The following is a 64,887-nucleotide window of genomic DNA, read 5'->3' as shown; positions in this document are numbered from 1 at the left end:
TATCCATTCCTCTCTTGATGGACATATAGGTTGCTTTCATGTCTTGATTATTGTAAATAGTGCTGCAATGAACGTTGGGGTGCATGTATCTTTTTGAATTATGGTTTTCTCTGAATATATGCTTAGGAGTGGGATTGCTGGATGATATAGTAGCTCTTTTTTCAGTTTTTAAGGAACCTCCATACTATCCTCCATAGTGGTTGTACAAATATACATTCCCACCAACAGTGCAAGAGGGTTCCCTTTTCTCCACACCCTCTCCAGCATTTATTGTTTGTAGATTTTTTGATGATGGCCATTCTGACTGGTGTGAGGTGATATCCCATTGTAGTTTTGATTTGCATTTCTCTAGTAATTAGTGGTGTTGAGCATCTTTTCATGTGCCTCTCGGCCATCTGTAGATCTTCTTTGAAGAAATGTCTATTTAGATCTTTTGCCCATTTTTTGATTGGGTTATTTGGTTTTTTTTGATATTGAGCTGCATGAGCTGTTTGTATATTTTGGAGATTAATCCCTTGTTGGCTGATTTCATTTGCAGATATTTTCTCCCATTCTATGGGTTGTCTTTTCATTTTGCTTATGGTTTCCTTTGCTGTGCAAAGGCTTTTATGTTTAATTAGGTCTCATTTGTTTATTTTTGTTTTCTATTTTCATTACTCTAGGAGGTGGATCCAAAAAGATCTTGCTGCAATTTATGTCAGAAAGTGTTCTGCCTATGTTTTCCTCTAAGAGTTTTATAGTATCTGGTCTTACATTTAGATCTTTAATCCATTTTGAGTTTATTTTTGTGTGTGTTGTTAGGTATTGTTCTAATTTCATTCCTTTACATGTAGCTGTCCAGTTTGCCCAGCACCACTTATTGAAGAGACTGTCTTTTCTCCATTGTATTTTCTTGCCTCCTTTGTCATACATTGGGTGACCATAGGTGCGTGGGTTTATCTCTGGACTTTCTGTCCTGTTCCATTGATCTGTATTTCTGGTTTTTGTGCCAGTAAATTACTGTTGGAGAGGAGCGAGTGACCAAAGGAACCATAACTGATTTAATGAGCCATTCACAGTTTCACTGTAGCAGCCATGCATACTTAGACAGGCATGGTTTAATCTTTGAGACAAGCATGTGCTACTGGCATGACCCACCGGGTATGTTATTTGTAGACATTTTAGTGATGGCCATTCTGTGGTGTGAGGTGGTACCTCACTGTAGTTTTGATTTATATTTCTCTAATAATTAGTGATGTTGAGCATTATTCATGTGCCTATTGGCCATCTGTATGTCTTCTTTAGAGAAGTGTCTATTTAGGTCTTCTGCCCATTTTCTGATTGGGTTGTTTGTTTTTTTGTTATTGATGGACACAGGAATCCCTTTCCTCCACATCCTTGCCAGCATTTTTTACACTTTGTCTTCTTGATAAGCCATTCTGACCTGTGTGAGGTGATATCTCACTGAGGTTTTTGATTTGCATTTCCTTGATGATTAGTGATGTTGAACATCTTTTCATGTATCCTTTGGCCATTTTTAGGTCTTCTTTGAAAAAAAGGCCTTTACAGTTCCTCTGCCCATTTTTAAATTGACATTTTTTTTGTATTGGGTTGTATGAGTTATTTATATATTTTGGATATTAACCCCTTATCAGATATATGGTTTACAAATATTTTCTCCCATTCTGTAGGTTGCCTTTTCATTTTGTTGTCGTCCTTTTGCTGCACAGATTTTTACTTTGTTATAGTCCCACTTATTTATTTTTGCCTTTGTTTCTTGTGTTTTTGGTGTCATATCCAAAATGTTGCCAAGACCAATGTCAAGGAGCTTTTCCTTGTTTTTTTCTAAGAGTTATATGGTTTCATGTCTTTTATTTAAGTCTTTAATCCATTTTGAGTTAATTTTTGGGAGTGGTATAAGATAGGGGTTCAATTTCATTCTTCAGCATGTGGTTATCCAGTTTTCCCAACAAAATTTATTAACGAGACTAACCTTTCCCCATTGAGTATTCTTGTCAAGTGTCAGTTCACAAAATATCTTCTTAATTATGAAAAGGTCAGATTAGTCATTCTTCCTCATCAAATCCTTCAGTAACATTAACCAGGTTTGGCAATTAGAGCTTAATCAAAAGCCATATGTTTAAGGCCATTATTTCTTTTCTCTCTCTCCTTTTTTTTTGGCTGTGCCATGCGGCTTGCAGAATCTTAATTCCCCAACCAGGGATCGACCCTGTGCTCTGTGGAAGCGTGGAGTCCTAACCACCAGAAAGCCAGGGAATACCCAAGGCCATTATTTTTATTTCTTAGAATTTGCCTTAAAAAAATTCAAGATGTAGTTAGAGATTAATTGCCAATGATACTCATTGCAGAGCTATTTACAATGGGATAACCTGGAACTATTCCAATGCCCCCAAATTAGGGTTTGACTAAATAATGATATTACCATACAACAGAAAATTAAGTAGTCCTTAAACATTCATTTTAGTGAGAGGTGAACAAAGCTTATGTTAGAAGGATATAAAATTATATGTCCAGGTGACATCTTCTTGGTATTAAAAATACCTACTCACAGGAAAAAAGCCTGAAAGAAAATAAACCAAAATATAGATAGCTAGGGGTAGTGTTATGTATGATTTAAATAAGCTTCACCATGCTTTTCTCTGTTTTCCAAATTTTCACACAGCATGCATTACTTTAATCAGAGGGAAAATATAAAAATGCAAAAGTCAGTTTTAACGGTGTGGTTCCTCCATTACCTGAGGAAGTGAAATTCATTTAGAGCAGGGAACAAAGCTTCAATTTACTGAAGGCCATTTAGCTGAGAGCTGATCTCTACATTGCAAATTTTGTGGCTGAGTCTTGGTCTTCAATTTGCTCAGCTGATCAGCAGCATCTAACACAGTAGATCACTCCCTCCACCTTGAAATGAAATGAATGAAAGGACTTCCAGGAGTCCCGATTTTCCTATCTCACTGACTGTTCTTCAACTGGTGTTGCCCAATTCTCCATCTTCCAGCCTCTTCACTGTGAAATGTTCCTAGACGTTCTCTTTACCTACCTAGGTAACCTCAATCAGTTCTATAGATTCAATACCATAGATATAATGGCAATTCCCAAGCTTATATTTCTAGGTCCCTTGTTGGATGGAACTTCAGATTTCCATCCAACTGCCTGCTTGACACTTCCTTTGATCATGTAATAGGCTACTTCTGTGAATTGCATCCTTTCCCAAATTTATACATTGAAGTCTTAACACTCAATGTGACTGTATTTGAAGACAGAGCTTGTGAGGGGGTGATAAAAGTTAAATGAGGTCATAAGGGTGGGGCCCTAATTTGACAAAGCTGGTACCCTTATGTGAAGAAAAGACACCAGAGAGCTTGCCGTTCCCTCAGTCCCCATGTGAGGACATAGCAAGAAGGTGGCTGTCTGTGAGCCAGGAAGAGAGCAGGACCTTCAACTTGGACTTCCAGCCTCCAGAATTGTGAGAAAATAAGTTTCATTGTTCAAGTCACATAGTCTGTGGTGTTTTGTTATGGCACTCGGACAGGCTAACATAGCCACTTGTATTAAATACATCCAAAACCAGTGTTCAAATCCGTACTTTCCGAGGAGAGGACGCTGCCGAGTTCTGGGAGCCGCCCACACAGATTGTTTCCTTCAGGTGTTTCGAGGTCTGGGGAAAGGTGCAGTGCAGCAGGGACCCATACTTCCTGGAAGGACAGTGCAGATCTTGGCCAACGGTGAAATCGTGCAGGATGACGAACTCCACGTGAGGACCACTACCCAACCTTGCAGTAGCACCCCTTAACAGAGACTTTGAGCGGGGGTCCTGGCCCTCACCAGCAGCAGGCTGGGTGCTGCTCAGTCCCCCTTATTAAAAAAAAAAACCAAAAACCTGTACCTTCCCTGAGGTACATCATTTTTGCAATTGCTCAGATCAAAAACATTGCCGTTTTCCTTTATTCCTCTCTCTCACCTTCCATATCTAGTCAGCGAATCGTGTGCTATCTTCAAAATATATTCAGAATGGAACCACTGTTCATCACCTTTACCCCAACACCCTAAAATATAGCCAGTTATTTCTCAACTGGAGCGCTGCAATAGCTGCCCTTGACCTTGCAAAGTCCATCTTCAACACAGCAGCCAGTGCAGAGTGATCCTTTAATACGAAATCAGATTGTCATTTCTCTGCTCAAACCTCTCCAGTAGCTTCTCGTTTCATAATAAAATCCAAAGTTTTTGCAATGACCTACACAGCTCTACATTAGTTGTTCTCAGAGTTGAGCAGCACAGTCTTCTGGAGGGCAGGATGGTTGCGCCTGCCTGCAAAATTTTATGACTTAGATATTTTGCGTTTGTGCCTTTCCGATCAGTTTTAACTAGTTTCCATATAATGTCGATGCAGCCAGGGGACCCCATTTTGAGAATCACTGCTCTCTACGTCCTGTACCGTCTCCCACCTCTTACAGCCATACTGCTCCCCCTCTCAGCTCCCCTTAAACGCCAAACCTGTGTCCGCCGGCCCCTAGACCCACACTGCTCCTTCCTGGTATTTACATAGGACATTATCTCACTTTCATGACCTTCTTCTCAAATAACACCCCTTCAGCGAGATATTCTGGGACAGCACTGCCTGCCATTCTGGGCTCTGTTTTATTTCTTCCTTAGAGCGCTTAACACATTTGTTTACGACCCACGTCTCTCTGTTCCAAGAGGCCAACGCCTTCGCTCTGTTCACTATCCTGCCCCAGGGGCTAAAACAAAAGTGCCTGGACGATCGTTAACAGGTACTGAAAAAATACTTCACTGACTAGGAGAAAAAATGGGGAGAAAGGGCCTGCACCCGGGTACAGTCAGCAGACCCCTCAGCTGCGGGCTCAACCACCGACGCCTCGCCCGAGCGCCCAGAGGCGGGACTTCCTGTGCGGTGGCCGGAAGAACTTCCGGTATGAACCGGAAGTTCCACAGAGAGCCGTCTCCGGGGTTCCTCGGCGGTACGGGTTGGCTGCTGCGGACGCCGACATGGGCAAAAGGGACCGGGCGGACCGCGGTGAGACGTGGCGTAGGCGCGTTTCGGGGCTGCCTGCACCTGCCGTCCCTATCATCCTGTGTGGTAGCTGCTCAGGGTTTCTCGGCGGCGGTCGACCCCAGAGTCGCTCGCCGTCGTCACATACTGTCCCGACAGGCCGCTGGGCGGGGGTGCGACCCCGGACCTCCGGGCAGCCCTGACCTCCGGGCAGCCCTGCCCCCCGGGCTGGGTGGGCAGCGTTTGAGGGAGAGGACGCCTGCGGCGCGCAGTGGCTCTGGGCTAGGGGTGCTTGGCGCTGGGGAAGTCCGGCTGCAGCCAGGTTCCCCCGACCTGCGGCTAGTCGGTGCTGGGGGAACGCAAGGCTCCTGCGGGGCTCACTTCTGTGTCCGTATCTGCAGAGAAGAAGAAGTCCAAGAAGCGGCACTACGAGGATGAGGAAGACGATGAAGACGACGCCCCTGGGAATGACCCTCAGGAAGCGGTTCCCTCGGCGGCCGGGAAGCAGGTGGATGAGTCCAGCACCAAAGTGGATGAGTATGGAGCCAAGGACTACAGGCTGCAGATGCCGCTGAAGGACGACCACACCTCCAGGCCCCTCTGGGTGGTAAGCACGCCTCAGCCGGGGCCGGGCCCAGGAGTGGGTGCGGCCCAAATGGGAACGCGGGATCGTGAGCTTTGCTTCAGAGCCCACTGGCAGCGAGCTTTCATTTTCATAGGCAGTTTGAAACAGCCGAGATAGCAATGAGCATATGCTAGCACACATGTGCTGGCTAGAGTTGGGCTTCCTTCCTCCCTAACCCCTCCTTTTGCTCCCCTTTCCCTCTCCAGTTCTGCCACATGTTTGGAAACAACTTTTATCTAAAGAATAAATGGCATTTATTATGTAACATTTTAATTCCCCATTTAAAAAAACCTAATGAGACATATATTTGCTAGGCAGCTTTTTTGCTCAACTTGAAGTAATTAATGTTCTCCATTCATTTGAAATCTAGCCAGAAGGATAGCCAGTAAGGTGGGCTCTTCCTGTGAAGAATCGTGAGAGGCAGCTACTAACTTCGGAAACCTTTTCTTCTATCCTCTCTACTCCTTGTATCCGATTCAAGTAGCGGGACCCACAGTTGGCTGAAGATGTGCTTACAAAAATATTCCTGGTGTTGGCTAGCTTTAGATCACTTTCTGGGCAGCTTATCCTTTCTAGATGGTGATGTGGGAAAGAGTCTCATCGTCTCTGCAACTCATTAGTTTCCTTGTCTGTTGTGTCCATTTGGTGTTTCTCAGGCTCCTGATGGCCACATCTTCCTAGAAGCCTTCTCTCCAGTTTACAGATATGCTCAAGACTTCCTGGTGGCTATTGCAGAGCCGGTGTGCCGACCAACCCACGTGCACGAGTACAAACTAACTGCCTACTCCCTGTACGCGGCTGTCAGCGTTGGGCTGCAAACTAGTGACATCACTGAGTACCTCAGGAAGCTCAGCAAGACGGGAGTCCCTGACGGAATTATTCAGTTTATTAAGGCAAGTGGGGGCTAAGGCTGGCTCTTTTGCCTTCCTTCGTAACGTAGTGATAGTGGGGACAGGTGCTGTACATTGTTAACTTGTAGCAGTCATGAAAATGCCATTCAGATCCAGTGTGGGGAGCATAGTAACCGATTACCCCAGCTGCTACTCCTCTGGATCCAGCATTGTGTTTTGCTGAGGGCAGACTTCCCATGAGCTGCTCTTAGCCAGTGGGTGCTAACACAGCAGGGTTACTAATTCAGGCCCATTCTGGCCTGGGTTATTTGGGAGTATAGCCCGAAGTGAATGGTGTTACGGACTGAATTGTGCCCCCTCCAGAATTCGTGTGTTGAGGACCTAACCCGTAATGTGACTGTATTGGGGGTAAGGATATAATTAGAGTTAAACGTGGTTATAAGAGTGGGGCCAACAGGATGAGTGTCCTTATAAGAAAACACACCAGAAGGCGTGTGTGCTCTCTTTCTCTCTTCATTTGTACAAGGAAGATGTAACGTGAACATAGAGCAAGAAGGTAGCCCCCTAGAAGCCACGAAGAGAGCATTCACTGGAAACGAAATGGCTGGCATCATGGTCCTGGACTTCTAGAAATAAGTTTCTGTTGTTAAACAACTCAGTCTGTGGTGTTCTATATGGTAACCTGAGCAAGTTAGTACAGATGATAAACTCCATCTAAGTTTGCACACCTGCACGAGACCGCTAGTCAACAACTTCCATGAGGAAAAGTCAAAAAGGACTTCAAAGTTTGAAGTGGATAGGGTTCTATGTGACGAGCACTTGAACCTGCTTGGGTTTGTTCTGAGAGAGAGTGAATACCATTAAAAAGAGATGGACAGTGGCTTTCGTTGTCCTCGGCTGATCTACAGGGAATTAGATTCAGACCCCCAGATCTGAAGTAGCAGAAGATGAGTGCCACAGGCATCCAGTACAGTAATGAAGCCAATCTTAGAGAAGCTGGCAGGAGCCCTGGAGAGAGTTCTCCTTTCTTCTGATGTGAAAGGGTGCCCTGGGAAAAGGGCTTGCACCTTGTAGAATGAGCCTATTTCAGTACCCTGGCTGTTCTCAGTCTTGGTTGGGAGCTGCCTGTGGGAATGTGGGTGTTGGTTAGTGCAGTGGTGGATGCAGAAGGGCAGCAGTGGAGGCGGCAGCAGCCTGAGATCTGAATTGTGAATTTTCGTGGCTACTGTATAATCTCTGCCGCATTCCATCCTAAAGATTTTTGGGAACCTGGAAGGATTTTCTACCATCAAGAGGCTTACATCTAGTTGGGGAGATAGGAACATTGGTGAGGAGGCCAGAGGCTTCACATTTAATTTACGCAGCTCACAATTAGTGGACACATAACTACCAGCTTTGTGCTGGGATCTGTGGTAGTACTGGTACAATGAGATGAACTCCTGGATTAGGATGGGGCTCTGGGAATGGAGAAGAAAGGGAAAGAGAAAATAAAAGAAAGATTCTAAGCAGCATTTTTTAGATTAAGGGATGTGCATCAGAATTAGCCAGGCAAGAGGAAGGTTTTGCCCTCAAAAAGTAGGAGCTAATAGAAAAGCTCAATTTAGGCAGATCTGCCCCCTTTAGGATTGCACATTGGATTTTCCTAAAGTAAAATGAACTCTTCACTTGTTTGATAGGTAGTAAGATGTGCCCAGTAATGAACGAGTTCTCAGTGAGGTGCATATTGCTAATTTTGCCTCTATGGTGTTGTCACTTCTTGCAGTTATGTACTGTCAGCTATGGGAAAGTCAAGCTGGTCCTGAAGCACAACAGGTAAGGGGTTCTGTGACAGGCCCATCCAAGGCACGTTCACCCTCTGCATATCAGGTGGCAAGGAGCTAACACTTGTGGACTGTCTGCTCTGCACTAACACCTACTCCCCCGAGTAAGGGGCTAAAAGGAAAAAGTGGAGTGATGTGGCCAAAACCGGAAATTCATTCACTGATCACTGTATTCCCCTGAACAGTGGAGCTGGGGTTCAGATCCCTGCTAGTTTGTCTTCACAGTGGGGCTTTGCCTGCAACCCTCCTGTGTTATGTCATGGCCAGTAGCTCATATCTCAGATTTGGCAAAGGGTTGGGGGAGGGTGAGCGTGGAGAGAGGCCTTAGGCCGCTATCTCCAGATCATCTTATGAGTGAGCAGTGGAACCTTCTGAAAATGGTGTACTGGTCAGTATGCACCTCCTTTCTCCCTTCTTACAGGTACTTCGTTGAAAGTTCTCACCCTGATGTCATCCAGCATCTTCTCCAGGATCCCATGATCCGGGAATGCCGCCTGAGGAACTCTGAGGGGGAGGCAACCGAGCTCATCACAGAGACTTTCACAAGCAAATCTGCTGTATGTGGCCTCCTGGGTCACCCTTGGGGGTGGACGCATTTAGGACTTTAATTCTCTCAGGTGCTTTTAGGCCAGCATTTGCAGTCTAGTAGTCCTTGTTTTCTTGCAGCTTTGTTGCTCGGTAACAGTAGGGTTAAATGTTCTGTGCAAGTCCAGATCCTGCCTTTCTCTTTCAGATCGCTAAGAGCGCTGAAGGCAGCGGTGGGCCATCCACTTCCCGGGTGACAGATCCACAGGGTAAATCTGACATCCCCACGGACCTCTTTGACTTTTATGAGCAAATGGACAAGGACGAGGAGGAAGAAGAAGAGACACAGACAGTATCTTTTGAAGTCAAGCAGGTTAGTGAACGTACCCCTCCTGGTTGCTTCTCTAAGCCTGTGTCAGAAGCTGGTTCAGCCCTTCAGGGACTGTTTGTAGCCTGTGTGAGAGGAAGGAATCCCCATCTGTCCCCAGATTTTGGTGTCTGTGCACTGCAGCACCATTCTTCCTGATGGAGTTAGATCTGAGTGTCCTGTTTTTCAGGCTGGGGGGTCAGTGTTCACAAGTTCCTGGGGAGATGTGAGAAACAGTGCCTGGGGGGCATTTTTGGTGGCTGATTGGATTTAATTTTGTCCATGTCCTTAGTTTGGGGCCCTTAGTCTGTGCTTTAAGCTGGCTCTCATCAAGCAAGATCTGAAATTTAAAAGTCTAGCTAACCTTTTTTTTTTTTTTCTTTAAATTATTAGGCTCCTTAGAATGTGTGCTGTTTGTGAGCACACTTTGGAGTTAACAGGATTATAAAACCTTCATGCTCACTTTCCAGGAAATGATTGAGGAACTCCAGAAACGTTGCATCCACCTGGAGTACCCTCTGTTAGCAGAATACGACTTCCGGAATGATTCTGTCAACCCTGACATCAACATTGACCTGAAACCCACAGCTGTCCTTAGACCTTATCAGGAGAAGAGCTTGCGGAAGATGTTTGGGAATGGGCGCGCACGTTCCGGGGTCATCGTCCTTCCTTGTGGTGAGTGATGCCTGAGTGAAGAAGATGGCTAGGCTGCTCTGTCCGGATCTGCCTTACGCTCTCCCTGAGGGCCTTCCTCTAAATCCCACCTGGTCAGGGAACAGCCAGTGTCACGTGGCTCCCTGATTCATAACTTGACGAATACTTGCATGCCTGCTCTGTGCAGGGCCCTGACCTCCACGCTGGGCATGTAATGGTGGATAGAACAACACTCCTGACCTCATGGAGCTCATTGTGGTGGGGTAGCTCAGACAGTGAACCAATCAGCTAAGCAGTGTATAAAGTCTTGGGCAGTGAGGAAGGATGGTGGTGTGGGAAAGGGCTAGTTTACATCCTGGGCTTAGAGTTCCTCACACTCAGTCTTGTAAGTTGGGTGTATTTGGAGGCTCCCTAGCACAGAAACTTTGTTTGGTCCTGGACTGCTTATTACAGTGTGCACATCCAAGAAGGGGCTGTGGCAGCCCCCTTGGCGCCCATCTAACATCATTTGTCCTAAGTCGTGTCAGGTCTGGCCTAGGTTCTTGGCCAGAGGTCACAGTAGGCTCAGCTGGTGGCCTACCCCATACTCAAGAAGGCAGACTCTCTAGGGGAGGGGCAGGCACCTTCAGTTTTTTGTTTTTTTTTTTAAAGCCTCATGGGTTATTTTGATGCACGCCCCTGGTAAAGGAAGAATTGCTGTTTCAAGGAATAGCTTGATTTTTAAACTTGATCTTCACACAGTAGGTGATAGTAAACTCAGAAGCCCCTGGAGTTTCACCTTCCTCTGTCTTTGCCAGTAGCAGCGTACGTACCGCATTCCCAAGTGCTCAGCCCAGTTTGTTGTGTCATCATAGTAGCCGTCTTTTACTGAGTCCCTCCTGAGGTAGTCTGGGTGTTGGGCACACTGTACCCCAGCAGCACTGCTGTCCCAGGGCCTTGGGTGACTTACCCCTCAGCTTTAGTTTTCCCATGTTTAAAATGGCAATAATAGGAGTGTCTCTTATCTATGGTTTATTTTGACAAATGTTGTTTTTCAACATTTAAATGAGATGCATGTACAGTGCTTTAATAGGGCCTGGCGCTTGTGTCTTTTAATTCTCACGTTTGTGTGTGAAGTGTGTGCACCTCCTTTTTCTAAAGAAGGAAACAGCTTTGGAGCAGTAAGCACCTCAACAGTGTCAGCCGTGAGGATTATTACACATAATTTTGGCCAGATTGGTGGGCTGACAAGTCCTTCTGTCTGTCCCTGTCCCTCATTTCAACCCGGCCTTGGGTAGGATTGCCCTTTGGTTTCTCGTAGGTGCTGGGAAGTCCTTGGTTGGCGTGACAGCTGCGTGCACAGTCAGAAAACGCTGCCTGGTGCTGGGCAACTCAGCTGTGTCTGTGGAGCAGTGGAAAGCCCAGTTTAAGATGTGGTCCACCATCGACGACAGCCAGATCTGCCGCTTTACCTCCGACGCCAAGGACAAGCCCATAGGCTGCTCCATTGCCATCAGCACCTACTCCATGCTAGGCCACACCACCAAAAGGTCCTGGGAGGCCGAGCGGGTGATGGAGTGGCTCAAAACTCAGGAGTGGGGCCTCATGATCCTGGACGAAGTACACACCATACCAGGTAAGCAGGCTGAGAGCTGGGATGCCTACTCATCGTAGAGACAGATTGATTTCCATGAGCATGGGTGGGTGGGGTGGGGTGGGGCTTAGTGGTAGGTGGGTGTACACACTGGCAGCTTCCTTAATCACTGGCCCAGAGTAGTCATCTAGAAAATGATATTTTCTTCCATCCTCCCTCTCAACTTTTGCACCTCAGCTTACCCTTAACCCATATTTTTCTTTTCGGTCCTGCAAAAACTAGACTGGGAGCACAAAAACGTCCTTGCGATATTTGTTTTATTTGAGGACTAAATTATTGTTCCTTAATATGTTATAGAAGTCCAAGTATTGCCGGCAGTCCTTTTAAACAGCCATGTTGACATAATTTATACACCGTAAAATCTACCCATCGTAAGTATACGATTCAGGATTTTTAGTAAAATGGAGTTGGTGCGACCATCACCATGACCCAGTTTTAGAACATCGTCCTCATATTCACTTACCATCGGTGTTTTCATCCTTAGCCGCAGGCAGTCACTGAATTGCTTTCTGTTTCTAGAGACATGCCTTTTCTGGAAATATATTCACAGAATCACATAATATGTATTTTCTTTTATCTGACTTCTTTCACTTCACACAGTAGTTTACCCACGTTGTAGTACGTACCAATGCTGTGTTCCTTTTATTACTGAATAGCATTCCAGGCAAACCTTTCTTTTTTTTTTTAAAAGAAGATGTTGGGGGTAGGAGTTTATTAATTAATTAATTTATTTTTGCTGTGTTGGGTCTTGGTCTCTGTGCGAGGGCTTCTCTAGCTGTGGCAGGCGGGGGCCACTCTTCATCACGGTGCACGGGCCTCTCACTATCATGGCCTCTCTTGTTGCGGAGCACAGGCTCCAGACGCGCAGGCTCAGTAGTTGTGGCTCACGGGCCTTGTTGCTCCGCGGCATGTGGGATCCTCCCAGACCAAGGCTCGAACCCGTGTCCCCTGCATTAGCAGGCAGATTCTCAACCACTGCGCCACCAGGGAAACCCAGGCAAACCTTTCTTGATAAAACAAGTTAATGGGTAGCCCTGATCAATTACGAAGTGTAAATTAGAGATTACTCTGAAGTAAATGAAATCAGAGGCATTTTCACATAGAGTATTCAAAACATTGTCAAAATGGCCTTTCTATGTTTTTTTCTGTGTAATGAGAGCTCCTCCAACACCTCTGGATGTCTGAAAACACCGAGAGATGTTCACAGCAAGCCAGGTAGGGATGAGAGGGGTCTCTCGGGTAGAAGGAAGCAGTCCTGAGGTGGGGAAGTAGTACTTGCATGGCCTGACGATACTGTAGCCCTGCAGCTGGAGGGGCACGTGGAGGAGAGCGGCCAGAGCTGAGGTCGGAGAGGCATTGGAGCCAATCCTGTAGGACCTGAAGGAGGTCTTTGGCTTGCACTCTGGGTGAGAAGCCATTTGAGGGATTTGAGCTGGGGGTGACATTATCTGACTTAAAGTTATAAAAATATCACCCTGGCTGCTGTGCTGAGAAGAGACTGCAGGAAGCAAGGGTGGAGAGCAGCTAGGTAGGTTAGTTGGTGGAATCCCAACATGAGGCTTGGACCAGTAAGAATAAAGGTAAACTGATTCTGGTTATGTTGTGAAGGTTAAGTGGGCTGGTTAGATGTGGTTCTGAAAGAAAGAGGAATCAAGGATGACTGTCAGCTTTTGGCCTGAGCCGTCAGAAGGGTGGAGTGGGTGTTGGGATGGGGAAGACTCTAGAAGGTGCAGGTTTGGAGAGAGAAGATCAGGAGTTAGGCCGTAGACATGTTAATTTGATTGCTGTTACAGTCAGGCAAAGGCAGAAATGTTAGAGAACGGGCAAAAGACATGAACAGATTTTCACTCAAGAGACTATACAGACGCCAGTAAGCATTTGAAAGACGTTCTGCAGCGTTATTCCCCAGGGAAATGCGGGTTAAAGCCACGATGAGATGCCACTACAGACCTATTAGAGTGGCTAAAATAAAAAATATTGACAGTACCAAGTACTGACAAGAGTGCAGATCAGCTGGAACTGGCATACGTGGCCAGAGGAAGTGCAAAATGTACAGGCACTCTGGGGAGATTGGGCAGTTTATTAGAAGACTACCATGGAGACCCAGCAGTCCCACTCTGGGCATCTGTTCTAGAGAAATGAAAACCTAGGTTCACACAGACACCTGTGCATGAATGTTTATAGGAGCAGCTCTGGTCGTAATCTAGAAAACAAGGGAAATGACTGTCAGTGAGTGGCTGGATGGACAAGCTGGCCCCTCAACCGCTGGGACGCTCCGTGGAAAGGAGTCTCAGAGGCTTCGTGCTGAGTGAAATCAGCCAGTCCCAAGAGGTTACAGAGTGTGTGATGCCTTTGGTAGGACATTCTTGAAAAGACAAAACTGTAGTGACGGAGAACAGGTGGGTGGGTGGCGGGGTGGGGCGGGGAGGGTATGACTGGACAGGGAGAGCACGAGGCAGCTTTTGGGGTCATGGATTGGTTCGTCTCCCGAGTATGATGGTGGTGGTGGCTGCGCGAGTCTGCACACGTGTGAACATGTGTAGAACCACTCTCACCCACCCACCCTCAGAAGAAGTGCAGTTTACTCTGTGATATTTAAAAACTAAACCAAGAGAAAAAAAACCTTTAAGGAGAGGATTGGTATTGGGTCTGACTGGATTGGGAATTGGTGATCTAGAGAAACATCTTTTATAAACGACTTTGGAATTGCTTTGTAGCAGTTTAGTTGAAGGCTGTGTTTGAAGCGTGGGGATGTTTGAGGCCTTCTGCCGGAGGATATATTTAGCATACGTTGGTGTTCCTCTTTAACTTGGGCCCCAGGTCTTAGAGGGTGGCAGCCAGGCTTGGGGTTGGTTATCTGGTGATGAGGATATAGAGGTGTACCCCACACAGTTCACTAGGTGTGTCTGTCTCTCCTCTGGTTCATTGGAGCATTTGCCTCTGTTTAGGTAGAAGAGTGAAACCAAACTGCTCTAAAGGATTTTGCGTTCAGGCCTTATAAGCCCTATGGCCGTGCTCACTGGGCCAGAGAGCAGATGTTAAATAGGGAATTCTAGCAAATCAGAGTGAGATTCTGCCATAAACATTTATCACTTGGACTAGGTAGAATGGTAAATCTTTGAGATTTATCCCAGAAGATAAAGATTGTCGTGTTCTTTTATAGATCTTCCAAAAGGAGGCCTATTAAGTCATTATATTAATAGGAAATTCTTATTACAGTACTTGCATATATTAGATGTTTCCTGCATGCAAGGCACTGTGCCACTTTCATTATTTTAACAAGTATTTATTGAGAACCCATTAAGTACCAGGCACTCTGCTTGGCACCGGAGACAAAGTGGGAGAGACAGTCAGAGAATCACACAAATAAATGTCAAATGACAACCGCGACATAACGTCTGGTGAAACAAGCCGCACATGCAAAGTACGTACTGTGATTCCATTTACATGAACTTCAGACCGGAGGCAGACCTCCTCTCTGATGACTAAAGTTGGATCGGGGTTCCCTTGAGGGAGAGTGCTGGTGTTGACCAGAGGGGTCAGAGGCGAGACTTCTGGGTGCTGAGAACACTCCCATCATCTGGGTGGTTCCACAGGTATGTACCTGTGTAAAAATTCATGGAGCCATGCACATCGTTGTATGTGAGTTCTTCCCCCGTGACAGCTGTTATGGCTGTGAGAGAACGTAGCAGTGGGACGTGACTCGTTTGCAGGGCCGATGCCCCGGGGAAGGCTTGTTTCTGGCTGCAGAGTGTCCAGGCAGGGTCCCCGCGTTGTGCTCCCCTCGGGTTGATGCAGTCCCCGGGCCGCCCCAATGCTGCCTCCCTGGAGCCCACAGTAGCTTGGGGTCTCCACTGCCTTGGCTGCCATGTCCTTCTGACGTGGGGAACCTGGTCTGGGGTCCTTGGCTGCCCTTTTTGGAGCCGGCACAGTCCTTGGACATAAGCCTGACCCTGGTTTTTTGTTTGTTTGTTTTCCAGGGGTGCGTGCAAGCTGTGTTAGGCTTCAGTGTGTGAAACCGTGAGACCTGGGCACTTACTGGGGTTAGACAGCCCTTTGTTATTTTACTGTTCTTATGTTTTTGGTTTGTATTTTGGTGACGTCTGCCCTTCTTTCCCTCGGATTTTTAGGTCTATTTCTTTTTTTTTATTTAATCTGGCCGTAACACGGTGGCTTGTGGATCTCAGTTCCCTGACCAGGGATTGAACCCCGGCCCTTGGCCGTGAAAGCATGGAGTCCTTACCACTGGACAGCCAGGGAATTCCCAGGTCTATTTCTGAAGTATCACTAACCTTGCCTTTAATTGGATATAAGATTAGCATGACTTCAACATTTTTACCTTTCTTCATAGTGTTAAAAATTTTTAAAAGGTGAGCCTGTGGAAACCCATAAATTGAGTTTTTAAAAATGAATATCTTGTACCCTTTTAATGTTTATTTAATTTAATTTGATACCTCAGAAAGAATGATAACATTCAAGCGAAAGGAAGGCAAAGGACGTTGCTGGTTGACCAGAATGAATGTAATTGGAAGAGTGTAGAGAGGGATGTTTCCTAAGGTGGGAGAGGTGCCTGGGGTTTCATCTCTCCCTTGTTTCTTCCTGGTTTCTGGGAGGGTGGTGGGAAGTGGAGCTCCTTTCATTCCTCTGGTCCTCCAGATACCCCACCATCTTCCCGGTAACCGAGGTACAGGCCTCAGGGTGAACCAATTCCTTGCATGATTCAGAGCTCAGTGGCATTTTAAGTGTAGGTCATGTTTCAGATTGCCGTTTGTGCTCTTGATAGCCGAGCTGTTGTGAGGGGAGTGCTGGGGTTCCCTAGCTTAGGGCTTCCTCCAGGTCATCTCCCTCTCTTGTTCTCCTTTTCACCCTTCTTTTGGACAGGTCTAAAAGTGGAGATTAAGCAGTCCCACCTAATCATTCTTGTCTAGAGCCAGGTTCCTGTGATCCAGAAGCCCGGGGGTCAGCCGTGCAGTGTCCCGGGCCAGTATTAGGTCGAGGCTGTCTTTGGTACTTTGAGCGTTTAAAAAAGTGACAGCATGAATGCTCCGGTTGTTTCCCCAGCCAAGATGTTCCGACGGGTGCTCACCATTGTGCAGGCCCACTGCAAACTGGGCTTGACCGCAACCCTCGTCCGGGAAGATGACAAAATTGTCGACTTAAATTTTCTGATTGGGCCCAAGCTCTATGAAGCCAACTGGATGGAGCTGCAGAACAACGGCTACATCGCCAAAGTCCAGTGCGCTGAGGTAGCTGTCCCCTTCCTGGCACGGTCCCTGGGGGAGGGAAATGGATCAGGTCGATTCCTCGTGCGCAGGTACACAGGTCAGGACCTGAGCAAAAGTGCTGCTGCCTCGTGCAGTACCCTCAGCCCCCCGTGGGGTGGGCAGTCTCCCGCGATTTCACAGATGTGTGAAGCAGAATCACTTGTCCACGGGCACACAGGAAGTGGTCAGGTCAGGAGGCTAATCCAGGCTGGCTTGGCGTTTCATCCTCTTTGGGAGTGAGCACCTCAGGGTACTCCTGCCCACCCTCACCCCGGAGGGATTCTTGCTGGTCCTGCGTGGGCAACCCACAGGCCACCCCCAGTACCAAAGCCTGTTGGTTTTGATGCCCCCAGAAGGCACATGTGACCTTGATTATTTTATTTCTAAGAACCCATTTTCCCTATATTCTGTGATGAATACCTGCACAGGTATGTGTTTAAAATACATGTTCAAAGAAAGGTAAGTCTTCTCAGAAGGAACAGCAACAGAAATCCTTTCTGGCACCTTAAAATGACTGTCACTCAGTGGCTAGAGTAGGGTGGGCTGTGTCCTCAGAGGGCAGACATGAGCCTCTCGGGTGAAGGTGAGTGTGAGGAAGCTGTGCAGGTGGACTTGCTCTGTCGAGAAGCTTCCTTACCCTTTGGTTACATCTTCGTAATCAGCACCCACCTTACACAGCATTGTCAGAACTTTTGAGGCGCCTGTTCCTCTCTAGTTGCATCTCCCCTCCCCCTGCCAGGGTAACCGCTGTCGTGGAGCTTAGGTTTGTCATCTTGCTTTTTTATTATTTTACTTCCTATGTATAATTCCCAAAACGTTCATTGTTTAGCTTTGCCTTTTAAAAAATCTTTATGTATATGCAAATAGAATCGGGTTATATGTGTTCTTGTATGACTTCTGTCTTTTGCTTAGTATTTTTTTCTTTGCATAATGCATTATTTTTTTAATGATACATGTAGCTGTAGTTTATTAGTTTTAATTTCTCTGTAGTATTCCATTGGACAAATATACCACAGTTTGATAGCTAATGGAATATTACACAGAAGTAAAAATAAAATCTTTTCTAACGTCGACAGATGTTCGGGTTGCTAAGTTGTTTTTTTCCACAGCCTTGTCGAGGTCTAGTTTATGTTCCATAACATTCATCTGTTGTAAGAAAATAGTGTGATTTATAACTTTTGTGATTTTAGTAAATGTAAAGAGTTGTGCAGCTATGCCCCCAATCCAGTTTTAGAGAATCTCCCCCATCCCCAAAAGTTCCCTTGTGCCCATTAGCAAGGCCCTGCTTCTAGTCCCAACCCTAGGCGGACACTGTCTCTGAATTTGGAGCTGTTTTTTTGTTGTTATGACAGTATTGCTGCATGTATTTTTTGTACCTGTTTCCTGTGTCAGACGTTTTCTAAAGCAGTGTTCACACTGTGGACTGTGACCACGTAGTAGATGGTGACATCACTTCGGTGCGTCATGATCAGGATAGAATAGAATCTACCAGAATGCATAATATGTATTAAAGGTATATATTGTTTCCTAAGACTGTGTTTATGTGTGGGAATGTTTAGTTTATGACATAAACTGGTCCAAGTTTGAAGGCCACTGCTGTGGCAGGTGCACCTAGAAGTAGCATTGCTGGGTCAGGGGCTTTCCGGATGCTCACTTCACTAGTCATGTGGAAAACTCTGTTTCCCAAAGTGGTTGCACCAGTTAACACTCTCGTCCAGGGTGAGTGAGCTAGCTCCACATCTCCAGCACCTAATATGGAAATGTCTTCTTTTAATTTTTACAGACCTAATAAGTGTGAAATGGTATCTTTTTATGGTCTTAATTTGTGTTTTCCTGTTTACTGATGACGTTGAGTATCTTTCCATATGTTCACTGGCCACTTGTGTTTCATATTCTGGGAAATGCATGATTTTAAAGATTTTACTGTGAAAAAAGAATTGCTTTGGTTGTGAAGAACTAGAAATTCTAAAGGGGTCATAATAGGATATGTCCCAGAGAGAATCAGAAAAGGTAACGACAGCAAAACTTAGATTTGAGCTCAGCACAGAGTTTGACACATAACCATGTCAGCTAATTCTGCAGTGGTGGCAGCATGAAGAAGTGGTCTGTGGCGATCACACAGAAGTGGCGCTGGTTGCAACCAAAAGCTCAGTCTGCCAGTGTAGGCTATGGCTTGTTCCAGTGCAAAGCTCCTGGAGGGTCTGTACACAGCCTTGAGACCTTTAGTCATGGCACTTCAGTGTACTTGCCCGAGCTTCCTTTAGTTTGTCAACAGCCAAGCACAGGGCTTAGTAGAGAGGAAGCTCTCAGGAATGTTACTGTCATTATTTAGATGCTCAAATGGTCTCAGATGTGACCAGTGGGACTACATTCAAGCTAGTTTCTATGACCATTTGACATGTTCCCATCAGACTTTGAGCACTTCCTTGCTTTCTGGCACAGTAAGATATTTCTGGCTCATCTGGTACTTTCCCTGCCCTGGCCCTGGAATCAGCCATTTCATCATGGAGCCCTTTTAGCAGAGAATGTAATTTAAAAGCCAAGATCTGGGTGCTGGTGTGTTCATTACTCCTGGGATGTCATTGCTAGGCTAACCCAACAGACAGAGCTGGCAAGTGTGTGTGCAGTTCTCTGTAGCAGTGCTGTGTGTGGAGGTGTGATCTAAATGGGAGGGATTGTTTGCACCACTGGCTGGGAATCTGATTTTCTTCACTTGGAGCTGGTGTGAGAATAATTCCCTGGATATTGATGCATTTTAAAATCTCTGTTATTAACATGTGAGAGTATCCTGGTTCAACACTGGGTATTAGGTTTTGTTTTGTGGTGTGTGTGTGTGTGTGTTTACAATATTATTGAGATATAATTCACATACCATTGGTTGTGTCTTGATTTGTTTTAAAGCTAATTTGCTGAAGTTCCCAGTTGTATGATGCTTAAACTTGCATACTGACCCCTGATTCTTATTGTATCACAGGTTTGGTGCCCGATGTCTCCTGAGTTTTACCGGGAGTATGTGGCAATCAAAACCAAGAAACGCATCTTGCTGTACACCATGAACCCCAACAAATTCAGAGCTTGCCAGTTTCTGATCAAGTTTCATGAAAGGAGGAATGACAAGATTATTGTTTTTGCTGACAACGTGTTTGCTCTGAAGGAATATGCCATTCGACTGAACAAGTAAGAATTGGAAAGTTAGAGCAGCCTCCAAAGCCAGTTCAACTTCTCCATGTGAGAGTATAGAAGGTGCCTGTTTTCTTCTCGAAGCTCTCAGGAACTGCTTAGTATCTAAAGGTCTAGTTCTGTGGTCCCAGGGACCAGGTGAGACAAAAGGGCAGGTGGTCAGAGTCATTGGTTAGAGTGCATGGGAACGGGGGCCTGGTCACTCTGAGCTGAGGGAGCGGGGGCTAGAGTTGTGATGATGTGGAGCTGGGCTCCAAAGGTGGGCACGGCTTGGCATCTGCAGTTTCAGGCTCAGTGGGTACTCTGGCCAGAGGTGAGATCACACTCTATTTGGTCAGGGGCCAGGAAGGCAAGGTTTGGCCCAGCATCTAGAAAGAACTTCTTAGGAAACACTGACCAGGGTCCTCCTTAGCCTACAGCCCCACCCAGATATTGTGTTTAAAACCTGGCTGTTGAAAATTTCCTGCCAAGAAAGGAGGAAGAGGCCTGTGCTTCTGTGCACAGTGATGCAGGGCTTCAGGTGCTGTGAGTGGAGCAGAAGGCAAGGTCCCCTGAGAAGATGAGCCTTCATTCGTTATGTGGTGGGTAGGGGTGCAGAGGGAAGGGTGGGTACAGAACAGTTTCTCTTCACAAACTGTGATTTAATCACCACATGAGGTCATTGTACTATTCTCATTTTACAGATGAGAAAACTGAGACACAGAAGGATTAAGTTGCTGAAATTTCTAAAATCATACCTTTTTTTTAAAAGCATTTTTATTGGAGTATAATTGCTTTACAATGGTGTGTTAGTTTCTGCTGTATAAAAAAGTGAATCAGATATACATATACATATATTCCCATATCTCCTCCCTCTTGCATCTCCCTCCCAATCCCACCCCTCTAGGTGGTCACAAAGCACCGAGCTGATCTCCCTGTGCTATGTGGCTGCTTCCCACTAGCTATCTATTTTACATTTCGTAGTGTATATATGTCCATGACGAGCTCTCACTTCGTCCCAGGTTACCCTTCCCCACTCCGTGTCCTCAGTCCATTCTCTATTTCTGTGTCTTTATTCCTGTCCTCCCCCTAGGTTCTTCAGAACCATTTTTTTTAGGTAACATATATATGTGTTAGCATACGGTATTTGTTTTTCTCTTTCTGACTTACTTCACTCTGTATGACAGATTCTGGGTCCATCCACCTCACTACAAATAACTCAATTTCGTTTCCTTTTATGGCTGAGTAATATTCCATTGTATATTTGTGCCATATCTTCTTTATCCGTTCATCTGTCGATGGACACTTAGGTTGCTTCCATGTCCTGGCTATTGTAAGTAGAGCTGCAGTGAACATCGTGGTGCATGACTCTTTTTGACTTATGTTTTTCTTAGGGTATATGTCCAGTAGTGGGATTGCTGGGTGGTATGGTAGTTCTATTTTTAGTTTTTTAAGGAACCTCCATAATGTTCTCCATAGTGGCTGTATCAATTTACATTCCCATCAATAGTGCAAGAGGGTTCCCTTTTCACCACACCCTCTCCAGCATTTATTGTTTGTAGAGTTTTTGATGATGGCCATTCTGACTGGTGTGAGATGATTCCTCATTGTACTTTTGATTTACATTTCCCTAATGATTAGTGATGTTGAGCATCCTTTCATGTGTTTGTTGGCAATCTGTATATCTTCTTTGGGGAAATGTCTATTTAGGTCTTCTGCCCATTTTTGGATTGGGTTGTTTGATTTTCTGATATTGAGCTGCTTGTAAATTTTGGAGCTTAATCCTTTGTCAGTTGCTTCATTTGCAAATATTTTCTCCCATTCTGAGGGTTGACTTTTCATCTTGTTTATATTTTCCTTTGCTGTGCAAAAGTTTTTAAGTTTCATTGGCTCCCATTTGTTTATTTTTGTTTTTATTTCCATTTCTCTAGGAGTTGGGTCAAAAAATACCTTGCTGTGATTTAGGTCATAGAGTATTCTGCCTATGTTTTCCTCTAAGAGTTTTATAGTGTCTGGCCTTACATTTAGGTCTTTAGTCCTAAATGTGACTTTATTTTTGTATATGGTGTTAGGGAGTGTTCTAATTTCATTCTTTTAAATGTAGCTGTCCAGTTTTCCCAGCACCACTTATTGAAGAGATTGTCCTTTCTCCATTGTATATTCTTGCCTTCTTTATCAAAGGTAAGGTGACCATATGTGCCTGGGTTTATCTCTGGGCTTTCTGTCCTGTTCCATTGATCTAATTTTCTGTTTTTTGTGCCAGTACCATACTGTCTTGATTACTGTAGCTTTGTAGTATAGTCTGAAGTCAGGGGGTCTCATTCCTCCAGGTCTGTTTTTCTTTCTCAAGATTGCTTTTGTTATTCGGGGTCTTTTGTGTTTCCATACAAATTGTGCAATTTTTTGTTCTAGTTCTGTAAAAAATGCTGTTGGTAGTTTGATAGGCATTGTATTGAATCTGTAGATTGTTTTGGGTCGTATAGTCATTATCACAATGTTGATTCTTCTAAACCAAGAACATGGTATATCTCTCTGTTTGTTTGTATCATCTTTAATTTCTTTCATCAGTGTCTTATAGTTTCCTGCATACAGGTCTTTTGTCTCCTTAGGTAGGTTTATTCTTAGGTATTTTATTCTTTTTGTTGCAATGGTAAATGGGAGTGTTTTCTTAATTTCTCTTACAGATTTTTCATCATTAGTGTATAGGAATGCCAGAGATTTCTGTGCATTAATTTTGTATCCTGCTACTTTACCAAATTCACTGATTAGCTCTAGTAGTTTTCTGGTAGCATCTTTAGGATTCTCTATTTATAGTATCATGTCATCTGCAAACAGTGACAGCTTTACTTCTTTTCTGCCTTGGATTCTTTTTATTTCTTTTTCTTTTCTGATTGCTGTGACTAAAACTTCCAGAACTATGTTGAATAATAGAGGTGTGAGTGGACAACCTTGTCTTCCTCCTGATCTTAGAGGAAATGGTTTCAGTTTTTCACCATTGAAAAGGATGTTGGCTGTGGGTTTGTCATATATGGCCTTTATTATGTTGAGGTAAGTTCCCTATATGCCTGCTTTCTGGAAGGTTTTTTATCATAAATGGGTGTTGAATTTTGTCAAAATATTTTTCTGCAGCTATTGAGATGATCAAATGGTTTTTATCCTTCAGTTTGTTAATACAGTGTATCACATTGATTGATTTGCAGATATTGAAGAATCCTTGCATTCCTGGGATAAACCCCACGTGATCATAGTGTATGATCCTTTTAGTTTGTTGTTGGATTCTGTTTGCTAGTATTTTATTGAGGATTTTTGCATCTATGTTCATCAGTGATATTGGCCTGTAGTTTTCTTTCTTGTGGCATCTTTGTCTGGTTTTGGTATCAGGGTGATGGTGGCCCTGTAGAATGAGTTTGGGAGTGTTCCTCCCTCTGCTATATTTTGAAAGAGATTGAGAAGGATAGGTGTTAGCTCTTCTCTAAATGTTTGATAAATTCGCCTGTGAAGCCATCTGGTCCTGGGCTTTTGTTTGTTGGAAGATTTTTAATCACAGTTTCAATTTCAGCACTTGTGATTGGTCTGTTCATATTTTCTATTTCTTCCTGATTCAGTCTTGGCAGGTTGTGCATTTCTAAGAATTTGTCCACCTCTTCCAGGTTGTCCATTTTATTGGCATAGAGTTGCTTGTAGTAATCTCTAATGATCTTTTGTATTTCTGCAGTGTCAGTTGTTACTTCTCCTTTTTCATTTCTAATTCTATTGATTTGAATCTTCTCCCTTTTTTTCTTGATGAGTCTGGCTAATGGTTTACCAATTTTGTTTATCTTCTGGAAGAACCAGTTTTTAGTTTTATTGATCTTTTCTATTGTTTCCTTCATTTTTTTTTCATTTATTTATGGTCTGATCTTTATGATTTTTTTTTTTTCTGCTACCTTTGGGGTTTTATTGTTCTTCTTTCTCTAATTGCTTTAGGTGCAAGGTTAGGTTGGTTTTTCGAGATGTTTCCTGTTTCTTAAGGTAGGATTGTATTGCTATAAACTTCCCTCTTAGAACTGCTTTTGCTGCATTCCATAGGTTTTGGGTCATTGTGTTCCCATTGTCATTTTTTTCTAGATATTTTTTGATTTCCTCTTTGATTTCTTCAGTGATCTCTTGGTTATTAAGTAGTGTATTGTTTAGCCTCCATGTGTTTGTATTTTTTACAGGTCTTTTCCTGTAATTGATATCTAATCTCATAGTGTTGTGGTCGGAAAAGATACTTGATACAATTTCAATTTTCTTAAATTTACCAAGGCTTGATTTGTGACCCAAGATATGATCTATCCTGGAGAATGTTCCATGAGCACTTGAGAAAAATGTGTATTCTGTTGTTTTTGGATGGAATGTCCTATAAATATCAATTAAGTCCATCTTGTTTAATGTATCATTTAAAGCTTGTGTTTCCTTATTTATTTTCATTTTGGATGATCTGTCCATTGGTGAAAGTGGGGTGTTAAAGTCCCCAATATGATTGTGTTACTGTCAATTTCCCCTTTTATGGCTGTTAGTATTTGCCTTAGGTATTGAGGTGCTCCTTTGTTGGGTGCATAAATATTTACAATTGTTATATCTTCTTCTTGGATCGATCCCTTGATCATTATGTAGTGTCCTTCTTTGTCTCTTGTAATAGTCTTTATTTTAAAGTCTATTTTGTCTGATGTGAGAATTGCTACTCTAGCTTTCTTTTGATTTCCATTTTCATAGAATATCTTTTTCCATCCCCTCACTTTCTGTATGTGTCCCTAGGTCTGAAGTGGTTCTCTTGTAGACAGCATATATATGGGTCTTGGTTTTGTATCCATTCAGCCAGTCTGTGTCTTTTGGTGGGAGCATTTAATCCATTTACATTTATTGATATGTATGTTCCTATTACCATTTTCTTAATTGTTTTGGGTTTGTTATAGTAGGTCTATTCCTTCTCTTGTTTTTCCTGCCTAGAAAAGTTCCTTTAGCATTTGTTGTAAAGCTGGTTTGGTGGTGCTGAATTCTCTTAGCTTTTGCTTGTCTTTAAAGGTTTTAATTTCTCCTTCGAATCTGAATGAGATCCTTGCTGGGTAGAGTATTCTTGGTGGTAGGTTTTTCCCTTTCATCACTTTAAATATGTCCTGCCACTCCCTTCTGGCCTGCAGTGTTTCTCCTGAAAGATCAGCTGTTAACCTTATGGGGATTCCTTTCTATGTTATTTTTTGTTTTTCCCTTGCTGCTTTTAATATTTTTTCTTTGTATTTAATTTTTGATAGTTTGATTAATATGTGTCTTGGCGTATTTCTTCTTGGATTTATCGATTTATCCTTTATGGGACTCTCTGTGCTTCCTGGACTTGAATGACTGTTTGCTTTCCCATGTTAGGGAATTTTTCAAGTATAATCTCTTCAAATATTTTCTCAGTCCCTTTCTTTTTCTCTTCCTCTTCTGGGACCCCTATAATTTGAATGTTGGTGCGTTTAATGTTGTCCCAGAGACCTCTGAGACTGTCCTCAATTATTTCCATTCTTTGTTCTGCTCTGCGATAGTTATTTCCACTATTTTATCTTCCAGGTCACTTCCGTTCTTCTGCCTCAGTTATTCTGCTATTGATTCCTTGTAGAGAATTTTTAATTTCATTTATTGTGTTTTTCATCATTGTTTGTTTGCTCTTTAGTTCTTCTAAGTCCTTCTTAAACGTTTCTTGTATTTTCTCCATTCTATTTCTAAGATTTTGGATCATCTTTACTATCATTATTCTGTATTCTTTTTCAGGTAGACTGCCTATTTCCTCTTCATTTGTTTGGTCTGGTGGGTTTTTACCTTGCTCCTTCATCTGCTGTGTGTTTTTCTGTCTTCTCATTTTGCTTATCTTACTGTGTTTGGGGTCTCCTTTTCACAGGCTGCAGGTTTGTAGTTCTTGTTGCTTATGGTGTCTGCCCCCAGTGGCTAAGGTTGGTTCAGTGGGTTGTGTACGCTTCCTGGTGGAGGGGACTGGTGCCAGTGTTCTGGTGGATGAGGCTGGATCTTGCCTTTCTGGTGGGCAGGTCCACGTCTGGTGGTGTGTTTTGGGGTGTCTGTAGCCTTATTATGATTTTAGGCAGCCTCTCTGCTAATGGGTGGGGTTGTGTTCCTGTCTTGCTAGTTGTTTGGCATAGGGTGTCCAGCACTGTAGCTTGCTGGTTGTTGAGTGGAGCTGGGTCTTAGCGTTGAGATGGAGATCTCTGGCAGAGCTTTCGCTGTTTGATATTACATGGAGTCGGGAGGTCTCTGGTGGTTCAGTGTCCTGAACTTGGCTCTCCCACCTCAGAGGCACAGGCCTGACACCAGGCCGAGCACCAAGACCCTGTCAGCCACACAACTCATAAGGAAAGGGAGAAAAAAAGAAAGAAAGAAAAAAAGAAAAGAAAGTTATTAAAAAATAAAAAATATGGGGCTTCCCTGGTGGCACAGTGTTTGGGAGTCTGCCTTCCGATGCAGGGGACGTGGGTTCATGCCCCGGTCTAGGAGGATCCCACATGCCGCGGAGCGGCTGGGCCTGTGAGCCATGGCTGCTGAGCCTGAGCGTCCGGAGCCTGTGCTCCACAACGGGAGAGGCCACAACAGTGAGAGGCCCGCATACTGCAAAAAATAAAAAATATTGTTAAAAAGTTAAAGAGTAATAAAAAAGGAAGAAAGAAAGAAGAGAGCAACCAAACCAAAAAATGAATCCACCAATGGTAACAAATGCTAAAAACTATTTAAAAAAAAACTGACAGAGAGAACCCCAGGAAATATGGTAAAAGTAAAGCTATACAGAAAATCACACAAAGTCCACCTCCTCAATTTTGGGATGATTCGTTGTCTATTCAGGTATTCCAGAGATGCAGGGTACATCAAGTTGATTGTGGAGATTTAATCCGCTGCTCCTGAGGCTGCTGAGAGGGATTTCCCTTTCTCTTCTTTGTTCGCACAGCTCCCGGGGTTCAGCTTTCGATTTGGCCCCGCCTCTGCATGTAGGTCGCCTGAGGGCGTCCGTTTTTCCGCTCAGACAGGATGGGGTTAAAGGAGCAGCTGATTAGGGGACTCTGGCTCACTCAGGCCGGTGGGTGGGAGGGGTACGGACGTGGGGCGAGCCTGCGGCGGCAGAGGCTGACATGACGTTACACCAGCCTGAGGCGTGCCGTGCGTTCTCCCTGGGAAGTTGTCACTGGATCACGGGACCCTGGCAGTAGCGGGCTGCACAGGCTCCTGGGAGGGGAGGTGTGGACAGTGACCTGTGCTGGCACACAGACTTCTTGGTGGCTGCAGCAGCCTTGGCGTTTCATGCCCGTCTCTGGTGTCCACAGTGATAGCTGTGGCTCACACCCATCTCTGGAGCTTGGTTACACGGTTCTCTGAATCCCCTCTCCTTGTGCACCCCGAAACAGTGGTCTCTTGCTTCTTAGGCAGTTCCTGAATTTTTCCTGGACTCCCTTCCGGCTAGCTGTGGTACAGTAGCCCCCTTCAGGCTGTGTTCACGCAGCCAACCCCAGTCCTTTCACTGGGGTCTGACCTCTGAAGCCCGAGCCTCAGCTCGCAGCCCTGCCCGCCCCGGCGGGTGAGCAGACAAGCCCCTCAGGCTGGTGAGTGCTGGTCGGCACTGATCCTCTGTGCGGGAATCTCTGCTTTGCCCTCTGAACTCCTGTTGCTGTGCTCTCCTCTGTGGCTCCGAAACCTGCCCCCCGCCCACCCCCGTCTCCATCAGTGAAGGGGCTTCCTAGTGAGTGGAAACTTTTCCTCCTTCACAGCTCCCTCCCACTGGTGCAGGTCCTGGCCTTATTCTTTTGTTTCTGTTTTTTCTTTTTTCTTTTGCCCTACCCAGGTATGTGAGGAGTTTCTTGCCTTTGGGGAAGTCTGAGGTCTTCTGCCAGCATTCAGCAGGTGATCTGTAGGAGTTGTTCCACATGTAGATGTATTTCTGATGTATTTGTGGGGAGGAGGGTGATCTCCATGTCTTACTCCTCCGCCATCTTGAAGGTTTCGGTCCATACCTTTTATTAATGTAGGAAAGATTTTACTTTTTATTAAAGTAACAGACTTACAAAAACTAGCAGTTCCTTGCACCTGTCTTCCTACTCACAATTCCTCTTCCCCAAAGATAGCCACTTTCAACTCTCTTCTCTATTTACCTTCATATTTCTAAGTAATAATTTATATAGTAATTTCTTGATTATTGTAGAAATTGCTTATTAATTTCCTACCATGGGAGTTGTGGATTTAGCTGTCTTACATATGCCGCTCCATCCCCTCCCCCCACTCCATCCTCCCAGTGTATTTGGGGTTAAGTTAGTGTTCAATGTTACATTATTTTGGCTGTGTAAGTATTGTTCAAGCCAAGGCAGACAGTGTACCATTCTTACATTTTCCTTTGTGTTAACATTTGTTTTTCCTGAAGTTAATAATTGCCTTGTCATTACTTTCGCTTGGTTTTCTATATAATTACTAATTAGTCCTTTTCAGACTCTTCATGCAGTCATAAACTCCTTCTCAGAAGGGTCAGATCCATCAGGTAATCTCTCAATTTCTTTTCACTTTCTTTCCCTGGTGGATCCCTTCCAGTACTTCATCCTCCACCAGCCTCAACCAGCACTTTATCCTCCTACTCTGCATTGGTCTGCTTGCTCTCTAGGATTAGAGATGCTGCCTAACTGTTGTCTTCAGAGATGCTGCCTAACTGTCCCTCTGACATGATCTTGTGAACTCCTTGTGCCTCTTCCCTGTGTTGGAGCCCCTGTTGCCGAATCTCAAGTGTCCTCTTTCTTGGTCACTCGTTTTGATGGAGTGTATCGTTTAGTAGATTTCTGAGAGAAGGTACGTGGAGGAAAAGTTTTTAAGAATTCACTTGGAGATGTCATTATTCAGTCTCACACTTGATCAGTAGTTTGGCTGGGCCTCAGAATGTCAAAGGCAGGGCCCTTTTCTTGGGGCTTCCAATGCAGCTCCTTGCAAGTCTGATGATGTGTTCTGGTGGTCCTGTGTTCCTTCTCTCAGGAATTTAGAATCTGTTTTTTCATTTTGGAAATTTCAAAACAATATGACTAGTGTGATTTTTTTTTTCTTTCATTATGATAGACACTCAGTAGACCCTCTCAGTCTGGAAACTCGTGGCCTTCAATTCCGAGAATTTCTTTCTGTTCTTTCTTTGTTACTCATCTTCTCCGTTTTTTCTTTTCTTTTTTGAATTCCTGCTGGTCAGATGTTAGATCTTCTGGACAGCTTCTCCAATTTTCTTTTCTTTTTTCTCCCTTTCTTTTTGGCTGTGCTGCATGGCTTGCGGGATTGGGATTGAACCCGGGCCATGGTAGTGAAAGCGCCAAGTCCCAGCCACTGGACTTCCAGTGAACTCCCATTTTCTCCCATTTTTTATCCCTTTTTTCTTCCAACCCTATTGAAGCTTTTGTTAATTTCCAAGAGTTCTTTATCGCCAGCTGTTTTGTTTTTTGAATAAGTACAGTGTCTTATCTGAGGCTGTTAACGCTTTTGAAGCTTTCTTCTGTTGCCTACACTGTCTCTCTTTTCTCCAGGTGTTTTGATTGTTTCAGCTCTATCTTTAGAGATTTTCTTCTGATTTTTGGTAGTCTTTGGCTCTAGTTTCTTATTTAACCGTCAGTCGCTAAAAAGCTGATCGGCCTTTGTGTATAGCTTAGTGGGTTTGCCGACCTGTAGCCCTCTCCATAGCATGATCATGCAGGACCTGGCTAGTTTGTCAAGAGATTGCCAGATTCCAGTATCTCTGGGTCTTTTCTCTTGTGCTGGAAAGTTTCTCCAGAGAGGAATCTTCTGGTCTCCTAGATACCAGCCTGTGGTGGGGGAGGGAAAAGGGAATCCCCGTCATTCTTCACTTTCAATCTTGCTTTGCCCTCAGCTCTGCCTGAGGTCCCTAAGTGTAGACCTTCCTGTTCAGAATCTAGAAAGTAAACTTCCAGTTCTCTGCCAGGTGGGAGGAGGCATGCCTGGCTGTCAGGGTTGGGGTCTGACACTTTTCTTTATGCATGTACTCTGTCGGTCCTTCTGTCTGTAATCCTACCCTACCACCCACCTTCCGAGGGTTGTTTGATAGTGTGAGGTAGTGGGTAGAACATGAACTTTGGAGTCAGACATGCTGGATTTGACTCCCAGCTCCTCCTCTTATTAGCTGTGTGACCTAGGGAAAGTTCTTTACCTCTCTGAACCTCCTTTTGTTCCACTGTCACATGGAGTTACCACCACCTACCTCAGAGGATTCCTGCATCTAGTAGGTGTTCAACAAATGTTAGGTCCTCTTTCCGAAGGATGGTTACCCTTCTGTTTCATTTCCTATATGAGAGAACCTTCAGAAACTGAGGGCTCACCACTATTTGAGTTGTTTTTCCTGATGACGAGTGAGGAGGAGAAGAACCACCTGAAAACCTGGGTATCAAGAGACAGACTGTTCTGAAGAGTGCACTTTCCTGACCTTTTTCACGGCATGACACATACAGAAAATCAGAAGATTTGCGTGGTGCCCCGAACACTCTCACAGGCCAGGCTTGCCGTGGTTAGGGAAGCATCCAGCTGTCCCAGGCACCTGCCCAGCTTCCCCACAGGCAAGGGGGCTGCTCTCTCGGGTACACCTGTACCCAGTTTGTAGCACAGTGTTGGGAAGCACGTGTGGAGTATCAAAAGTCGTGCTTCCTGAGCCTTCCATGGGCACTGCCTGGGGATAGCTCGTGGCCTCAGTGGTGGAACAGCCACTTGGGTCAGCCTCCTTAGACTCCTGACCCTCAGTTCCTCGTGTGTAAATTGGGAACACGAAACCTACCTTTCACAGTTCCAAGGAATATCGACAGGCATGGATGTTTTTTTCCCAGGGTAGAACCCAGCTTCATGTTTGGTGTGGGCGGGCCCTGCATGCCTGCTAGCTGTCCTCATCGTCCTTGTCGTTGTCATCGTCACCATCACTGTTATTGCTGACCCTTCGGAAGCTACACCACGTCATTACAAGAAAAGCAGAGGAATGGCTTTGCCAGGTGCCAAGAGGTGATAACCAGTGAGGTTGTCAGATAGGGTTGTACCCTTTGGCACAGAGCTGGAAACTCAAGAGAAATGTTTGAGCTTAGTGTTATAGAGGGTCCATGGGGAAAAGTCTGGAAGGGGCTCTTTTCTCCTTTCTTGGAGAATGATTGTTTGATTAGGAAACAGTTCCTTCCAAACTTTTGTTTGCAAATAGCAATGTTTTCTTTGCCACTCCCATTGAGCTTCGTGAAATCTAGGGGATTCTCCTTGTTTAGACACTAAGCTTAGTGTGAGAGATACTGAGGCAGGAAGGAGCACAGGCCAAAACCAAAAAAGTAAAGGAGGGAATCTTGAAGAGAGTAGTGATCTGCATCTTGGCTCAGAGGGGAAAGGGTGGGGTGTGTGTGTTTTGGAAAGGTGGTGGGGAGGGTCTGTAGCCTCTCACTTTTGTAGCTCTCTTCCTGATGTTTTTGCATGACAGAGGGCTTCCTGGAAGAGAGAAACCTTGCAAGATCTCCCTTTCCCTCTGACATGCTTTCAGGATAATTGAGGAGTGATTCTGTAGTCTTCCTAACACAGCTTTGTTCTTCTCTAGACCCTATATCTATGGTCCTACATCCCAGGGAGAAAGGATGCAGATTCTCCAGAATTTCAAGCATAACCCCAAAATCAACACCATCTTCATATCCAAGGTCAGTGTGGCATGCAGCAGCCCCCAGGCCTGGGGGACACTCGATGATTTCTGGGCAGTGAATTGGTATTTGTTGAAGGAATGTCACGTGTCAGTTTTCATTCCCACGTGTCCAGTGTCTGGGGGCAGAGGAACGTTGCCTGTCAGGTAGTGGAAGAAGCAGATATATGGTTTTAATGTACATAATCTATATTCCTAACTCAAGGAGTATATAATCTAGCAAGTCCTTTTGCTTGACTTAAGTTTTTCCCACCTCTTTTTGGGATACAGGAATTTTGAGTTGTATTTTCTTTATACAAGGGGGAAAAGTTCATTACCTACTGTGGCAAAGGTGGGCATTTGCATAAGGTTCTCTTTGTGGCTTTGGAGATTCCTGTGGGTCGTGGGCAGCTTTTATCCTGGCTCCTGGTATGCCTTGGGGATGGGTGGTGAATATAAACACAATGCAGAATCATGTAGGCTCGGCTTGGTGATGGTTTTAATTTGCAGTTAGAAGTGGTGGCCCAACAGTTTAGAATAGTCATTCAGGTTAGAACAGACCCAAAGCCCAAAAGAAACGAGATTTACCTATAAAGTGATCATGGATGGGTCAAGCTTTTATTTTCTGTGTCTGGGAACCTTGATGGTTGGATCCCCTCCCCCCACCCTCCCCAAGCTAAGGCAGCTACCCAGAGTCAGAATCCAGCCCACTGCAGGCAGTGGCCCCTCCCAGGTCACGTGTCTGACCTTTGCTGTTGGCCTCAATAGCCTCCAGTTAAGATTGTGGATGGTTTTGTGCAGACCTATTTCTGTAGCAAAAAATAAGAAGAATCACTCACAGAGAGTCTGTTGATAGGGCCGTCTTGTCTCTGGGTCCCTAGCAGCCACACCAGGACTGTTGCTGAGACAGATGGTTAGGAGTCAGGTCTTGACAGCTTCTGTAGGACAGCTCTTAGGAGAACATGCTAGGTCCTTAGAGGCCTGCGTGCATCTGAAGGACCCTGGTACAGATTGAAGAGGATAGTGATTGTTTTTCTGAATTACCTACAGAGCTTATTTAAATTTGAGGCCAGTTGACTTTTTTTTTCCCTTTTTGACTCATATATAAAAATCTTCCCAGGGCTTCCCTGGTGGCAGAGTGGTTGAGAGTCCGCCTGCTGGTGCAGGGGACACGGGTTCGTGCCCCGGTCCGGGAAGATCCCACATGCCGCGGAGCGGCTGGGCCCGTGAGCCATGGCCGCTGAGCCTGCGTGTCCGGAGCCTGTGCTCCGCAACGGGAGAGGCCAAGACAGTGAGAGGCCCGCGTACCGCAAAAAAAAAAAACAAAAAACCTTCCCAAACTCACAGCTGGTTCATTTCTATAGGTGGGTGACACATCGTTTGATCTGCCAGAAGCAAATGTTCTCATTCAGATCTCATCTCATGGTGGCTCCCGGCGGCAGGAGGCCCAGAGGCTGGGGCGAGTGCTCCGAGCAAAAAAAGGTACCTTCTGCTCCAGGCGGTCTCTCTTTTCAAACCACTTCCGTCAGGTGTCTGTTTGTGAGGGTGAGCCTGTGCTCCTGGGCTAGGTAGACCCTGAAGGGGATGGACGGGGGTCCCAAAGCAAGGACCAGGGTCTCCTTGGCCATTGTTATTTCTCATGTGCTGGGGTTGAGCATGTGTACGTTTTCCATGGCAGCTGTCTGGAGGTCACAGTCTGAGCTGAGTGTTTGTGTTGGTAGATAAGAGGAGCCAGGAAAGCAGTGCGTGATGGTGTAGATGTAGAAGGGAGAAAGCGGAGCGTAGACCACCAGTGCAAGTGTAAGAGCTGGCAGCTGTCCCCTGAACCTTGAGTTAAGAGTAAGGGGAGGGCTTGGTAGGAGCAGCTTGGGCAGCCACAAGGTGGATACCTTGCTCATGACCTGTGAAGAGTGGTCCCTTGAGTGGCAGCTTACAGCAGGGACATCACAAGCTCAGTGAATGAGGAAGCAAGAGTCATGCTTCCTCTGCTTGTTCACTAATCTTAGGAAGAACTTGGACTGCTAGGATGTTTGAAAATGACAGGATTGGTGGGCAGGTGTTGTAATTGTACTGCGTTTGAGTATGTTTAGGAAACAGCTAATTGATTGTGTTTGAAATGGAGACAGGGCAAGTTAGTGGAAATAGCAAACATGGACTTGGGCACCAGACCAACTGTGTGACCTTGGGCAAGTAATTTGACCCTCTGAGCTTTGGTTTCTCATCCAAAGTTGGAGTGACAATCCTTATCTTGCAGGACTGTTAATAATGAGGAATGAGAGTACATAACAATATAATAGACTGCTGGATAAATCTGACTAGCATATATGAAAGTGATTCATTACTTATTCCTTACTCATCACACACAAAGCTAATTTGAAAATCCCTTTGAATTTGATTGGAATTTTGTTTTTTAAATACTGTTTGACTCATTTTACAAGGCCAGTATTACCCTGATACCAAAGCCAGAAAAGTTTACTACAGAAAAGAAAATGACAGGCCAATATCCAATGAATACAGTTGTAAAAATCCTCAATAAAATACTAGCAAACCAAATTCAGCATCATATTAGAAGGATCATTCACCATGATCAAGTGGGATTTATACCTGGGATGCAAAGAAGGTTCACCATATGCAACTCAATAAATGTGATATATCACATTAATAGAATTAAAGACAAGATCATATGATCATTTCAATGGATGCAGAAAAAGCATTTGACAAAATTCAACATCTGTTCATGATAAAAACTCTTAACAAATTAGGTATAGGAGGAAAGTACCTCAACATAATAAAGGCCATATATGACAAGCCCACAGCTAACCTCATACTTAATAGTGAAAGATTTGAAAGCTTTTCCTCTCAGATCAGGAACAAGACAAGGGTGCCCAGTCTCACCAGTCCTATTCATCATTGTGCTGGAAGTCCTAACCAAAGCAGTTAGGTAAGAAAAAGATATAGAAAGCATCAGTATTGGAAAAGAAGTAAAATTTTCTCTATTTGCAGGTGACATGATTTTATACATAGAAAATCCTGAAGACTTTACCAAAAAACTGTTAGATCTATTCAATGAATTTGGTAAAGTTTCAGGATTCAAAATTAACATACAAAAATCAGTAGTGTTTCCATACACTAACAACAAACTATCTAAAAAAGAAATAAAATGATTCCATTTACAATAGCATCCAAAACAATAAAATATTGGGGACTTCCCTGGCAGTCTAGTGGTTAGAACTCCGAGCTGCAGGGGTCACGGGTTCAATCCCTGTTCGGGGAACTAAGGTCCCACATGCCATGCAGCCAAAAACAACAACAACAACAAAAAAAATCCACAATAAAATATTTAGGAATAAATTTAACCAAGGAGGTGAAAGAGCTCTACACCGAAAACTACAAGACATTGATGAGAGAAATGTAAGAAGATAAGTGGAAAGTATCCTTTGTTTATGGAATGGAAAAATTAATATTGTTAAAATATCTATACTACCCAAAGCCATCTATAGATTCAATGCAATCCCTATCAAGACTCCAGTGGCATTTTTAACAGAAGTAAAAATAACAATCCTAAAATTTTTGTGGAACCACAGAAGACCCCAAATAGCCAAAGCAAGTTCTGAGAAAGAAGAACAAAGCAGGAGGCGTCACACTTCTGATTTTAAGTTATATAATAAAGCTGTGGTCATCAAAAGAGTATGTTACTGGCATAAAAACAGACTTACAGACCAGTGGAACACAATCCAGAGCCCAGAAATTAAACCCATGCATATATGGGTTTAATATTTGGGTTTAATATTTGACAAGAGAGCCAAGAATACCCAGTGGAGAAAAGATAGTCTCTTTAATAAACAGTGCTGGGAAAATTGGATATCCACATGTGAAAGGATGAAATTACCCCTGTCTCACACCACTAGCAAAAATTGACTCAAAATGGATTAAAGACTTAAATGTAAGGCTTAATGACTTAAATGACTTAAATGTAAGGCTGGAAACCATACAACTTCTAAAGGAAAACAAAGGAAAAATGCTCCTTGACATGGGTCTTGGCAGTGTTTTTTTTGGATATTACACCTAAAGCTTAAGCAACAAAATAAAAAATAAGTGGACTACATCAAACTAAAAAGCTTCTTCGCAGCAAAAGGAATGATCGACAAAATGAAAAGGCAATGTATGGAATGGGAGAAAATATTTGCAAATCGTATATCTGATAAAGGGTTAATATCCAAAATAAATGAAGACCTTATACAACTCAATAGCAAAAAAAACAAATAATCCAATCAAAAACTGGGCAAAAGACCTGAATAGACATTTTTTCCAAAGAAGATGTACAAATAGCTAACAGGTACATGAAAAGGTGCTAAACATCACTAATTATTAGGGAAATGCAAATCAAAACCACAATGATGGATATGAACTAAACTCACTGAGGTAATCATTTCACAATATATGTAAGTCAAATCATTATGCTGTGTACCTTAAACTTATATAAAACTATATGTCAATTTTATCTCAATAAAACAAAGGGAGAAAAAGGAAAATATTTGATATAATATACTTAGCCCTTTTCTTTGCATCTCTGAACTCTTGTAAGACAAGGAAACAGTTGAATTCAGGGGCAGTACACAGATACTTAACTTACTGACATTTGAACTGTGAAGCAAAAATATTCAGATTTTCCTGCAGGATCAGATTTTATAGGCTACAGTATTTTCTGTCCTAGTTACTATGATAATTCTGTTACTGGGTTTTCTCTCTGAACCTTTTTTTTTTTTAAGTAGTTTTAGCATAATGTTTTCAAAAGGGTTATCCATATTGTAGCATGTATTAGTACTTCATTCTTTTTTATTGCTGAATAATAGTCCACTGTATAGACATACCACTTTTTTTTGATTATTATTTTTTAAATTTTATTTATTTTTTGGCTGCGTTGGGTCTTTGTTGCTGTGTGTAGGCTTTCTCTAGTTGCGTCGAGCAGGGGCTACTCTTCATTGTGGTGCACGGGCTTGTCATTGCAGTGGTTTCTGTTGTTGTGGAGCATGGTCTCTAGGGCGTGTGGGCTTCAGTAGTTGTGGCTCTCGGGCTCTAGAGCGCAGGCTCAGTAGTTGTGGTGCCCGGGCTTAGTTGCTCCACGGCATGTGGGATCTTCCTGGACCAGGGCTCGAACCTGTGACCCCTGCATTGTCAGGTGGATTCTTAACCACTGCTCCACCAGAGAAGTCCCTGGACATACCACTTTTAAAAATTCATTTATGGACATTTGGATTGTTTCCACTTTCTGGCTCTTAGAATAATGTTTGGGTCATGTAATAACTTTATGTTTAACGTTTTAATAAACTGCCAGACTGTTTCCAAAGTGGTTGTGCCATTTTCCATTCTCACCAACAGTGTATCAGCATTTCAGTTTCTCCACATCCTTGACAACAACTGTAATCATCTTTTTTATTCTAGTCATCCTAGTGTGTGCCAGGTAGTATTTTGTCATGGTTTTGACTTGCATTTCCCTGATGACTAATGATATTGAGCTTTTTTCATGTGCTTATTGACACGTGAATCTTCTTTGGGGAACTGTCTGTTCAGATCCTTTGTCCTTTTTATAATTGGTTTATTTGTCTTTTCATTGTGGAGTTGTAATAGTTTTTTATATTCCCTAGATTCAAATCTCTTATCAGATATATGCTTTGTAAATGTTTTCCCCAATTCTGTGGGTTGTCTTTTCACTTTCTTGATGGTGTCCTTTGAAGCACAAAAGTTTTTAATTTTGATGAAGTCCTCGTGCAGAATCAGGGCAATGGCCCCTCTGACTGCAGAGCTCTCCCACTGCAGTACTTGCTTTTGAACCCTGGACCCTTAGTTCCTGCCGTTCTAATAGCTAATATTGTCCTTTTATGTGCCCTCCTCCAGGGATGGTTGCAGAGGAGTACAATGCCTTCTTCTACTCGCTGGTGTCCCAGGACACACAGGAAATGGCTTACTCAACCAAGCGACAGAGGTTCTTGGTAGATCAAGGTTATAGCTTTAAGGTATGTAAGCATTTGGTCTCTGGTCGGAGTAGGACCGAGGCTTTTTTGTACCCAGCCCTCCATGAGAAGTGGGGGGCCGCTGTCAGCATGAGCATGGGACAGATTTCAGGCAGGCACAGGACATTAGGGGACATTAGGGTACCTTTTTCCTTGCATGAATTGTGGGGAGCTTTGAAGGAAAAATATTGTGCAGGATCCCTCCTGTTTCCAGCTTCTCACAGTGAATGGTCAAAGAATGGGGCCTCTGAAGCAAGAGGCCTGTGGAGTCTAAGCTTGTTAACTTTTTACAGTTGTCTTGAAGAGAAAACATTAGATGTTGGTGGGAAAATGTGCTAGCCTAGTAGGACTCAAGATGAAGGAACTGTGGCTATCACTGTGTTAGTCTGAGCCCCTCGGGGTTACTTTCTCAGGGGGTGCCCCCCCTCCAGGTAGCTGGGAGAGTCTGCCCTTAGTCATCTGGTAAGCCTGGGCCTCAGTGGGCCTCACAGACATCAGAGCCATCCATGTACTGTAAATCTGGTATTATAATAGTTTGGGAAATTCTAAAGCTTTGGCAAACTTTCATTGGCTAAGGCATTTGCTTTCTTTCCTATTGACACAAATACTAAGTTTTTGTTAGGATTTAGTGTCCCAAAGGGCTTTTACTTGTGGTAGTGGGTGGAGGGTGCTGGAAGCAGGGGATTAAAAGGATATCTTAGAACATATAAGTTCCCAGGTTCTTGATTTGTGAAAGACTGTAGGCTGCCTTTTCAGATACTTTAGGTTGTATCTTTTTCAAATTGGTTTAGGGCAGAACTAATTAGGGAACTAATAGAGTTCCCTTTATTAGCTTTAGAAAAGAGGACAGGGTTGTCTGATCCCTCCCCTTTTAGATAGAGGCAGTGACACTTTTCAGACTTCTCATGCTGAACTGTAGTTCAGGACACTTGGGACAGTTTTTCGAAGGATTTTCATTTCGACCTTTTTATCTGTCTGTGTAACGTTCGAGCTGATAATAGCATCCATACCTCCTGATTCCCGGGAGAGTCGTAAGAGTAAGAGAAGCAGCAAATCAGGAAGTGCTCTGGGTTCTTTGATGGGTGAGCTCGACAACATGGTACCTGAGCACATGGTTGTCTGTGTTGGTTGGAGCTGCCTTTGCCTTCCTCACCTCCAGGGCTGCCTGCTGAGAGCAGCGAGGTTAGGGTTCCCAGAATCTGGACCCTGGTGATCAGGCCATGGCAGAAGTGTCCTGTATCTGTACTCCAGGTCTGTGGCCACCTGAAGGGTGCAGCCAGATACTTCTAGGAATTTTCTTTTAATTAAAATTATAAGAATGAGAGAGAGGAAAAGAAGTTCCCTTTCTGACTCAGTGGTCCCCAGCCTTTTTGGCGCCAGGGACTGGTTTCATGGAAGACTATTTTTCCACAGACCGGTTGGGAGAGGGGGTAATGTGAGCAATGGGGCGGGTGGGGGGGGATGGTCCAGGCGGTAATGCGAGCCGTGGGGAGCATCAGATGAAGCTTTGCTAGCTCTCCCACCGCTCGCCTCCTGCTGTGTGGCCCGGTTCCTGACAGGCCGCAGACCAGTACTGGTCCTCAGCCCGGGGGTTGGGGACCCTGCTGTACGTAATCAATCCAAGCTTTCTGCAGGGATAGGTATGCCTTGTAGTAAGTTATCTCCAAATGAAATGAAAACCAAATCTCCACCATGCTTTTATCTTTCTCTTTTGGAAAAAAAATCTTATAAATCCATTCTTAATATCCTATCATTTGTAAGTGTCCCTCCTGCTGGAAGCCCTGGGTGCCAAGCCCTGAGGTTGAAGGCCTTCCTGAAGGGCAGCCGGCTGTGCCTTTCGGTTTTTGGTCCTTTGTTTAACTGGTGCAAGGTGGGAAAACTACCAGAATGGTTGTTTTAAGATTGCCGAGATCCCTGTTGATCTTCTGTAAGTGATCATTTAGCTGCCATGTGTGGGGAGCAGAGTTTTCTAGAATTTCCTGAACCTCTCCTGCCTTGCAGTCATTAGTTAAGCTCCTTGTTGCCAGTGGCTCTGAGGCTGGTCTCTGCACTGCCTAAGAGGAGCTCTCCGTTATTATCCACCTGCTCTGCTGGGCCTGAGGGGGGAAGTGACCAGACCAGGTGAGCCTAGGAGAAGGCAGGATCGGGTCCAGGGAGAGAAAACAAGAGGGTTCTGTGCTGCAGGTGATCACAAAGCTTGCCAACATGGAGGAGGAGGAGTTGGCGTTTTCAACAAAAGAGGAGCAACAGCAGCTCTTACAGAAGGTCCTGGCAGCCTCTGACCTGGATGCTGAGGAGGAGGTGGTGGCGGGAGAACTTGGCTCCAAATCCAGCCAGGTGAGTGAGTGGGTGAGGCTCCACATGTCAGTTCTCCCGAAGGACAGCATCTTAGACACACATACGCCTGCACAGTCCTTTGTGTGTATGTGCCTGTGTGATTTTCTTAAGAACTTGGAGACTGTAGAGAAGAGAATAATCGAAAACACCCCTGCTAACTGTGCTGTGTGTCTGTCTTGTTTTATGTGTCTGAGCCCACGGGGGGTGTGGTTGGTCTCCTGCTCTGTTCACATAGCAGTCTGGCATAAGTATTTGTTAGTATTTGGATGTGGGAGCCCAGGCTCTGCCTAGGGTGGCTACTGGAAGGAGCGTGACAGACCTGGGGCTGCCTTTTTGGCCTTGGGCGTGTCACCTTACCCCTGGCTTCCTCCTCAGTAATGAAACTGAGCCTTCCAGGCTGTAAAATGGGTCTGAGAATCAACTCATATTGTAGTTTCCATACATTCTTCAAAAAATTTAGAGTTCTCTGAAAATGCACAACTTTTCAGTTATTCTGCACATACTTCTTGAATGCCTGCTATGTGCCAGGCAAATATAATACGGTATAACTAATGAAAGTATCATTATGAGGAATTCTTATTATCAGGCCCTTCCAAGGAGAGAAGTACCGTTTCATCAGGTGCTTTTGAAACTAAGTTGGTGTTAGAGCTGGAAAGTGAGTGATGGCTGGAACAAGGGAAGAAGGAAGCAGTGTCACCAGGGAGGTGCTGCCCTCCCCGCAGCCTGAGACCTTTCTGTCCCCAGACCTGGGGGTTGGGGGCTGGGCCTCCTCCTGGGCACTCTCCATGGGAGCCCAGGGAAACTTCCTGTTTCTGTGTCTGAAGGTGGTGTCTAGTCAATTCCACCTCACAGTGGGTCACCCAAGGTGAGGCTGTGCAAGGCGTGGCTTCAGTGCCTGTCTGCATACTTTGCTTGGAATCTGGTCCGAGTGATGTCCCAGGCTCGGGATCAGACCCTTGACTTGTGTGATTTCTGTTCACACCACACATGTCAAGCAGATGTGGTTATCCCCGTTTTACAGATGAGTTCATTGAGGTGCAGACATTCAGTATTTTCCCAAGGCCACCCAGTGAGACACAGAGCCAAGATTCAGGCCCAGGGCTAGAAAGGATTTCCAGTTGATTCAAAGCCTTATGGTAGGGTCTCAGGAGATTTTGAGGGACTCCTGCCCTCACTGTTAAAATTTTGTTTATAAATTGTCATTAAGAGAGGCAGGGTGGTGTATGGCTAGGTACAGGGAATCTGAAGCTGACTGCCTGGGTTCAAGTCCCATCTGTTTAAGAGTTGTGTGATCTTGGACAAATACTTCATTTCTCTGTGCCTGTTTCCTCTTCTGTAAGATGGAGATTATAATGGTTGTGAGGATTAGATGAGGTAAGACACGTAAATAAGTATAAGCTGCTTAGAACAATGCCTGAGACATACTAAGTGGTCAGTAAATGTTATTTAAAAATAATAAAATCTATGAAACTTTTATAAGTTTTATAAGTTTATCTTATTATGATTATAAATGTTATAGGAGGAGGGTGTTTTGCTTTGTAAACTAATGGTGGGCCGGGTCGCCCTGCAGGTGTCTCGGCGCTTCGGCACGATGAGCTCTATGTCTGGGGCCGATGACACAGTGTACATGGAGTACCACTCGTCACGGAGCAAGGCTTCCACTAAGCACGTGCACCCACTTTTCAAGCGCTTCAGGAAATGACGCCCATAGGGTCACGTAGGTGAAACTTGGGTGCCTAGCGCCAGCATTGGAAAGGGATTTTAAACATAGCATTTTCTTTGCACATCCACGTTCTTTCCAATAGCATCGGCCAAACCAATGTAGATTCAATATCTGTTGACTGTGTTGAAGGAGATGCATCAAGAGCTTGATCCTGTCTTCCTGGGCATTCCAGGGTTTGAAAGTGGGAGTGGGGGGACTGTATTTTTTGTTTTTTTCAGACTGCTTTTTAAACTTGTTGGGGAGTAGTCATTCCTGTACATAAAAATTTGTAATATTTAGGTGTATTTATCTTACTGTTCTCCTGAATAAACAGCACTGGGATGTTTAACCACTCTTCATCGTACGCCTTGTTCTTACACCTTGTCACAGGCATGGGCTATGTCTAGATGACAAACCTCCATCAGGGCTCCACTTGGTGGCAGGCCCAGAGGAATTAGACGGGGCCCATCCACAGGGAGCACTGGAGAGACGAGAAGCCTTGCCCGTTAGTGCGCAGCGTTGACAGGGGACGCTGCTCCAGAGCAGTGGAGGAGCTTGAGCAGTCTGCAGTGCTGCCTGGCCCCTCCCTGTGCAGCTCAGGTGGGTTCCATGGGAGGCACCACAGCTGTAGGTCCTCTAGGTCACCCGAAGGCCATCACCTTCGCAGGGAGCCACAGTGCACACAGCTTCTGATGGTTGATCTTCCCTGAGAGAATCAGCTCTTATTTCTACCCCCCCAGATACATTGTTGATGTGGCTGGGAGGCTGGATTCCTCTTCTGATAGCAGTTTAGTACCCTTGGATCTTTAACGGCTGGTTCGTCTATTCTGAAAGATGTCGCTGGGCTTTTCTTCTCTGTTCCTGGTATGAAAGAAAAGGTGTTCAGGAAAAGATACACGAGGCAGGATTGGTCCATAGAAGACAGGCAGGCACGCACAGGCATAGGTCATGAAGAAGAATGTGTTATTTTGAGGAGGCTCGTTCTAGGAGGCGGCAGCCCCGCGCCTGGGGAGTGTTGGAAGCCTGTGCTCACTAAGGCCGCTCGACTTGGAGTCCTCCCCACCCCTGCCACGCGGCAGCAGTGATCCCAGCTGTCATCGCCCAATCGGGGAGAAGACCACATTCATTCTGGCAAGAGTGCTTCGGAGCAAAAGCCACCTTCCCTGAATTGCACTTCACTGAGCTGACCTTCTGGGGACAAACGCACTCTCACAGTCTGCCCAGCAGTTGGTGCTGACACGTGGAGAGCCGCTGTGTCCATGCAAACCCTGGAAATGGCCCCCAGCAGCCAGACCTGAGGCCTGTGCTCAGGCACATCGTGCTAAGGCCACTCGCCCCAGTGGGTGGCACCCAGATGTCACAGACTGGATTATAACCAGTATTATTTCCAGGTTCTCACATCCTGTCATGCTTGGGATACTCAAGCAATGCCAGGCACTTAGTGTATCTCCTTGTTGCTCACTGTTTCCTTGTTCTCTAACATGTCTACAGATAACGTTGAATTTTACCCAGGCCCTGTGATCCTGGAAAACTGGGACTTTCAAAGAACCACACACCCGCCCGTGCCCCCACCCCCCGCCATCTTTTGTGTTCCGGAAAACAGCTTACCACAAAGAACCACCTTTCCCCATGTCTGAGATAAGGCTCATGGGTGCCCTCCTTGTCTACCAGTGACAAGGCCAGACACAGACCTTCCAGATTCCCACTCTTTGCTTCGAATGATTAGCTGAAGCGCTTGTCCCCGCTGATCAAATTGGAACAAAATGCTTGTTAACCAAACCTTGGTTAAGATTCTCTCCTTTCTGCAGGCCCCTGACTTTTGGCCCACGCTCAGCCTACAGCCCCTCCTGAGTCTGGTGGGACTCAGGGTAAACACTGTCTGATCTGCCATCTGCCATTGCCACTCCCATTCGACCCACTTCCTTAGCCCCTCCTGTGTTTCCTCCTCCCTATAAAAGAAAAACTTTTTTGCTTAACTCTTGAGATGCTTGCTGATCATATGGTCAGTGTGTTCTCCCTGTTGTAATAGCTGCCCTCCCCTTTTTTCTAAAGCAATCCTTTCAAATAAAGTCTCTCCTTGCCAAGTCGGGATTAGTTTTTTATTTGACACCATGTAACAAATTCCTGTTTATTCTCTAAAAGTAAGTTGAGATGTATCATCTCCAGGAAACCTAACTCCTGCGCCTACCCCTAAAAGTGTTTCCTATACTGTGCTATGTCCTTTATGCTGTCCTTTTTTTTTTTTTTTTCATTTTTGGTGTTTACATTTTTGTATCCTGTTGGTTTGAGTTCTATCTGTACCCCAATACCTGGCATATAGTAGGTATCCAGTGACTATTGAATTGGACTCTTTTCAAAGTTTATGGACTTAAAATAAAAGGAACACAATAACCCTGCCTGCTTACACCTTGAGGGAAGTTGTGAGGGAACCTCTCACTGGTAACCATCTATCCTGTTATCCCTTCCTGCTGCCTTTTCCCTGAACCAGCCCTTATACCCCATAGCAGGTGGAATTTATAGGACAAAGTACCAAATAGGAGAGCTGCACAAAGATTTGCTGAGGGGCCCTGAGTCTTCCACTGAGCACTCACTGTTCTGCACATGCATGTAAAGAAGATATCCCAAGGCTGGGGAAGGAACCACATGAAAGGGTCAGGGGGAGCTTATCCAGGGCCTGGACTATTCCTGTTCCCACCAGCCAGACTGAAAATCCTCAACTCACGGGGCATCTGGTAGAGTGTTTAGCAAGGTTTTGCTTCACTATTGTGGAAAGTTAGACCTAAACTAATGCTGCATAAGTCCTAACAAAAGTTTGAAGGCAAGACCCGAAAGGATCCAATTATTTCCAAGTAACTTACTACAATCCAGGACAAAGCTAATTATTACAGCACAAAAATATCTAGCAACCAATAAGGTAAAACTTGCACTGTCTGACATCCAATCAGAAATTACCAGGCAAGCAAAGAGCCAGGAAAATACAACTCATGATGAAAAGGCTTGTTTCCATACTCTCTGACATTTCTTACTTGCTTGCTCTGACAAAGTAAGCTGACCAGTGGCGAGGCCCACATGGCGAGGAATGGAGGGAGCCTCAGTCCAATGGCCCACGGTGGACTGAATCCTGCCAGTACTCACAGGAGTGAGCTTGGAAACTGTTCCTCTCTTGGTTGAGCCTACAACCAATGACTACATTGGTTAGATGACTACAGCCCTAACCTACCTCTTGATTGTATCCTGTGAGAGACGTGAACCAGAGGACACAGCTAAGGTCCTGGATTCCTGATGCGCAGAAACTGTGAGATAATAAATGTTGTCATTTTAAGCCACAAAATTTTAAATTTAAAAAAATTTTAAATTAAAAAATGTCTTATTATCTACATCTCTCTTTTTTTTTTTTTTGCGGTATGCGGGCCTCTTACTGTTGTGGCCTCTCCCATTGCGGAGCACAGGCTCCAGATGCACAGGCTCAGTGGCCATGGCTCACAGGCCCAGCCGCTCCACGGCATGTGGGATCTTCCCGGACCGGGGCACGAACCCGTGTCCCCTGCATCGGCAAGCGGACTCTCAACCACTGCGCCACCAGGGAAGCCCCTACATCTCTTTTTTAAGAAAGAAAATTGATTGCTAAGTTCTGGAGATAGATCGTGGTCACCGTTGCCCATGATTACAAAGCAATAGATAACTAGTATAGATTTTGGTGCCAAGCGTGGGATGCTGTTGTAACAAATACTCAAAAATGTGGCAGTGGCTTTGGAGCTAAGAAGTGGGGAGAGGCTGGATTTTGAGGAACATGTTAGAGAATGCCTAAATTACCTTCAACAGACTATTAGTGGAAATCTGGACTTTGAGAACACTGCCAGTGAGTGCTTAAAAGGAGGTGAAGAAGCTGCTATTGGAAACTGGAGGAAGGGGGATCTCTATTACACAGTGGCCAAAAATTGAGTGGCACTGTCATCTGCAGTTATATGGAAAGCAGAATGTGTCCAATGAACTTTGTGGTCTAGATTTGCAAGATTTGCTAAGATTTGCAAGCAGAATGTTGCAAGCAGAATTTCTTCTTGCTGCTTAAATAATAAAATGTGAAAGGAGAGAGAAAAACTGAGGGCAGAACTGTTTTTAAAAAGGAGCCAGAGAGGACACTTTTTGTGCAGGGAAACACAGATAAAGACGGCAGACTATGCTCTGTGACCACAGTGGAATTAGATTTTAAATCAGTAAAAGAAAGATCTGTCAGAAACCCCCAAATATTTGATGAGATTTCTTATTAAAAACTATGCAATCAAGAAGACTATTGAGGGCTTCCCTGGTGGCACAGTGATTGAGAATCTGCCTGCCAATGCAGGGGACACAGGTTCGAGCCCCGGTCTGGGACGATCCCACATGCCGCGGAGCAACTGGGCCCGTGAGCCACAGCTACTGAGCCTGTGCGTCTGGAGCCTGTGGTCCGCAACAAGAGAGGCCGTGACAGTGAGAGGCCCACGCACCACGATGAAGAGTGGCCCCCGCTCACTGCAACTAGAGAAAGCCCTCGCACAGAAATGAAGATCCAACACAGCCAAAAAAAAAAAAAAAACTTATTTCAAAAAAAAAACTTATCGAGAAATATCTTTAAGTATTGAAAGAAAAAAACCAACAACTTAGAATTCTATACCCAGCGAAAAGATCTTTCAAAAGTAAAAGTGAAATTCTTCAGATATAGGAGTGCTGAAAGAATTCATTACTAGCAGACGGGCACTAAAGGTCATGTTAAAGTAAGTCCTTTGAGGAAAGGAATATAATGCTAGTTAGAAATTTGTATCTACACAAAGGATTGAAGACCACTACAAACTACCTTGATAAATATAAAAGGTTTTCTATTATTTACATTTTTTTAAAGGAGAACTGATCTCTAACTTCTGGAGATAGATAGTGGTCATAGTTGCACAACAGTGTGAATGTACTTAATGCCACTAAATTGTGCACTTAAAAGTGGTTAAAATGGTAAATTTTATGTTTATGTATATTTTACCACAATAAAAAAATAAAGATAACTGTTTAGAACAAAGGAAATGCATTGTGGAGTTTATAACATGTAAAAGTAAAATGTATAACAACAATAGTACAAAAGCCAAGAGGGTAGAAGTTGATGTGTACTGTTGTAAGGTTCTTGTGTTATACATAAAGTGGTATAACATTACTTCAAAGTCGCCTGTAGTACTGAAGCAACCACTAAAATAACATAAAGAATTATGGTTAATAAACCAATGTAGGAGATAAAATGAAGTCATAAAAAATACTCAATTCTAAAGAAGTCAGAAAAAGAGGAAGAAGGAAATAAGGAGCAGATGGGATAAGTAGAGAATAAATAGGAAATGGTCTGAACGCCCTCAATTAAAAATCAGAAATTGTCAGATTTTTTAAAGAAGAACAAAATTATGCTGCCTACAGGATTTAATATTAGGATGCAAATAGGTTTAAAGAATGGAACAATATATACTATGCTAACATGAAGCAAACGAAAGCTGGAGTAGCTATATTAATATTGGGCCAAGTGGATTTCAGAGCAAAGAATATTACCAGGATCATTTTATAAAGAGGAGCTAATAATTCTAAACATTTATGTCCCTAATTACAGCTTTAAAATACTTGAAGCAAAAACTGATACACCTGAAAGAAGAAACAGAAAATTTCACATTTCAGAGATTTTAATGCCTTTTTCTCAATAATTGATAGAATAAATAGACCAAAAATCAGTAAAGATACAGAAGACTTAAACAACACTGTTAACCAACTTCACCTGACTGACATTTATAAAACACCACCCAGTAACCGCAGAATACACATTCCTTTCAAGTTCGTACAGATCATTTACTAAGATTCAATTCTGGGCCGTACAACCAGTCCCAATAAATTTAAAAGGAATCAAGTCACACAAGCTCTGTTCTTTGACCACAGTGGAAGTAAATTAAAAATCGGTAAAAGATCTGTGGGAGGGCTTCCCTGGTGGCGCAGTGGTTGAGAGTCCGCCTGCCGATGCAGGGGACACAGGTTCGTGCCCCGGTCTGGGAAGATCCCGCGTGCTGCGGAGTGGCTGGGCCCGTGAGCCATGGTCGCTGAGCCTGCGCGTCCGGAGCCTGTGCTCCTCAACGGGAGAGGCCACAGCAGTGAGAGGCCCGCGTAATGCAAAAAAAAAAAAAAAAAAAAAAAGATCTGTGGGAAACACCCAAATATTTGAAAACTAAGTAACACAATTCTAAATTTAAAAAAAAAAATCAAAGAGAAATTACTATTTTTGAATTGAGTGAAAATGAAAACTACATTTTATATATATATATATATATATATAAAAATTATTTATTTCTGGCTGTGTTGGGTATTCGTTGCTGCACATGGGCCTTCTCTAGTTGCTGTGAGCAGGGGCTACTCTTCGTTGTGGTGTGTGTGCTTCTCATTACGGTGGCTTCTCTTGTTGCGGAGCACAGGCTCTAGGCACACGGGCTTCAGTAGTTGTAGCACACGGGCTCCATAGTTGTGGCTTGTGGGCTCTAGAGTGCAAGCTCAGTAGTTGTGGCGCATGGGCTTAGTTGCTGTACGGCATGTGGGATCTTCCCGGACCAGGGATCGAACCCATGACCCCTGCATTGGCAGGTGGATTCTTAACCTCTGTGCCACCAGGGAAGTCTGAAAACTATTGATTTTGTTTATAATTTTCTGTATATTATGTTTTGACATCTTAAAAACTGTTCTGGTTGGGGAGAGAGACCCCTTGCTGAGACTAGCCTATTCTGTTTTTTGTTTTTTTTAAATTGAAGTATAGCTAATTTACAATGCTCTGTTAGTTTCTGGTATACAGCAAAGTGATTCAGTTACATATACATTTTTCCATATTCTTTTCCATTATGGTTTATTACAGGACGTTGAATATAGTTCCCTGTGCTATATAATAGGACCTGTGTTTATCCATTCTATATATACTAGTTTGCATCTGCTAACCCCAAACTCCCAATCCATCCCTCCCCTTTCCCTGTTGGTAACCACAAGTCTGTTCTCTATGTCTATGAGTGTTTCTGTTTCATAGGTAAGTTCATTTGTGTCATAGTTTAGATTCCACATATAACTGATGTCATATGGTATTTGTCTTTCTCCTTCTGACTTACTTCACTTAGTATGATAACCTCTAGGTCCATCCATATGGCATTATTTCATTCTTTTTTGTGGCTGAGTAGTATTCCACTGTGTGTGTGTGTGTGTGTGTGTGTGTGTGTGTGTGTGTGTGTGTGTGTATGTACCACATCTTCCTTATCCATTCATCTGTTGATGGACATTTAGGTTGCTTCCATGTCTTGGCTACTGTAAATAGTGAGCCTAGCCAATTCTTGAGACAGCAAAGGGCACAGCCAGGAGCATGTCTTTGATTTACAGACTAAACAGTCCAGAGCCATATCTCCTCTATCTGGCCCATACACCCCAGGAGGCAATATACTCTGTCTTAATCATCCCAGGGCCAGGTACCAGGCAACTAGGGACCACCCTTACAGTGTAGAGCCAGCTGAAATTATTCAAACTAGAGAGTTCTAAACTGTTCATTCTGCCCTGCCTTGCCTGTCCCACAGAAACTCCAATAAAGATTCTAGCTTCGGCTTTTCCCTTGCTCCTGCTTTCTGCGTGCTGACCACTCTGAGGCTTTCCCATGTGGCCCTACGTGGAACGGTATGCTGTGCATCCAATTTTAGGACCTGGGAGCATAATAAATTTGTTTTCCTGAGCCTCTCATGTGTCACCTCTTGTGGCTACACTTGTCAATCACATAAAAGAACACAGAACAAAAAACAACATACTGGAGGGGGACCTTCAAGATGGAGGAGGAGTAAGACGTGGAGATCACCTTCCTCCTCACAAGTACATCAAAAATATATCTACAAGTGGAACAACTCCTACAGAACACCTACCAAACGCTGGCAGAAGACCTCAGACTTCCCAAAAGGCAAGAAACTCCCCACGTACCTGGGTAGGGCAAAAGAAACAAGAAAAAACAGACAAAAGAATAGGGACGGGACCTGCACCTCTGGGAGGGAGCTGTGAAGGAGGAAAGGTTTCCACACACTAAGAAGCCCCTTTGCGGCGGAGACTGTGGGTGGCGGAGAGGGGAAGCTTTGGAGCCATGGAGTAGAGCGCAGCAATAGGGGTGCAGGGGGCAAAGCGGAGAGATTCCTGCACAGAGGAACAGTGCCAACCAGCACTCACCAGCCTGAGAGGCTTGTCTTCTCCCCCGCCGGGGCGGGCGGGGCTGGGAGCTGAGGCTTGGGCTTCGGTCAGAGCGCAGGGACAGGACTGGGGTTGGCGGCGTGAACACAGCCTGAAGGGGCTAGTGTGGCACAGCTAGCCGGCAGGGAGTCTGGGGAAAAGTCTGGACCTGCCGAAGAGACAAGAGACCATCGTTTCACGGTGCGCGAGGAGAGGGGATTCAGAGCACCGCCTAAATGAGCTCCAGAGACGAGTGCGAGCCGCGGCTATTGGCTTGGACCCCAGAGACGGGCATGAAACGCTAAGGCTGCTGCTGCAGCCACCAAGAAGCCTGTGTACAAGCACAGGTCACATCCACACCTCCCCTCACGGGAGCCTGTGCAGCCCGCCACTGCCAGGGTCCCATGATCCAGGGACAACTTCACCGGGAGAACACATGGCACGCCTCAGACTGTTGCAACATCATGCTGGCTTCTGCCACTGCAAGCTTGCCCCTCGTTCTAATTATGACTACCGTACCCCTCCCTCCCCCCAGCCTGAGTGAGTGAGAGCCCCCTAATCAGCCGCTGCTTCCACTCCCTTCTATCTGGGTGGGAACAGATGCCTGAGGGTGACCTATACGCAGAGGCGGGTCCAAATCCAAAGCTGAACCCTGGGAGCTGTGCGAACAAAGAAGAGAAAGGGAAATTTCTCCATGCAGCCACAGGAGTAGCGGATTAAATCCCCACAGTCAACTTGATGTACCCTGCATCTGTGGAATACCTGAATAGACAAAATATCATCCCAAAATTGGGGCGGTGGACTTTAGGAGCAACTGTAGACTTGGAGTTTGCTGTCTGTAACTGATTTGTTTCTGATATATATGTTTACCTTAGTTTAGTTTTTAGCGCTTGTTATCATTGGTGGATTTGTTTATTGGTTTGGTTACTCTCTTCATTTTTTAAAAAAATTATTATTTTTTTATGTTAATAATTTATTATTATTATTTTTTCCTCCCTTTTCTTCTGAGCCATGTGACTGACAGGGTCTTGGTGCTCCCGCCTGGTGTCAGACTTGAGTCTCTTAGGTGGGAGAGCCGAGTTCAGGACATTGGACTGCCAGAGACCTCCCAGCCCCACATAATATCAATTGGTGAGAGCTCTCCCAGAGATCTCTGTCTCAGTGCTAAGACCCAGCTCCACCCAATGGCCAGCAAGCTCCAGTGCTGGATGCCCCATGCCAAAAAACTAGCAAGACAGGAACACAACCCCAGCCATTAGCAGAGGCTGCCTAAAATCATACTAAGTTCACAGACACCCCAAAACACAACACAGGAGGTGACCCTGCCCACCAGAAAGACAAGATCCTGCCCCACCCACCAGAACAGAGGCACCAGTCCCCTCCACTAGGAAGCCTACACAAGCCACTGAACCAACATCACCAACTGGGGGCAGGCACCCAAAACAATGGGAACTACGAACCTGCAGCCTGCAAAAAGGAGACCCCCAAAACAGTAAGTTAAAGAAAATGAGAAGACAGAAAAGTATGCTGCAGATGAAGGAGCAAGGTGAAAACCTACCAGACCAAACAAATGAATAGGAAATAGGCAGTCCTTCTGAAAAAGAATTCAGAGTAATGATAGTAAAGATGATCAAATATCTTGGAAATAATAGAATGGAGAAAATAATAAAACAATTAACAAGGACCTAGAAGAACTAAAGAGCAAACAAACAATGATGAACAACAAAATAAAAATTCTCTAGACGGAATCAATATTAGAATAACTGAGTTAGAAGAAAGGAGAAGTGACCTGGAAGATAAAATAGTGGAAATAACTATCACAGAGCAGAATAAAGAAAAAAGAATGAAAAGAATTTAGGCCAGTCTCACAGACCTCTGGGACAACATTAAATGCACCAACATTCGAATTATAGGGGTCCCAGAAGAAGAAGAGATAAAGAAAGGGACTGAGAAAATATTTGAAGAGATTATAGTTGAAAACTTCCCTAACATGGGAAAGGAAATAGTCAAGTCCAGGAAGTGCAGAGAGTCCCACTCAGGATAAATCCAAGGAGAAACATACCAAGACACATATTAATCAAACTATCAAAAATTAAATACAAAGACAAAATATTAAAAGCAGCAAGGGAAAAACAAAAAATAACATAGAAAGGAATCCCCATAAGGTTAACAGCTGATCTTTCAGCAGAAACTCTGCAAACCAGAAGGGAGTGGCAGGACATATTTAAAGTGATGAAAGGGAAAAACCTACAACTAAGATTTCTCTACCCAGCAAGGATCTCATTCAGATTTGAAGGAGAAATTAAAACCTTTACAGACAAGCAAAAGTTAAGAGAATTCAACACCACCAAACCAGCTTTACAAAAAAATGCTAAAGGAACTTCTCTAGGCAGGAAACACAAGAGAAGGAAAAGACCTACATAAACAACCCCAAAACATTTAAGAAAAAGGTAATAGTAACATACATATCAATAATTACCTTAAATGTAAATGGATTAAATCCTCCCACCAAAAAGACATAGACTGGCTGAATGGATACAAAAACAAGACCCATATATATGCTGTCTACAGAGACCCACTTCAGACCTAGGGACAAATACAGATTGAAAGTGGGGGATGGAAAAATATCCCATTCAAATGGAAATCAAAAGAAAGCTGGAGTAGCAATTCTCATATCAGAAAACAGACTTTAAAATAAAGACTATTACAAGGGACAAAGGAGGACACTACATAATGACCAAAGGATCAATGCAAGAAGAAGATATAACAATTGTAAATATTTATCACCCAACATGAAGCAAATAAGGAAACACAAGCTTTAAATGACAATTAAACAAGATGAACTTAATTAGTATTTATAGGACATTCCATCCAAAAACAACAGAATACACTTTCTTCTCAAGTGCTCATGGAACAGTCTTCAGAATAGATCATATCTTGGGTCAAAAATCAAGCCTTGGTAAATTTAAGAAACTTGAAATCGTATCAATTATCTTTTCTGACCACAATGCGATGAGACTAGATATCAATTACAGGAAAAAAAAAACTGTAAGAAATACAAACACATGGACACTAAACAATATGCTAACAAATAACCAAGAGATCACTGAAGAAATCAGAGGAAAGCAAAAAATACCTAGAAACAAATGCCAATGAAAACACGACAACCCAAAAACCTATGGGACGCAGCAAAAGCATTTCTAAGAGGGAAGTTTATATCGATACCATCCTACCTCAAGAAAAATCTCAAATAAACAACCGAACCTTACACCTAAAGCAATTAGAGAAAGAAGAACAAAAGAAACCCCAAAGTTAGCAGGAGGAAAGAAATCATAAAGATCAGATCAGAAATAAATGAAAAACAAATGAAGGAAACAATAGAAAAGATCAATAAAACTAAAAGCTGCTTCTTTGAGAAGATAAACAAAATTGATAAACCATTAGCCAGACTCATCAAGAAAAAAAGAGAGAAGACTCAAATCAACAGAGTTAGAAATGAAAAAGGAGAAGTAACAACTGACACTGCAGAAATACAAAGGATCATGAGAGAATACGACAAGCAACTATATGCCAGTAAGATGGACGACCTGGAAGAAATGGACAAATTCTTAGAAAAGCACAACGTTCCGAGACTGAACCAGGAAGAAATAGAAAATATGAACAGACCAATCACAAGCACTGAAATTGAAACTGTGATTAAAAATCTTCCAACAAACAAAAGCCCAGGACCAGATGGCTTCACAGGCAAATTCTATCAAACATTTAGAGAAGAGTTAACACCTATCCTTCTCAAACTCTTCCAAAATACAACAGAGGGAGGAACACTCCAAGACTTATTCGACAAGGCTACCATCACCCTGATACCAAAACCAGAGAAAGACGTCACAAAAAAAGAAAACTACAAGGCAATATAACTGATGAACATAGATGCAAATATCCTCAACAAAATACTAGCAAACAGAATCCAGCAGCACACTAAAAGGATCCTACACCATGATCAAGTGGGATTTATCCCAGGAATGCAAGGATTCTTCAATATACTCAAATCAATCAATGTGATACACTGTATTAACAAACTGAAGGATTAAAACTTTATGATAATCTCAATAGATGCAGAAAAATATTTCGACAAAATTCAACACCCATTTATGATAAAAAACTCTCCAGAAAGTATGTATAGAGGAAACCTCCCTCAACATAATAAAGGCCATATATGACAAACCCACAGCCAATATCGTTCTCAATGGTGAAAAACTGAAACCATTTCCGCTAAGATAGGGAAGAAGACAAGGTTGCCCACTCTCACCACTATTATTCAACATAGTTTTGGAAGTTTTAGCCACAGCCATCAGAGAAGAAAAAGAAATGAAAAGAATCCAAATCGGAAAAGAAGAAGTAAAACTGTCACTGTTTGCAGATGACATGATACTATACATAGAGAATCCTAAAGATGCTACCAGAAAACTACTAGAGCTAATCAATGAATTTGGTAAAGTAGCAGGATACAAAATTAATGCACAGAAATCTCTGGCATTCCTATACACTAACAATGAAAAATCTGAGAGAGAAATTAAGGAAACACTCCCATTTACCATTGCAACAAAAAGAATAAAGTACCTAGGAATAAACCTACCTAAGGAGACAAAAGACCTGTATGCAGAAAACTATAAGACAATGATGAAAGAAATTAAAGATGATACAAACAGATGGAGAGATATACCATGTTCTTAGATTGGAAGAATCAACATTGTGAAAATGTACTACCCGAAGCAATCTACAGATTCAATACAATCCCTATCAAACTACCAATGGCATTTTTCACAGAACTAGAAGAAAAAGTTGCACAATTTGTATGGAAACACAAAAGACCCCGAATAGCAAAAGCAATCCTGGAAAGAAAAATACAACTGGAGGAATCAGCCTCCCTGACTTCAGACTATACTACAAAGCTACAGTAATCTAGACAGTGTGGTACTGGCACAAAAACTGAAATATAGATAAATGGAACAGGATAGAAAGCCCAGAGATAAACCCAGGCACATATGGTCACCTTACCTTTGATACAGGCAGCAAGAGTATACAATGGAGAGAAGACAGCCTCTTCAAAAAATGTTGCTGGGAAAACTGGACAGCTACATGTAAAAGAATGAAATTAGAACACTTCCTAACACCATATACAAAAATAAACTCAAAATGGATTTGAGACCTCAATGTAAGGCCAGAGACTATCAAACTCTTAGAGGAAAACATAGGCAGAACACTCTATGACATAAATCACAGCAAGATCCTTATTGACCCACCTCCTAGAGAAATGGAAATAAAAACAAAAGTAAACAAATAGGACCTAATGAAACTTAAAAGATTTTGCACAACAAAGGAAGCCATAAACAAGATGAAATGACATCCCTCAGAATGGGAGAAAATATTCTCAAACGAAGCAACTGACAAAGGATTAATCTCCAAAATATATAAGCAGCTCATGCAGCTTAATATCAAAAAAACAACCCAATCCAAAAATGGGCAGAAGACCTAAACAGACATTTCTTCAAAGAAGATATACAGATTGGCAACAAACACATGAAAGGATGCTCAACATCACTAATGATTAGAGAAATGCAAATCACAACTACAATGAGGTATCACCTCACAGTGGTCAGAATGGCCATCATCAAAAAATCTACCAACAATAGATGCTGGAGAGAGTGTGGAGAAAGGGAACTCTCTTGCACTATTGGTGGGAATGTAAATTGATACAGACACTGTGGAGAACAGTATGGAGGTTCCTTAAAAAACTAAAAATAGAGTTACCATATGACCCAGAAATCCCACTACTGGGCATATACCCTGAGAATACCATAATTCAAAAAGAGTCATGTACCACAGTGTTCATTGCAGCACTATTTACAATATACAGGACATGGAAGCAACCTAAATGTCCATCAACAGATGAATGGATAAAGATGTGACACATATGTACGATGGAATATTACTCAGCCATAAAAAGAAACGAAATTGTTATTCATAGTGAGGTGGATGGACCTAGAGTCTGTCATACAGAATGAAGTATGTCAGAAAGAGAAAAACAAATACCATATGCTAACACATATATATGGAATCTAAAAATAAAAAGGTTCTGATGAACCTAGGGGCAGGACAGGAATAAAGCACAAATGTAGAGAATGGACTTGAGGACACGGGGGAGGGGAGGGTAAGCTGGGACAAAGTGAAGGAGTGTCATTGAGCTGTATACTCTACCAAATGTAAAATAGATAGCTAGTGGGAAGCAGCTGCATAGCACAGGGAGATCAGCTTGGTGCTTTGTGACCACCTAGAGGGGTGGGATAGGGAGGGTGGGAGGGAGATGCAAGAGGGAGGGGATATGGGAATATATGTATATATATAGCTGATTCACTTTGTTATACAGCAGAAACTAACACAACACTGTAAAGCAGCTATACTCCAATAAAGATGTTAAAAAAAGAAAAAAACAACATACCAAATTTGGGGAATGCAAGCAGTGGTACTTATAGAGAAATATATAGGATTAAACTATATTAGTAAATAAGAAAGGTCTGGGACTTCCCTGGTGGTCAGAGTCCACTTTCCAATGTAGCGCACGTGGGTTTGATCCCTGGTCAGGAAACTAAGATCCCACATGCCATGGGGCAACTAAGCCCACATGACACAACTAGAGAGCTGGTGTGCCACAAACTACAGAGCCCACACACTATGGAGCCCACGCACCACAACTACAGAGCCCATACATCCTGGAGCCTGCATGCCACAACTAGAGTGAGAAATCCCACACACCACAGCTAGAGAGAAGTCCATGTGCCACAACTAGAGAGAAGCCTATGTGCCACAACTAGAAAGAAGCACACATGCCACAGTGAAGAGCCTGGGCACCACAACACAAGATGCCACATGCTGCAATGAAGATCCTGTGTGCTGCAAGTAAGACCTGATTCAGCCAAAAAAAGAAAAAAAAAAAAGTAATAACAAATAAATATTTAAAAAAAGAAGGAAGATCTGAAATCATTGACCTCAGCTTCCAATTTAAGAAACTACAAAAAGAAGAGCAAATAAAATACAAAGCAAGCAAAAGGAGATAAAAATCAAAACAGAAAGTCAATGGATAGAAGCAAAACAATATAGAAAACCGACAGAAACTGAAAACTGGTTCCTTGAAAAGAAAAGTAAAATTGATAAACTTTTAGCCAGACTGATCAAAAAAAAAAAGACACAAAATACCAATATCGGGAATGAAAGAGATGACATTACTACAAATCCTACAGATATTAAAAGGATAGCAAGTGAATATTATGAACAACTGTACATATTCCTTTCCCCTAAAAATACTTCTATGAAGAGAGCATTACTCTGATAATGAAAGCAGACATAGTTCAGGAAAAGAAAACTACAGATGAATATCCCTCATAAATATAGATGTAAAATTTTCTTAAAATTTTAAGGAATCGAATCTGAAAATCTGTAATAAGAATAATACATAATGGCTAAGTGGATTTTACCCGAAGATTGCAGGTTGTTTTAACATTTGAAAATCAATCAATATCATTCCTCATGTTGAAAAACCATCTGATCATCTCAATAGATAAAAAGAAAACATTTGACAAAATCCAACCTCCTTTCATGATAAAACCCAGGAAACCAAGAATAGATGAAAACTTTCTCAAACTGATACAGGGCATCTACGAAAAACCTACAGTTAACAGCATACTTAACGTTGAAAGACAATGCTTTCCCACTAAGGTCAGGGACAAAGCAAGTATGTCCATTCTCACTACTTTTATTTGACACTGTACTGGAGACTAGCCAGTATAATAAGGTAAGAAAAAAAAAAAAGTCATACAGTCTAGAAAGGAAGGAATAAACCTATATTTGCAGGTGACTTGATTATCTGTGTAAAAATCTCATGGAATCTACAGAAAAATTTTCTGTAGTACAAATGAGTGAGTTTAGCATGGTTGCAGTATATATCAACATATAAAACTCAATTACATTTTTATGAACTAGCAACAATCAGTTGGAAATTGAAGCAAAAGTACTGTTTATAATAGCATAGGAAGTTAGAAATGCTTAGGGTTAGTCTTCTGAAAGATATCAATTCTGCCTATATTAATTTGTAAATTAAGTCTGTTTTAAATCAAATTCTTTACCAGGTTTTTCAAGGGAATTTACAAACTAATTGTTAAATAACTATAAAAACATAACACAAAACAGATCATACAGCTCAATATGGAAAAAAAGACCAAATCAAAAAATGGGCAGAAGACCTAAATAGACATTTCTCTAAAGAAGGTATACAGGTTGCCAACAAACGTATGAAAGGATGCTCGATATTGCTGATTATTAGAGAAATGCAAATCAAAACTACAATGAGGTATCACCATACACGCCTCAGAATGGCTGTCATCAAAAGGTCTACAAATAATAAATGCTGGAGAGGGTGTGGAGAAAAGGGAACCCTCCTACACTGTTGGTGGGAATGTAGATTGATACAGCCACTATGGAAAACCGTATGGAGGTTCCTCAAAAAACTAAAAATAGTGTTGCCATATGACCCAGCAATTCCACTCCTAGGCATATACCTGAACAAACTATAATTTGAAAAGATATGTGCACCCCTATGTTCATAGCAGCACTCTTTACAGTAGCCAAGACGTGGAAACAACCTAAATGTCCATCGACAGATTAATGGATAAAGAACATGTGGTATATATACACACTGGAATACTGGAATCAGCCATAAAAAGGAATGAAATAATGCCATTTGCAGCAAAATGGATGCAACTAGAGATTATCATACTAAGTGAAGTAAGTAAGAGAAGGATATATATATACATTACTTATATGTGGGATCTTTAAAAAATGAACTTATTTACAAAACAGAAACAGATTCACAGACATTGAAAACAAATTTATGGTTACCAAAGGGGAAAGGCGGGGGAGGAATAAATTAGGAGCTTGGAATTAACAGATACACACTACTATGTATAAAATAGATAAACAGGGACTTCCCTGGTTGTCCAGTGGTTAAGACTACGCCTTCCAATGCAGGGGTTGTGGGTTTGATCCCTGGTTGGGGAGCTAAGATCCCACATGTCTCGTGGCCACAAAACCAAAACATAAAACAGAAGCAATATTGTAACAAATTCAATAAAGGTTTTAAAAATGGTCCACATCAAAAAAAATCTAAGAAAAAGAAAAAATAGATAAACAACAAGGTTCCCTACTGTATAGCACAGGGAACTATATTCAATTATTCCATATCTTGTAATAACCTATAATGGAAAAGAAGCTAAAAAAATATATACGTATATGTTTGTGTGTGTGTATATATATATAAAACTGAGTCACTTTGTACACCAGAAACTAACAACATTGTAAATCAAATATACTTCAATTAAAAAATAAACAAAAATATTAATGTGATAATTTATAAGAAGAGTGCTGTAGGCACAGGAACAGAAAAATACACCAGTTAGAATGAAATTGAGAGCCTGGAAAAGGACATTATTGAGAACTTGATCTGTGCTAGAAGTAACATTATGTGAGTATATATATACACTTTCATACATCTATATCCATTTTAATATTCATCTAATATCTCCCTTCCTTCCTCCATTCCTCCCTCCCTCCCTTCTCTCCTATCTATCTATCTATCTATCTATCTATCTATCTATCTATCTATCTACCTACCTACCTATCTAATCTATCTATCTATCTGTCATCTATCTCCCCATGAGTTCACATTGAAAGCTGTAATTCCAGTTCAAGGCACAGGGTTTATTTTATCGTTACTTTCATATTTACAACTCCCTTCTCTGACAGTGAGAAAACTAGCTCCCATTTACACAATATATTTTTTATTTACTCAGTCCTAGAATGTACATAAAGTAGTTTTAGAGGTGTCAATTTTTGCCTCTGTGAAAAATAAGCCTACTAATTAGAGTTCAGTGCTTGTTTAGGGAAGTTTTGGGGTTTTAGCCTGAGGACATGTAGTCTTAATACTGTGTTCAAATGTTACCTGGGTTCTTTTCCCAATCTCCCTTCAGTGTGGTTATGTTATTCATTTGATATGCAGTTTGGTTCATTTGGGGGGAGGGATTGGGTTAAATTTTAGTTTTATTAAATTTTCCCCTTACTTGATGATTTTACTTATTTTCCTTTTTTGAGTATGTGAAACACTAACATGGTTCCAAAAGTCCGGATTGTACCAAAAATTATATTCAGATAAGTGTCTTTCTCCCACCCATATTTCCTCTGTCTTTTCCATCCATTTCCTGACATGCCCCATAGGTATCCAGTCTTAGCTTATAGTTTATCTTGTCTGTTTCTTTATGGTCAAGTGAGTAGACACATGTATATTTTCTTATTTTTTCCTTCTTTATTTTTATTTCTTCTTTCTTACACAATAGGTAGTATACTGTAGATAACCTTTTTTAAAAAAAAGTTTATTTATTTATTTATTGGCTTAGTTGTGGCATGCAGGATCTTTCGTTGTGGTGCGTGGGCTTCTCTGTAGTTGTGGTGCATGGGCTCCAGAGCACGTGGGCTCTGTAGTTGTAGTGTGTGGACTCCAGAGTGCATGGCCTCTGTAGTTGCAGCATGCGGGCTATCTAGTTGTAGTGTGCAGGCTTAGTTGCCCCATGGCATGTGGAATCTTAGTTCCCTGACCAGGGATCGAACCGGTGTCCCCTGCATTGCAAGACAGATTCTTAACCACTGGACCACCAGGGAAGTCCCTCTAGATAACTTTTTGCACTTTGCTTTTTTTGTTTTTGTTAACAGTAAATTTTGGAAATCATATCAATTCATAGAGATTTTCATCTTTCAAAAAAATTTTAAAATTTTTTTATTGAGGTAACATTAGTTTATAACACTATGTTTCAGGTATGCAACATATTTCTACTTCACTGCTCACCACCAAAAATTTAGTTTCCATCTGTCACCACACAGTTGATCCCCTTTGCCCATTTCACCTTCCCCCACACCCCTTTTCCTCAGGTAACCACCACCAGAAAGAAAAATACCAAATGATTTCACTCATATGTGGAATATAAAAAAGAAACAAACAGAAACAAAAGAATCAACCAAATCCTCTGTCCTTTTTTTTTTTTTTAAAACAACTTCCATTGTGGGAATGTACCATTGTTTATTTAGCTGCTGTTATTATGGACTGAATGTTTCTGTCCTCTCAAAATTCCTGTGTTGAAGTCCTAACCCCCATTATGATTGTATTAAGAGTTGGTGGGGTGCGCCTTGGGAGATGATTATATTTGGATGAGGGTAGAACCCCTTTCATGGGATTAGTGCTCTTATAAGAAGAGGAAGAGACACAAGAGCTCTCTCTCCATGAGTTTGTACAGGGGAAAAGACAGGTGAGCCAGAGAGAAGGCAGCTATCTGCAAGCCAGGTAGTGGACCTTCACTAGACATCAAATCTGCTGGCACCATGATCATGGACCTCCCAACCTTCAGAACTGTGAGAAATAAATTTCTGTTGTTTAAGCCACCCAGTTTATGGTATTTTGTTATGGTAGCCAGAGCAGACTAAAACAAAGTGTGGCATTTGTATTGTTGAAAATATTCTGCAACTGCAAACAATGCTTTGATAATAAACATTACACAATGTATTTTCTTATTGTCTGATATATCTTCAGGGTAAATTCCTAGAAATGGGATTGCTAATTCAAAAGGTAAGTGCATGGGTAGTTTTGTTAGATACTGCCAAATTACCCTTTACAAAGGTTGTACTAATTCACATTTCCTCCACCAATTTATGAGATGCTTGTTTATCCACTTCCTCACCATCAGAGTGGGTTGTCATTTTAAAAACTTGATAATGCAATAGGTGAGAAATGGTACTTTTGTGTAGTTTTAATTTGCTTTTCTCTTATGAGTGAGGTTGAAAAAATTTTCATTTTCATATATAATTTTTTGAATTACCTTTTATCTTTTGCAAGGTTTTCTTTGTTTTTATGTTTGCATTTTCCCTCTTTCCCCCTCAATTTTTAAGTTACTTATATACTGGCATATTGGTCTTTTATCTATAATGTATGTTGCAAATATTCTCTTCCAGTCTGTCGATTGTCTTATGACTTTGTTTATGGTGATATTTGCCATGAAAAATCATTATTTTTTATTTTAATCAAATTTATCGGGAGACTTCCCTGGTGGTACAGTGGGTAAGGCTCCGTGCTCCCAATGCAGGGGGCCCAGGTTCGATCCCTGGTCAGGGAACTAGATCCCATATGTATGCCACAACTAAGAGTTCCCATACCACAACTAAAGAGCCAGCAAGCCACAACTAAGGAGCCTGCCTGCCGCAACTAAGACCCAGCACAACCAAATAAATAAATAAATATTTTAAAAAATTAGCAATCTTTTTTCTTTTAATGCACTTAGTGAATCTGGATTTGAGTCATAGTTAGCAAGCCTTCCTCTATATACAGATTAAAGAGAAATTCACCTAGTTTTCTCCTAATGCTTATATGGATTCAGATTTATGTCATTTGGAATTTATTCTTGAATATGGTGTGAGGTATAGCTCAATCTTATCCTTTCCCCAAATGGCTAACCAATTGTTCCAGCATCATTTATGAAAAAGTGCATTTTTTGCCCTAGTGATTTGAGTTGCTACCTTTATCATATACTAAAGTTCCATACGTGCTTGACTTAATTTCTGATTTTTCTATGATAGACGACAAACTGTGATAATGGGCTTGTTTGTTCAAGTGCTAGCACCACACTGCTCTAATTATAGATGTTTTATAGTATGTTTTGATGTCTTGTAGGGCTAGTCACCTTATATCTTTTCCTTTTAGAGTTTTCCTTGCTATTCTTGGATTGCATGTTTATTTTTCCATATGAAATCTAGCACCAACTTGCTCCATTAAAAAAATCTTATTGTCAGCCAAGACATGGAAACAACCTAAATGTCCATCGACAGATGAATGGATAAAGAAGTTGTGGTACATATATACAATGGAATGCTACTCAGCCATGAAAAAGAATGAAATAATGCCATTTGCAGCAACATGGATACAACTAGAGATTATCATACTAAGTGAAGTAAGTCGGAAAGAGAAAGACAAATACCATATGATATCACTTATATGTGGAATCTAAAGTATGACACAAATGAACCTATCTGTGAAGCAGAAACAGACTCACAGACATAGAGAATATAGACTTGTGATTACCTAGGGGGAGGGGGAAGGGGGGGGGATTGATTGGGAGTTTGAGGTTAGTAGATGCAAATTATTACATGTAGGATAGATGGAAAAAAGGTCCTACTATATAGCTTAGGGAACTATGTTCAATGTCCTGGGATAAACCATAATGGAAAAGAATATAAAAAAGAATGTATGTATATATATATATATATATATATATATATATATATATATATAAAACTGAGTCACTTTGCTGTATAGCAGAAATTAACACAATGTTGTAAATCAACTATACTTCAATTTTTTAAAAAGTAAATAAAAAATCATTGTTATTTTTATTGGATGGCATTCTATTTATAAATTAACTTAGGGAGACCTGACATTTTTATAATATTGAGTTATTTTACACAAGAACAAGAAATGTCTTTCCATTTGTTCAAAGCTACTTTTGGTTTGCTAAAGTTTTCCTCATGTATATGTTTTTAGATTTCTTATTATATTTATTCCTAAGTAATTTATCTTCTCTGTTGTCACATAGATGGGATTTTCTCTATTATATACTCTTACCGGTCATTGTTTGTATAGTTGAAGGCTGTTGATTTCTATATGATAATTTTACAGCCTGCTACTTTATTGAAATGTTAGGGTTTTTTTGTTTTTTTGTTCTTTGTGTGTGGTACGCGGGCCTCTCACTGTTGTGGCCCCTCCCGTTGCAGAGCACAGACTCCGGACGCGCAGGCTCAGCGGCCATGGCTCACGGGCCCAGCCGCTCCGCGGCATGTGGGATCCTCCCAGACCGGGGCACAAACCTGTGTCCCCTGCATTGGCAGGCGGACTCTCGACCACTGTGCCACCAGAGAAGCCCGAAATGTTAGGTTTATCATCGATTCCCTAGAGTTTTTTGTGTACATTAGTATCATTTGCAAAATAGAGATAGTTTTACTTTTCTTTTCCAAATCTCATGCCTGTAATTGATTCTCTTGTGTAATTGGCTAATACCTCTAGTATAATGTTGAATAGTAGTGGAGGCAGTGGGCAAACTTACCTTGTTCCTGATCTTACTGGAAAGTTCTATTTCCCCATTAAATGAAATGCTGGCTTTAAGTACAAAGGGGTGTGTGTGTGTGTGTGTGTGTGTACGTGTGCACATGTGTGTATTCACATGTTAAAAAATATCCATCAATTTCTATTTTCTTGAGTGTTTTTAACAGGAATCAGTAATGATTTTTGCCAAAGGCTTTTCAGCATCTGTGGAAATAAAGAGATTTTTCTCCTTAAACCTATACATAGAGTGTGTTAGTTAATTTATTAATATTTAATCAACCTTGTATTCCTGAATAAATCCCACTTGGATATATTGTATCATTTTTATAGTGTGGTGTTGGATTCTGTTCATTAGTATTTTATGTAGACTGTTTTCATGAATATTCATGAGTGATATTTGTAATTTTCTTTTTCTTTATCAGGTTTTTGTATTATTTCTCTTTTATAAGAAGAGTTAAGAAGTTTCCCTTCATTTTCAAAGCTCTGGAAAAAGTTGTGAAGCACTATGACTATCTGGTCTTTGAAATCTTCAAAGAAATTTTGGTGAAACCTTAGGTCTTTGTCCTTTTTTATATGGAAATTCCTTGATAAGTTTCTCTATTTCTTCTACGGAAATTAGTCTGTTTAAACTGGCTGTCTCTAATGGGGTCAATTTTGATGAACTGTATTTTATTTTTTTAAAATTTATTTTATTGAAGTATATTTGATTTACAGTGTTGTGTTAATTTCTGCTGTACAGCAAAGTGATTCAGTTACACACAAACACACATATATACGCATTCTTTTTCATATTCTTTTCCATCA

At 42.7% G+C, this 64,887-nt stretch overlaps 1 protein-coding gene across 1 annotated transcript; it reads left to right on the top strand.

Moving 5' to 3' along the window:
- Positions 1–4,941: 4,941 nt before the first annotated feature.
- ERCC3 (ERCC excision repair 3, TFIIH core complex helicase subunit) lies at positions 4,942–41,972 on the top strand. The gene is made up of 15 exons (XM_030840417.2): positions 4,942–5,032; positions 5,410–5,615; positions 6,290–6,526; positions 8,247–8,296; positions 8,726–8,861; positions 9,038–9,202; positions 9,667–9,871; positions 11,151–11,465; positions 16,545–16,729; positions 19,722–19,924; positions 31,494–31,590; positions 32,933–33,050; positions 37,464–37,582; positions 39,764–39,916; positions 41,487–41,972. Exons 1-15 carry the CDS (start codon positions 5,005–5,007, stop codon positions 41,616–41,618), a joined length of 2,349 nt encoding a protein of 782 aa, XP_030696277.1. The 5' UTR covers positions 4,942–5,004; the 3' UTR covers positions 41,619–41,972.
- Positions 41,973–64,887: the final 22,915 nt, after the last annotated feature.

This window comes from Globicephala melas, chromosome 7, assembly GCF_963455315.2.
Source record: "Globicephala melas chromosome 7, mGloMel1.2, whole genome shotgun sequence".
In the NCBI taxonomy this organism is placed as follows: Eukaryota; Metazoa; Chordata; class Mammalia; order Artiodactyla; family Delphinidae; genus Globicephala; species Globicephala melas.
Note: the sequence above shows the minus strand (reverse complement) of the source record. Positions and strands in the feature narration are given on the sequence as shown.

What these genes read in the sequence shown, in the direction of transcription:
- ERCC3 (XM_030840417.2), top strand. Translation starts at nt 5,005, where the DNA reads ATGGGCAAAAGGGACCGGGCGGACCGCG. An exon ending in CTGGTCCTGAAGCACAACAG is followed by an intron (nt 8,297 to 8,725) that starts GTAAGGGGTTCT and finishes CCCTTCTTACAG; the next exon opens with GTACTTCGTTGAAAGTTCTC. An exon ending in TTGGCTCCAAATCCAGCCAG is followed by an intron (nt 39,917 to 41,486) that starts GTGAGTGAGTGG and finishes GTCGCCCTGCAG; the next exon opens with GTGTCTCGGCGCTTCGGCAC.